The 69173-nt window shown below is 34.2% G+C and overlaps 1 protein-coding gene across 5 annotated transcripts; it reads right to left on the bottom strand.

The window, feature by feature from the left end:
- Positions 1 to 12198: 12198 nt before the first annotated feature.
- On the bottom strand, positions 12199 to 41416 carry C9orf72 (C9orf72-SMCR8 complex subunit). 5 transcript variants are annotated; one of them, XM_051961516.1, is made up of 11 exons: positions 40955 to 41416; positions 36409 to 36897; positions 30792 to 30851; positions 29599 to 29694; positions 28621 to 28685; positions 28015 to 28087; positions 23686 to 23802; positions 21531 to 21766; positions 19567 to 19624; positions 13636 to 13745; positions 12199 to 13541 (listed from the first exon to the last, which is right to left on the bottom strand). In XM_051961516.1, exons 2-11 carry the CDS (start codon positions 36850 to 36852, stop codon positions 13355 to 13357), a joined length of 1446 nt encoding a protein of 481 aa, XP_051817476.1. In that variant the 5' UTR covers positions 36853 to 36897; positions 40955 to 41416; the 3' UTR covers positions 12199 to 13354. The 5 variants fall into 5 exon arrangements, with proteins under 5 accessions (XP_051817476.1, XP_051817507.1, XP_051817485.1 ...); XM_051961547.1 differs by having other exon boundaries at positions 28045 to 28087; XM_051961525.1 differs by having other exon boundaries at positions 41128 to 41416.
- Positions 41417 to 69173: the final 27757 nt, after the last annotated feature.

The following is a 69173-nucleotide window of genomic DNA, read 5'->3' as shown; positions in this document are numbered from 1 at the left end:
TCTTCTGAGAGAATGGGATTATGGGTTTTCTCCCATAGTGCTCTCTGGCCCAAAGAGCTTTAAGGGAGGTGTGAACACAAAGGTGTAAACACAAGCATTGTACTAATTAGTTCTACTTAGTACCTTGTTTCAGGTTCTGGCCAAAATCTTCTTGTAAGATTAGATCAACTCTAATTAGTTAGCAGTTTGTAAGAATTCCAACAGAAAGGGAAGGAGATGAGGATGGGAAGAACAAGAAAAAGAGAAAAGGGGGAGGAGGAAGAGAGAAGGGGGATAGGAGAGGAGGAGGATGGGAGGAGGAGGATCACCCCATCAGCAAGCCTGTCAAGCCCTCCGGTGTTCTTGGCTCGGCTGGGAAGCCAAGAAGCCTGGGAGCTCAGTCCTGTTCCAGCCTGTGAGTATGAAACTCAATGCTACTGCCTTCGCTGCCCCTCCCCTGCCCCACTAGCCTGATAAAGACTGACTTGAGAACTCTTTCTCCTATGCTGCGTTACTGACCCAAATCCTTTTCCTGTGTTTCTGACCCCAACCTGATGCCTCGATCCCAACTCATTCCTGAAGCTGTAAGGTTTTAGATCTGGAGCTAATATTTTCACCTTGTTTGTTTGCTTTTTTTCTCACTTTTTCCCCTTTTGAAATGATTTTTTTTGTGCAGCATGATAAATGTAAAAATATGTTGAGATTACTTGCTTTCTAGGGGAGAAGGGAGGTGGGGAGGGAGGGAGAAAAATTGCTAACACAAGGTTTTGCAAGGGTGAATATGTAAAATTATCTTTGCATGTATTTCGAAAAATAAAAAGCTATTATTATTAAAACAAAAAAAGAATATAAGCTCATTGAGGTCAGATATGACCTTTGCTTTTTACCTTTGTAATTCTGGTACTTAGTACAATGTTTGACATATAGCAAGTGCTTATAAATGCTTCTTAATGCATTCAAAAAAGCCAAGATGAGGAGGGACTGCATTTCAAGTATAGGGGGTAGGGAGGTGAGTTAGTGAGAAATATTCAATTATGTCTGTGTAATATACACTGCACTGCAGCTTATACAAGTGAAGTATTGGTCAGTCTACTGGAAATGTGTGACATGATGGTCTTGCTCTTGCTTTAGAATATTGAAATTTATTCATCTATTGTCTAAATGTTCCTTGTCAGTTAATGGCTTGGGTGATAAATCTTTTAATTACTTGATGAGTCGACTGATTATACATACAAAAAACTTGGAACAGATGAAATATCTCTATATTCCCTAGCAGCTTTCAAGGAGAAAAGAAAAAATACTATAAAGATACAACTGGCAAATGTGACAGTTATAATGCCAGAGAAACTGAGGCAAGACAGAGATTGGTTTTTAAACTTTTAATGTGGAGAGTTTATGCTAGCCAACCAAATTGAAATCATGTTCAAAAATCTTTTGGTCCAGAATGAGTGGGGAATTTTTATATAGCAAAGCAAGTAGGTGATACAGAAGCAAAAATAATGTAGTTCAGTCATCAGGCAGCTGTTATGGAAAAATTTATATTTCTCAGAGCCTAAACTGGGTACACACTGATGGGAATGGGTTTAGTATGTATATAATAGTGGAAGTAACAGGATGCATACAGTGATAGGAATGAGTTTAGGGGGTACCTGCCAGGGTCAGTATTTTTGGGGAACAATAACTAATCTTATCTGTAGAAGCACCTCACAGGTGTGGTATCCAAGAAAGCAGAAGAACTGATAGGCAAGGTCACTCTATGATCATGCTTGTCACTTTGATCTAGTATGTGAGGCTAAGTTCAGGTTCTCAAGAAAAATTTACAGGGCTCTTTTTGGTTCACCAAATGACCTGATGCCTGCTACTGGCAGCCCATTCTTCTCAGAGAGGTATCATCTTGACATCATCACAAATGTTTATGTTTTTATGTCCCTTTTGTATTTATTCTTTCCTTATCTTATGTGAATATTTATCAGAGAGTGAATAGACCAAGTTACCATTTTGTGTGCTTTAAAAAGTTAGAAGAGTGACCAGAGGTCCAAAGAGTGTAGTCTCTATCATGGTTTGCCAGTAAGCACAGCAGCTGAGGCTAGGAGCCAGTCCTGCTAAAGGAAGGAAGATACTGCATTAGGCCTACAACTAAAATCCCAAGATCCGCAAGCAGGAATGACAATGACTCATCTATTGGTATGCTACACCTTTAAATCCTTGAATTTGGTGGGGAGATTGGTAGTTATCACTTTGGGTTTGAGTTCTATCTCCTCAGGGACCAAAGTGGTAGAAGACAGTAGGATCCTGGTTTTGGAGGTTTCTGTATTTTGCTTTTTGCTATATCGTCTCTATAAAGATTCCTTTGTAAAAATGAATTGATGAAAATGATTAATTGATATTAAGGTGGATCATAAGAGATTCAACAGATAATGAGGCTATAATCATTGCCAATTGATATTGGGGATATTAGCCAAAAACCATTCAACTCTCCAGGGCTACTTTTAGGACTGAAGAGAGGGAAGTGCTAATTTGACTCTGGGGATCGAACTTGCCAGTCCAAGTGGAAGTCAAATTGTGAGCCCAGAACATAAGTACCACACAGCCATAGAGAACAGCCAATGCAAAGGAATAGAGATTAGAAATGGGATACCATGTATCAGTTAACTGAACTCTAATGTACATTGTCAACAGTGTCAAACTAAAGTAGAAATTGGAACCACTAAACTTTATATAAGAATCCTTTAGAAAAACACATATTAATATTGGCTACATACTACTGTATTTTTATTTTGTTAAGTATTTCCCAGTTATACTTCAATCTGGTTCAAATCAACACGGTAGTGTTTCTGGGGCTATGGTGTATGTTTGACATCTCTGATGTGACAATAATGTGTAATAAGGCTAGAAAGTGAGGTAAAGTCCAGTTACTAAGAGCTTTAAATACTCAAGAGAAGAGTTTATGTTTGGTCCTATTATTTCAATGACCAGAACTTAACGAGTAGTATAGTTGAGATAGTCTATCTGATAGTTATGTGAAGGACAGACTTGAGGAAAAGAGACTATCTAGGGGATTATTGGAATAATCTAGGTGAGAAATGATGAGGGCTTAAATTAGGGTAAAGGCTGTAAGAGTAAAAACAAGTGACAAATATGAAAGATGCTGTAGAGGAAAAAATAAGATCTGGCAACTGAATAAGTTTGGATCCTTGAAGTAGTTATTATATTTGCTTCAGTTTCCCTGCCTCAGTTTCCTTAAATTTTTCTGCCTCATTCCCCTGAATTGTTCTGTCCCAGTCTCCCTGATGGCAATCCCCCTTCCTGGCCATTAGGACTGAGATAATTAGGGCTGGGAGCATTCCATTAGCATTTCAAAAAGGTGCAAAACTCCATATGGTTTATCTCAAATAACCTAGATGGGATCCTCTGAATCAGACTTAGTATTTCCTAGCCTCCAACTTATAACAATTTATGAGCCTTCTTCGCCCCTAACCTGTCAGAACTGAATTTATGGTTCTTTCCTAGAACTTCTCGCTCACCAGTGCTCTATCCCCCTCTCTGCCTTGGTTTTCTGATCACTAGATCCCTATAGAGCCCTATAAGAGTCTCTGGAATCCCTCACTCCTTGCTGGATACTTTGAGACAAGAGTCCAATCCCAGCTGACTGAGGTCAACATGAATCCTGTTTTGCCCCCAGTCCAAACTCTCTCTCTAATAAAATATTAAAAACCTCTAATCTCTATCTTGCCTCACTTTCTCTAACATTACATTCATAGTAGGGTCTCAATGACAGAGTCAGCTAGGTGGCTCAGTGGATAAAGTGGTAAAGAGTTTTACAAATATTTTTTCATTTAATGCTCACAATAATGCTGTGAGGTAGGTGCTGTTATATCTTCATCTTAGATTTGAAGAAACTGGGACAAATGACAGACAAATATATAAAGCACTTTGAAAATTTTAAATTGTTACATAAATACTGGTTGCCATCATTATCCTCAATATTTATGGCAACACATATCACATCTGCCTGAAATTCATTGATATGGAATTTAAAGTGTCATTTCAGAACCTGCTGCTATTAAGATCTCTGTTACAATCATAAGTTTCTTTGCATGTATCCCTTGAGTTTTATAACTTGAAAAAGAACCTTTCAGATATTTTGGCTTTGACAGTAGTGTTCCCTGACAAATGAAATCCAGTAATACATGTGTAAGAGTATAAAATTCTTAAGCCAACAACTAAAACATACAATGATTATATTGGAAAATTTTAATTACAAATATTAAAGTTATTTGATATGAAAAGACAAATTAACTCAGTCAGATGACTTTATATTAAGACCTTAGTTTTAACAACTTTAACAATAAGTCTCATACATCAAAGACAGAGAAGATGAACACATAGATAATAAATGAACAAAACAAAGAAGTAGGAGAGATACACTCAGAGGATCTGACATAACACTTGGAACAGAAGTGGGAATTGTAACTTGTAATGAAAATAACTTTAGTAAGATAAGACAAAGCAATAAAGATCCCTTTCCCAAGATGTTAGAATCCTTACAAAGTGTTAAGTTGTAATGGGCTGAGGCTTGAGTTGATGCACTGAGGTCCCAAGCACATGAGGCTAAATAGTAATTGGACCATACTCTATTAATATATAAGCTTGGAGAAAGAATGGCCCCCGCCCACTCTTTGTGCAAGTCCTAATGTGTTGTATAGGAAATGACGATTTTGGTGGGTGGAGGCAGGGGAGTGGAAAAGGAAGGGGAAGGAGAGATTGCTTGCATTTGCCATTGCCCCGGCCTCCTTTCAGCTCAGATCTCCCTCTGTTAGCTGGCTTAGCAGCTGCCCATATTGCTATCGCAATCTTTCTTGCCCATATTGCTATCACAATTCTTATTCACCTCTTCACTTCAATAAAGATTTAAGATTTTTCCCTTAACCTGAATTCCTGACTCCAGCTGATTTTAAATACGCTGTCATTACATTAAGTCACTAGAGTTGATAGAAACAATGCTTAGGTAATTGGTTCACACATTAGAGCTCACACCTTTAAAAGAATTTACACATTAGTTCACAAGTTTGGAAGATTTCAGGATTCAGTATGAGATTCACAAGTTTACACCTCCCACAATCCCACTCTCTCAAAGGAGGAGTCAACCTTTGGGTTCACACCTTTAAGAGATCATATATAAAGCTCTTAGAGCTTCAGTCAAAGAGATTGAGAGCCAGAATTCAGTTGAGAAGATTCAGAACTGTTGGAATCTTTACAAACTGCTAACTCATTAGAGTTGATAGATTATTGATCTGCTCTTACAAGAAGATGTTTTGGGCCAGAACCTGAAACAAGGTATTAAGTAGAACTAATTGATATAATGCTTGTGTTTGTACCTTTACTCATTGGAGTTCACACATTTGGGAAATTTCAGGGTTTATAGTATGAGATATCTGAATTCACACCTCCCTTGAAGCTCTTAGGGCCAGAGAGCACTACGGGAGAAAACCCATAATCCCATTCTCTCAGAAGAGTCATATATAAGCCAGTGAAGAGTGATTCATTCCAATATATTTTCCCCTTGGCTGGCTGGTAGCGGAAGAAGAGTTTTGAGAGGAAGGAGCTACAAGTCGAGAGTTGAGTGGGAGATTGAGAAGGCTCTCTGTGGTGGCTGGGCTCCTGGCACTTCCCCCACTGAGACCAAGCTGGTCTGAGACTCTCCAGAAAGCTAGCTGAGACCCAAGTGAAGGAGACAAGAGATTCATTCCATCTTTGTGCTGGCTGGAGACTGAAGAAAGCAGAGGCAGAGGCTGAAGGACAAAACCTTTCGGATTTGGAGACATTCGGAGGGAGCTCTTGGAACCAAGCAGAGAGATGGGCCTCTAAGAATCCAGTTATCCGGGCCCAAGGAAAGAGACAAGCCTTGGAAGGAGAAATAAACATTTGTATTTTTACCAGCTGGCTGCAGTTGGGGTAATTATTGATCTGAACTGATACTAAAGCTGCCTCCAAGAAAACCTCCCTGAGAAACTTACCTTCTCCCCCAGAGAGAACTATTCTACTTATTTTAAAAGAAGAAGATCACCACACAGAACCAAGATTCAGAGAGACCTGGAGACTTGGAACCAAGGAGGGAGATAGGCCTCTAAGAAAACTAACTGGGTTATTTTGGAAGAGACAATAAAGGACTGTATTTTAACTCCTGGCTGCATTTGAGATGATTATTATTCTGAACCAAAACTAAGATTGCCTCCAGAAAACCTCCCCAAGAAGAGAACCATTTTAATTTAGAAAAGAAGAGAACACCACACCAAGGTCCTGTTGGATTGCTCTTCCTGGGATTTATTAAAGGTTTAGGTTAGGCAGAAAAAGTAATGGGGCTTCTGAATCTGTTAGTTATCATATAAAGCCTTTGGGCTTCTTTCAAGCTAAGAGAGAAAACAAACAAAACTTAAAACTCTTTACCAAAACAAATAGTAGCAGGTGATACAGGAGTGAAAACAACTTATGCTCAGTATAAACAAACAAAAATTCAGCCTCTACTCTTAGAACACATGTGAAATTTTCATATTGCCATCTATGTAGTTATCATTATCTCCTTACTTTCTCATATTAAAGATACATGTATGTTCTTTGTTTCAGTATATCTGTTGCTATTTCAAGCTGTCGGACCTTGCAAACACTTGTTTCTTCTCTGAATCATTAAGTTAGACAGCTGAGGAATGACATTATGGTACTTTTAGGTATCTACTTCAAGAACTATCCTAATTTACTCTGAAAGTGGGGGGTGAAGTGAGGGTGGAGGGAGAGAAGCACCTGTAGAGAACTTCTGTAGATTTTGTCCTGTCAAATTTTGATCTAGTAATTAAAACTGGTCCTGCACAAATTTTCTGGTCTTATTCTCTAAATTTAGAAAAAGTCAATTTTTGGGAAAATCTAACCACCACCTTTGTGGGTAGGGTCACTGTTCCATCTTCCTGTTACCATTTTAAATATACACATACACCTGGAATGGAATGAATAGTTCTATTATTCAGAATCACTATGGCTTCAGTATAACTTTTCAAATATTCCAAAGGGTGAACTCATAATGAAACTACAAGAGATACTAGACAGAAAATAACTTGTGTATTTTAAAAACAAAACTAGTTTGACATTGAAGTCAAATCAAAGCTGTTTCAAGGAATCTCTAGCAATGGATGATCCACATAGTAGGCTGTTTGACTTCTGGGTTGTTTGTACTATCCAATTCTAGTTAAACTATATTAGATCCCTCATTTATTATGGATTTGCTATGTACCAAGAAGTATGCCGAGTCAGAACATTTTTTTAAAAAAGAAAAGGACAGTCCCTATCCTTAAGGGACTTGCTAAAAAAAAAACAAAAAACAAACCAAAAAACAAAATGGGGACAGAAGGGCAGGGATAGGAGCAAGTAAGAAAGGGGTTCTTGTAGAGAGATAAGATGTAAAAATCCAGAGGAATGGAGCTGAGTTAGAATTCAATGGGGTTAACCTAGGCATATCTCAAATGGAAGTTCTGGCCAGAAACTCATCAATTGGAGAGGGAATCATGATGGGAAGGCAACTCCAGTGTGAGATTAAAACCAAAATGTCTGCTAATGTTCACAACAAGGAAGAATTAGTAAATGAATAATGTCTATGATTATATATCTATTCCAAAGAAATAAAATAAAAAGAGCATTGGACTAAGGCTAAGTAGACTAGGGTTCCAGTCCTAATGCTGCAACTAATGAGTTATGTGACAAAGCAAGGTCTCTAAATGCCCGCTATAGTCACTTTGAAGTCATAAGACTAAGTCATATTCTATGATTTTAAGTGGGAAACAGGATTGTGTTTGCACATTATTTTGTTTATTTTTAAAATCTGAACCTATGATTTCAGTGTCATAGGAAGCTTCCAGATTGAAAAAAAAAAAAAAAACTATCACTACAGATAAGCAGCTGTTTTGCAACTTAACAAAAAGGTTATGTGTAGTGTGCTTTCTAAAACCTCCACACTGGGGTGCTAAAATCTACCATCCGGACTAGCTCTCTGGAGGATCTCGGAACCAGCCTTGGTCTTAATGGAAGAGTGAAGGAGGCAGGAGACTCATAAGAATGATCAAAGATAGAGTGTCTTTATTTCAAGTCCTCTCAGCCCTTAAATACTTTGGTATGATTATATCATTACAGCACACTAAGTATGTGCCAACTAGAAAATTTATCACATCACACTGTGGAAGTGCTAAATATAAGCACCCAGCTTTTGATATGTAAATGCCTCTCTTTACTGTAAGTATTCCTTGCTTCAAGTAGAACACAAGTAGTCATGGCCTCCTTGACTTCTCACAAAGGGTGAGAGCACTAAAGGGAGGTAGGGAGCCCAATCAAACATCGTCAGCAGGTTCCCTCTGGGCTGAAGGATCTTATACCTTACCCAGAATTCCTCCACTATCTGTGGCCCTCTACATTTATGGAACACATAAAATTAAGTGACAGCTCAACAGAATCAACATTCTGCCAAACTTGAGGAATACCAGCTTTCTGTAGGCTGGATCCCTTTTCCTCAGTTAAGAAGCTACATCTAGAATTCTGCCCTTAGACCCTAGATTAGTGAAATTCATGACACTATTCTTAACACAAGTAGCATAATCAAGAACAAGTCACTTAACGCTTCTCAATATCCTCTAAGCAATACTATAAATTACAGAGTTGCCAATCTGCATCCATGGAAATAGCTACAACAGCTATTTGAGAGTTGCCTACATCAATAAAAGTCATGGTTCTAGATCAAAGAGGGAAAAATATTTATAAGGAAGACTTTATGATTAGTTTTCATATTGGGTTTGGTATTAGTAATATTGATTAGTTATTAGTAGTATTAATATTGTAAGTACTAGCTAAGTCTGGCTTTCAAACACCTTGCAAGTAGAAATTGTTTTAATCATTGAATTTGAAACATTTTCCTAGCACAGTGCCTGGAATATAGTAGTTTCTGATTTATTGTTCTGATTATTATTCTGATATAGTTGTTGATTTATTGATTCATTATGAAACATAAGACTTGTGAAGTTCAATAAACTGGATAGAAAAGTTTGGTAAAGATGACTAAAACTAGGAGAAATCTCTTAAAGGCTTATGATAAAACCAGAGCCATTAAATAAACAATTTAATTAAGTCAGCACTTCCCCTCAAAGACTATGAGTATTAATGATAGTAATTTTTATTATTATTTACACAATATGTTACATACATAATAGACAATATTATATATGTTTATCAACTTTATTGTATATAATTGCATCATATGTGATCATTTTATATGGGTTTTTAGATGTGATCAACATACAATGCCAATGATGAGATATATGGGATAAATGTTTTGCGTGTGGGAGTGTGTGTGCGTGTGTGTGTGTGTGTGTGTGTGTGTGTGTGTGTGTGTGTATGAAGTGATTTGGAAGCAATTGAGGTTACCACACCTGGGGTCCCCAAGATTAGGAGGATAGTGAGTAAAAAAAGAGAATTTCTTTCTCTTTTTTCTTACTTTCCTCCTTCTTTGACTGCAGCAAGGATATATGGATGGAGGATTGAGAGGGAAAGAAAGAAAATATACTCTGTTCAATGAAATTTCTTATTTGAGATATGATAATAAAAAGTTTTAAATAAGGTTTCACTCGAAATTTACTAAAGGGATATGCAAGCTGTAATCTATTTTCATTGACAGTGTTAACAGAAGATTTAAGAGTTTTGATAACTTTAGGAAACTAGAAAAGCAATTTACTGCTATCTTTAAAATTCTGGCAGCAAATAACCTGTTTTTGTGTTATCTGGAGTCAGACTTCTGGATGGCCCAAGCTCAGAAAAATGGTTTGTGTGAATTGGAAAATGACTAAATGGCAATTCAGTTTGTCTGGAATGTTTAATTAGAATTTAGGGAATCTCATAAACTAAGTCAATTTTAAACTCTGTTCTATCTCAATTTTAAAATTTGTCTTGTTTTCTTCCAAAAACAAAAGGGAAACTCATTTAAGGGAAGGAGGAAGCTGAAATTCTCTCTGAGAACTTCCAAAGATGCAATAGCTTGGGGATAAAATAAACTGAACAACTAAAAAAGAGGAAATTTATTTAGCCTTGCAAATCCTGTTTTATAATGTTTTGTAAATGTAGAAAATTAAGAGGAAAGTACAGTTATGACTCTTTGGGCTATTATGAAAATTCTAAGATTCTTAACTAAATTATTTGGAGTTACTGTCATCATGTTAAACCTAAAATTGGTAATTACTGTTTGTGGAACAAGAGATATGAGGTGAAAGCCTTATCAGTATGCTTTCAAGTCATGAGTGTGTGCAGCACTATTCTTCCCCTTCACAGAGGGAGGGGAGGTGTCAAACAGCACAGCCCAGGAAAAAACTAAAAACAGTTGGTGTGCGCAAGAGCAAGCTCAGAGCCCCTTCTCTGAGGTCGCTGTCAACTCCCCTTAATTTGTAAGTTTTCTTGAAACTATCTGGGTAAGAAAAGTCATCAATCCTGAGAAATGAGATTTTTTGGGATGTATTGTTCCCAAAAAAGGAATGTGTTTATTAAGAATATATGTTTGTTCAGGGACACTGATACATTGTTGGTGGAATTGTGAACACATCCAGCCATTCTGGAGAGCAATTTGGAACAATGCTCAAAAAGTTATCAAAATGTGCATACCCTCTGATCCAGCAGTGTTTCTACTGGGCTTATACCCCAAAGAGATACTAAAGAAGGGAAAGGGACCTGTACGTGCCAAAATGTTTGTGGCAGCCCTGTTTGTAGTGGCTAGAAGCTGGAAAATGAATGGATGCCCATCAATTGGAGAATGGTTGAGTAAATTGTGGTATGTGAATGTTATGGTATATTATTGTTCTGTAAGGAATGACCAGCAGGATGAGGACTGGCGAGACTTACATGAACTGATGCTAAGTGAAATGAGTAGAACCAGGAGATCATTATATACCTCAACAACAATACTGTTTGAGGATGTATTCTGATGGAAGTGGATCTCTTCGATAAAGAGAGCTAATTCAGTTTCAAATGATCAAGGATGGACAGAAGCAGCTACACCCAAAGAAAGAACACTGGGAAATGAATATAAACTGTTTGCATTTTTGTTTTTCTTCCTGGGTTATTTATACCTTCTGAATCCAATTATCCCTGTGCAACAAGAAAACTGTTTGGTTCTGCACACATATGTTGTATCTAGGATATACTGTAACCTATTCAACATGTAAAGGACTGCTTATCATCTGGGGGAAAGGGTAGAGGGAGGGAGGGGAAAAATTGGAACAGAAGTGAGTGCAAGGGATAATGCTGTAAAAAATTATCCTGGCATGGGTTCTATCAATAAAGTTATTTAAAAAAAAAAATCCTCCTGCCTTGAAAAACAAGTTATAGGACCTAAAATCTACACATGCTCTAATAACTTATTTAACTGTTCACTATGCATTCTTCTCTCTCTCTTTATATGTGTGTGTGTGTGTGTGTGTGTGTGTGTGTGTGTGTGTGTGTATAAAACCCAGCATTTGAACAAAATTCCAGCATTTAAAATTAAGAAAAAAGGTTTTGAGTGAGCTATGGGATATTGTAGTTAGTATTGTCTATTAATTATTCAGAACTCTGCACCATAGTGCATTATGTATTTAAATCAGTGTTCTGTCTAAAAATCAAGATTTTGACAGCTGTTATTTGTGGTAAGAAAAAGATACTAACTTTTAAAAAGAAGATGTATCTAAAGGTAAAGTTTTCTTGGAAAGGAATGTCTACACAAACATCCTTTTATTTCTCTTTTAAGTACTAATTCTTTTCACTGTTTCTAGTACAATTTAAAATGGAAAGATTTTCTTGGGCATTGGCCAACAATATTCTGAACACTGAAACATGTTAATCAGTTACTAGTATACTAGTATACAGTATAGTATACCTACTAGCTGTAGAGCCCAAAATATGAAGATATTTAAACAATATCCAAGTTATGTCAAAGCAGTACCTTCAGGATGAAGATGTTCTGAATATGTAGAATGTGGAAAGCATTCCTAATAAGGTATTATTAACTTAACTGTTACCTAAGCTTTGTCTTTTAAAGTATATATGCCATTTAGAAATATATACTCTATTTTCTTTTCAATTAAAACTTTCCAATTTTTTAAATTAAGTGGCAAGATGGTCTCAAGGTTTGAAAAAACAAATCGTAAGACAAAGACTCTCTCAAAATGTTCTTTAAGAGAAATTTTAATAAAACCTTTCTAAGAATAAAATTAAAGTATCACTGGAAATCTAAACAGCAAAACAAATGTGGATAACATCTTTGGGCTCTGGAGTAAGGATAAAGACAAAAGCAAAGAAAATAATAGCACTACAAAACTAATATTTCAATGACTCCAATATAAATCACAAACTGGCAAAATCCCAAGTCCTCTAATGCACTTTTATCATGCATTTAAAGTTGTTAGTTCAGAATGCTTCTTAGAAAAAGAGAAAAGTCATGTCTTAAAAAAAACAGAAAAAGTATTTCTTGCTTTTTTTTTTATTTGATTCAGAAATAGAAAACTCATGAATTTGGGCTCAATGATATAAGCGACTAAGAACTCTCAGTTAGAAGGTTTCTTCTAACGCATTTTGATACAACTTTTTATAATTTCAGAGAGACAATGCAAAATCAGATCAGTATAAATATAGGAACATTTTAACTTCTCCCTCAAATTTTTATTTTCAAGGAGTAAAAGACATAAATATTTCCCCCCAGCTCTTAATTAAAAAAAATGTTTTATATATAAATTTCAAATATCCATATTTTGTTCATAGTTCAATTAGCCTGGATGATAAAGTGAGAAATACAGGGTACTCCACTACAGCCAAAGAGCCTGAATATTATTTGAGTTTTCAATAAAGTTTAAGGACAAAACCATTATATAGTTTTAATAAATAGTTTGATCAATATTTTTATTTTTTAAAGTTTAAATTATATTCACCTTCTGCTTTTGTTTTCTAAATGATTCTAGTAAACTGCTCTGATTCTCAAATGACTGAGAACACCACTCAGGTAAAATAATTTTGGAAAAAAAACTGAAAAACTTTTGAAACGTTAACACAAAATCTTCTGAGATAAATCAAATGAAAATAGCAGGTATGGTCAAATTTATATATGACCTTAACATTAAAGAATATTTACTGTAACTGTAAACAAAAGCCTACCAAAAAAGTGCATGTCAAAAAGGGACTCATTTGTAATGGTGTACTTGATAAAATAATCACCTAATATTTTATCTAATAAAGATTAGAGCATATAATTTTTAGCTCCAAGTACAGAACACAGTGTGGGAGAGCAGCACTCACTTGCATTATGAACTATACTTAAAAGGTTACACTTTTAAAATGTCATTAGCACATCCCGTTCTTGAACACTAGTGTAGAAAGGTCTTCCAAAGATAAATGAATGTAGGCCTGGTTTGATTTTCTCCGCTAAAGCCATTATTATGTTAAGATCGCCTTCTGCTGTTAAATCGAGATCTATCTTCAAGTTTCGGAGAGATTTAAATGGTTTTTTCCCCTTTTGCCTGAAAATTACAAGGAAAAACTGTCATACTGCAGAAAATGCTTACCTAAAAAAAAGCATAAAATTACCCTTATATGATCAGAGGTTTTACTTACGTATCATCCTCTATGTATTTTATTAGTGTTAAGGCTTTTCTATGAAGGACAAGAAGAAACTGCGCAAGAAAAGTACTTCTCAGAGACAAACCAGGTTTCAAATGAAAGACCTATTGGAAAACAATAGTATTTTATGAGTAAACAAAGTTCTCTTAAAAAACTACCACTTTCATATTCATGTTCCTTTTAGAATTCTTTCCATAAATCCATTTCTACTACCTAGTGTGGCTTCATTATGCTTTTGCAGCGATTATAATGGAATAGTAATAGAGAGGGTAATAAACAAATTTTTTTGGACCATTTACAAACATTAACTTTACTACTGGTACTCTAAGCATGATATCTTTGTCCAAGAATCAAGAAATTTTATATACTGAAACACATCAATATTGACATTCTTTTGCTACAACAGTAAGGCAAATGTAGGTGCGGATAAAAGGTGGATGATGGCCCTCACATTCTCCTTGACAAAGCAAACAAAGTTGAAGCTGGTTTCATTGTGTACTCAAAGGCAACAAGAAACACAACTTAATGGGACATTTGATCAACTTTTCTTACAGTGCTTATGATAAACATAAACAAAACAACATGACAAAAATTGCAGCATATGTGCTAACAACTGTTACAGAGGATGAAGATAAAAAACAAATTTCTAAGACCTAGTTGGTCTTCAAGATAACCAACTTTTATATCTTATGATTTTGATGGAAAAGATCGTAGAAATGTTAGAAAACACCACTCACTTTACAAAAACACAGGAGCCAAAAAGATTTATAGAGACTATTCAGGAAACAAGCCAAAGTATCACCAATACTTTTATCCAGAGAGTGATATAAAATATAAGATTTATCAAGCCCTAGATGGAAACATAATCCATCAGAAAAAAACACTGACTGGCTTCAGAGGATCTGGGTCTAAATTCTGCCTCAATATTTACTGTGTGGGGCAGCTAGATGGTGCAGTGGATAGAGCACTATCCTGAAGTCAGGAGAACCTGAATTCAAATCTGGCTTCAGATACTTAAAATGTCCTAGCCCTGTGATCCTGGGCAAGTCACTTTAATACCAGTTTCCTGGGCAAACACACACACACGCACACACGTACACACACACATACACAAAACTTCTGTGTGACTTTGAGCAAGTCATTTAACCTCATTATGCCTGTTTTCCCTATCAGTAAAATAAAGAAAGGGTATGCATCTAGCAGCTCTCTGAAATTTTCTTCCCTTCCAATTATACATCTATGATCCTAAGAACATCACACACAAAAAAATGAAGTTATTATTTTGGGCAGCAAATTACTAGTTACTGATCTATGTTACCAGAATCAATTTTCTGTTGCTTGCCATCTAGGGGAGAGGTAGAGGGGAAAAGGGGAAAATTTGAAACACAAGGCTATGCAAGAGTCAAGAATTATCCATGCATATGTTTTAAAAATAAAAAGCTTTTTTAAAAAAATCAGTTTTCTGTCAGTAAGCAGAATTGCTTGAGCAAAAATCAAAAATGCTATCAGATTAGAATGAGAAAGATAAGATGAAATTGGGTACAAGAGCAACAGCCTCAAATTGACATATTCAAATGATTATGAAAAATGTTAAAGAAAAAAGATGATCAACATTTACTGCAAAAGTGTAATTGACTGTAAAGTTGTCACCAGAAGAAGGAAGTCAAAGGAACTAGAAATTCCCATTATTTCTGGTCTTATTACTTATAGACAAGGTCTGGCACTGATGATAATCAAAGAAGCTACTTTTGTTATAATGATAAGCTTTATGGAAAACTATTACACTTACATATAGTATATGTATACTATGTAATAAAATTACAAAGGCCATATTCTACTATAACAAACGATAGCCATTATTTGTTTACTAAAGTTAATGAAAAAGTCACTGATAAGCACTTGAACAAACATTTCAATATTTTGACAGATGTGTAATCTTATTAATGTGTATAATTCCTCCAAAGTACAGAAAGCAATTCAATATAATGTGATTGTCTTTATCAAAGGAGTTTATATAATGTTTTGACATTATAGCCTTACTAATGAACCATTAAAGATGTTCACAACTGTCCCCTTTTTTTTTCTTGGCATAAATCTGTCACTAGAAGATGACATACTTTATGCTACTTCTACATAATTCCTCATTTGGAATGTTATAGTCTAGGTTCAGAGTGTTTCTATACTTGACCTTTGGGAGAAAGATCTTGTATTATTACATGAATTGTAAAAAGATAAAACACTACATATTTCCCTAAGGTAATTCAAAACATTCTCTTTAACTTGGAGGGAAGCTCATTGTCCATCTGTACCATGCGTGTATATGTGTGTGTGTGTGTATCTATATATGTTTGTATATATGTTACTGGATTGGCAATGCAAGCTTTTATAAAAAACTATTATATCTCTACCAATAAAAAGTGTTTGTGTATGCATTCTAATACATATATTTTCTTATTCATAAGTCACGTATATGTACTACTGTAGAAAGCCCTTATACATCATAAAAACTCCCCAAAATAGAAATTAAAAGATGACATAATTAAATATGCTCAAAATAACATTTAATAGTACTAAAGACATTTTTTGCTCACTAAAACGCCATAATTGCTAAACTGCTAGATTATTTTTGAAAATTTGTGTTTAACACTATAATAATGAAGTCTTGGTTGAAAAAAAAAGTCTCTTAAGAGATACAGTTTTAAATGAAAGAAATTCATCATTGTTAGCTAGGCCTAAATCCCAATTCTTGTTTTTCAATCATGTCAACATATTAGGCAAAGATTTTCGTTTAAATTAAATGAGTAAATTTCAACCTTATTTAACTTCCATCAATTGTTCTTACAAACTAATTGGAAGCTGTGCAGTTTTACATTTTTAACCAGTGGATTAAAATCATATAGAAATTTTTCATTTGGAAGATTTTAAAGTGTACAAGATAGATATGAAAGGTTTTACTGATGTTAATTAAATAAGAGGACATTAGTAACTTTGAAGACAGAAATTTCAGTTAAGTAAGGAGTGAATGAGAAAAAGGTTGAGAATCAGGGAGATAGGAATAATACTGATGCCCTTCACAAAAATAATTGGTTCTACTAGGAATATATTGTACATAGTAACAGCAAGAATGTATGATGATCAACTATGAAAGACTTGGTTCTTGTCAGTGGTTCAATGATCTAAGGCAGTCCCAATAAATTTTGGATGTAACATGTCATCTGTATCCAGAAAAAGAATGTTATCAGAGACTGAACATAACTTAATACATGCTATGTTCATTTTTTGTTTTTTTTTCCCCCCTTTCCCATGGTTTTTCCTTTTTGTTCTGATTTTTCTCTCCCAACACGACTCATAAAGCAATGTGCACTAAAATATATATAATTAATTAAGTGATTATAAAAGAGGTTGGGGAGGAAAAAAAATAGGGCGTCCTACCCATTGGCCGGTAAGCGTGTCTGTAGTAGCTAAGAGGAGATTGGGGGAACTGGGGAAGGATAGTTATTGGGATGATTGCTGGGGCATACTGCCTACCCAAATGCAACAAACCTGAGTCAGGATTAGCTATAATTTAGGGGTTAGTACACAACACAACTACTGACTTGGACCAGCATTGAGAAGGGAAGCAGTAAGGAAAGTAACAGACTTTGAGTGAAAAGTGAAAGGGAGGGGGTGTAGCACTGGGGAACGCTCACAACTGGCTATTACAAAGAGGATGTGATGTGACTTACCATTCCATCCTCTAAATGGATGATCATACATCCTAGTATCTTACCATAATATGTACATTGGGGACTACTAGTCTACAGCAATGGTATTTTGCATCCTTTTGGTTTTTCTTGCCTATTCTTTTTATTTTGATTATTTTTGGGGGACTATAAAAAAAGCACTTGATTTGACAAAGAAAAATAATATTAGATAGATCTTTTCCAAAAATGTCTCTTACATGTGTCAAAATCATTCAAGAATTCTTAAATGATAGAATAGCAAAAACAAGGAATAAGGCAAGGAGACATTTTTGCCAAATGTACCCTCAAAATGCCAAAAATATGGAAACTAAAAAATCTAAATGGAAGAAGCAGCACCTGTAATTAGGTCCTCCAGATAATTCTGATTTACATTTGACATTGAGCTGACACTGTACAAAGCTTTATCACTCAAGAATTTGCCCTATTTCACTTGAGGAAAGTAGAGTACAAGAATCATCTAATAGGACTGGGAAAACAAAACTCCTATTTTTCATCTATAATAAAGATACAGACATAGCTGGTATTTTAAATAAAATACCATAATGTTCATAGCATGAATTAGCAAATGAATGCAGTAAAATTATATTTATAATTCTGCTGAGATGATTATTTCTTGCTTTTTTTCACCTTTAAAACCACTACACTTTATAAGTTAAGTCCATAGATACCTGAAAGTCATAAATTTCTAAAGCGGTAAAAGCTGTCAAAAGGACAACAAATAGACCAACTTAAAATAACTCTGTAGCAGCAGCTAGTTGGTGTAGTTGGTGTAGTGGACACAGCATCAGCCCTGAAGTCATGAGGAACTGAGTTCAAATTTAGCTTCTGACACTTAACACTTCCTGGCTGCGTGACTCTGGGTAAGTCACTTAATCTCAATTGCCTTGCCAAAAAAAAAATAAAATAAAATAAAATAACTCTGTAAACATTTTTATAATTACCTACTTTCTTATCTTTAGTTCCACTGTGCTAAATGAAGAAAGTGAAATGGGTGCTGAAGACAACGAAATCAGAAAGAATGGCTGGATCAGGCCAGATTAAGTATACACCAAGGAAATGTACCAGAGGGGATGTAATCCTGAAAGCAGTAAGTTAACAGTTTTAAAAGGAAAATATTAAAGAAACAGAAGGATAAGAGGTAGTGAGAAAGAATATATTACTTAATGAATTTAATTAAAAGGATTTTAAATAACTGCCAAATAACATGCCTTTCTCATTTTGTGAGGACAGTTTACATATATACTAGGAATCTTTAAAAATATAAAATGGAACAGGAAGCTTTTAAAAACTGTTTTCTAAAGCAGAACCTATCTTTTTAGTCTTACACTTTATTGATAATGGAAAGGACTGAGACTTCAAGATATTTTCAAAATTTCAGATGCATTCTTTCTTTGATCCCTAGTATTTAGACCAATGGTTGGCACAGTAGGTAGTTAGTGTTTGTTTAACGACAACTGCCTGTCAATTCTTAATGTTTCTCCCTTTACAAATTTCTCTTCTATCTCTCTCAATCTAATTTAAACCTTCTTGCCTGGATTACTGTGATAGTTTTGATAGATTCTCTTGTTCCAAGTCTTTCCCTTTTCTAATACATCGTCCAGAGAGCTGTAAAAGTGAATTTCCTAAAGTATAGATCTTCAAGTCATTTGGCTATTTAATAAACTCCAGATGTTCCCCCTATTATCTCTAAAGACAGAATTCAAAGGCATTTAAAACCTTTATAATGACTCAAACTCTGCCCTCCCTTTTATGCACTAAATAGTCCATCTAAACTGATGTTGTTATACTTCAAACAGAACACTTCTTCTATCTCATGCCTTCTCTTGTATATATTTATGTGTGTACATGCTATTTCTCCTCCAAATACATACACTTTGGAAGGGACAATTCATCTGTTGTCTTTATAGCGAAAGGACCTATTACAATGCCTGGTTCAAAATAGTGAGTAAAAATGCAGAAGACAGTAATTAAAATGTACTGCAATAGATATATGAACAACAGTTTTGTTTTGTTTTTAATTATGAGTTTTCCATTAGTGCTGAAGAAAAAAATTAGTTTGATAGTACTGAGAAAGAATAACATTAAAAATGTTTCGGTTTGTAATGGATGACATAATGAGGATAATGGAAACCTGTATTAGATAAGAAAGTATTTTATTCTTGTTGACTTCCAATTCAATTACCTGATCCAAGAAGGCTTTTACTAGTGTGTCTCTGTGTAGGACATCTTGAAAAACGTTCCTGGGAAGACAGCAAGCATAAAGACAGAATATAAGTCGAGACTATTAAAAAATAGTAACAAAGAGAAATGTTTATGGATGGTAAGAAGAGAAAAGAAACAGTTTTTAGGAACTTAACTTGAGTTATAATTCCACAATTTAAGGGGCTTATTTCTTATGGAAACTTTCAGATTAGTTCCTGATATAGTAATATAATATTTCTGTATTTCTAATATAGTAAACTTTTTTTTTTGGATTATTATTACTTGTCTGTAAAAACAGAGATTAATACTGAAGTGTCGTCAATTAAGGTAATCTCTTATAAACTAGTAATTTTTACAATCAGGTTTAGGGGCAAAATAATGGGAAATAAATAGTGCAAAGGAAGACTGACATGGTACTACAGGACAGGCAACTTTTTTTGTTTGTTTGTTTGTTTATATAACCTAACTTCAATTATCCTTGCATTTCTACTAGAGTATATTGGGAACTATGATCAGCTGGTGCATATTATGAAAATTAGAGAATAAAATATCCTCTCCCTTTGCTTATAACAGGCTGAAAAATCAGGAAAATACTGTACTCTTTTTCAAATAATTTATCAAAATCAAAAGCTAGACTTAGGCCAGAAAGGGAGTTAGTACTTAATAAAGAATAAGGAACTAAGAGAAAAGAAAAGCAGTAACAGAATGGGATATGGATGGCAGGGAAAAATATAACCTTAACAGAATAATGGGAAACTACATCAAATTCCCTATAGCTTAGAAAACAAGAAAGAAGAGAAATGAAGTTTGCAAAGATGCTGGCAGAAAAAAAGTAACTGAGGAGCAAAATCAGCACTACTCATGATTGGCTATATGGATTGTTGTTTAATTTAAGACACTAATAGCTCCATTTCTAAAACACTAGACAGCACCAGTTGAATACTACATTAGTTGGCTATCTTAAAGCAACCTGATAACTTGATTGAATTACTGATGCTATTTTAGGGAAAGTGCAAGAAACACTACAGGTAAATCAAACTCTATTTGTCTGTTGGTTTCAATGGAAGGAATGATTAAGTTCTTCACTTTCTATGTCTATATCTTATACATTAATGCTCTATTTTACCAGGTGAATCAAAGTGACATGAAATAACATTCTTGTAATCCTATACTTTTTGACAGAAATAAATGGAGAAATCATTTTTCTGGATTTTTGCTTTCGTGTAATCTGAATTTAAACATTCTTTCTTTCTATCTTTCCTGGTCTAAACAACTTATTCTGATGAAAAATTGCAGTCTTAAAAGAAAATAACATCTGAAATATTACGAAGTAAAAGCTGTACTGTAATTCTCTTATTTTCAGTGTTGTTTAGATTTTTTCTATGATGTTATTATCTTCTATTTTCATAGTTACCATTTTTCTTTTTGGGGAAAAAGCTATACAGAATTTATAATTTTATAACCATGGATTTTCATTTCATTGAATTTAAAAGCCATATCCTATAAATGAGTAAAATGGTATTTAAAAAATTCACTGTAAAATACAAAAAAGAACCCCAATGCCAAATTCATTTATTGCAATATATTTTGTAATATGCCCAGGGTATAATTCGTGCTTTCTTCAGGATAAAAACAGCCAGAATTCATTTCTTTTATTTAGTTACCAAGCTAATTAAATTAATGTTGATGTTGTTATCAAAGTGCTAATTTAAACAATTTGTGGGAGAAAGACAGTGATAACAGGAAAAACTGCACAGGAAAAAAAAGCTTCATTTAACTTAGAAAATGTTCCTTCAAACATTATCTTTAATCATGTTCCTTCTTTTGGTTATTTGAATTTTATGCATTTAGATGATACTGGTAGGCATTCTATCACACAAGTTTTAATAGCTACTTTTGTGGAAATAGAGCAATATTAAGAATAATTTGGAAGCCAATACATACAAATCAGGAGTGAAGCTTTCATCTGTATAGATAATTGTATCCTGAGCCACATCTTCTTCTGAAGTAGCTCTCCAAAATGCAGTCAACTCTGATCTCATATAACGACGCTGGTTATAGATATGTTCATGACAGGGTGGCATCTGTTTCACTGTATTAACATCCACATCTATGTGTGTAGTGGGATATGGGGCATACATGACTTGTCGGAAGGGCAACACAAAACTTCCAGTTGAATCCTGTCGTGGTAAAAGACAAATTAAATATATTGAAAATTTTAAATAAATTTTCCTTCTTTCAGGTTTTGGATTTTTCTGTTCTATACACTGTTTATAAATAAGCATGATGACAAAATTTTCAAAGAGCTGCCAAAAGCCATTATGACTCCCATTTTTGAAAAATTATTTTTTTCCAGGTAACTCCTACTACACTTTTTCTATATCAATTCCATCCATTACAATCCAAATATTTAATATAGATATTTAACTTATTAATAGGTGAAACATTTTTTCTTATGAGGGAAACTGGCATATAGAGAATATGCTGCACCTCAGGAGGCCTAGGTGCACTGTCTATATGACTATGGAAAAATCACTTCACTTCTTTATGGATCAGGTTGCGTTCTGAAACACTTAGTCCTTCAGTCATTCATTACTGAATTCATATACTAAACATTAGAGAGTGAAGATGTTATTGATTAGAGGATTTAAAGTAGGAAAGAATCTTTTTCTTGGCTCAGAAGAATCATTTGGACTAATCCCTTCATTTGACAGATAAACAAACTGAATCCCTAAGAGTTTTAAAAGACTTTACCAAGATCCCAAAACTAGTAAGTAGCAGAAAAAGGATTTATACCCAAGTTGTCTATCTCCAAATGCAGTGGTCTTTTCATCACACCATGCTGCTTCTCATGCTCTATAGTCTGGTGGGAGGGATAGCCTGGTTATATAATTAACCATAATACAACAAAAGGGGAAAAAGTGTAAAGTGAGGTACAAAATGAGGTAGGGGTAGGGGTAAGTTGTCAGATGGATATGGACCAAGGAAAAAACAGCAATTGCTCTGACCTTAAAGAATGAGCAGGAATTAGACAGGCAGAGCTACATAGGAAAGAAAGAGAATGGACTAAATGATTTCTAAGGTTTCTTCCAGCTCTGCAAGTACATATAACAATTAAGAAAGGCTACTGAAGTGCATTATATTCTTCAATTAATTACTTTCCAAACATACATGCATTCTTCTATTTTAATAAATCTGCACAAATTTTTTGTTTCCAAGGAATAGTAACATTGAAATTTTGTCATTTTGAGTACCCAATATAATGCTTCTAACAGTCTCTTAGTGGGATAGGTACAATATTCTATATGCATTCGTTTTGTCTTCCCTTTCTATCCCTTTATTTCCTTGTTTGCATCCTCAAGAAAGCAATCCTAGGACAGAAGGAAGGTCTCAAAACAATATGCAAGTTGTTACTTTATGCCTTATTGATAATTGCATCACAGTAAAAAAGATTCCAAGAAATAAACAATGATACTGCATATTTGTTTATTTTAGTATAATTTAGCATCTGAATAATTACTTAAAAGTTTATGTCCTTAGTCCTTTACTGTTCACTTTATCCTTAAAATGTAGAAAAAGAGAAAATGAAATATTTTTAAAATGCAAATACAAATTAAAATTTACATAGGAAACAGTTTTCCCTTCTATATCCAAGGTGGTATAAACTTTAAAATAGCAAAACTACTAAGTTTGTTCAGGAAAAAATTAAAATGTTCCAATCTGAGCTGGGTAAATTAATGGAAAGTTTCTCTCAAGTCAAAGACACAAAAATGAATTTACATCTGTAGTGGTTTTTGAATGCTTGATATAACAAAAACACCAAGTAGCTGTAAGCAGTTACATATGGAGTACTGGTAGTAGGGGGAACATACTGTACAGTCAGTACCCCTGAACACATACTTTAGCCTGGGAACAGTGATTTTGTAGAAATTATATTTCCTAGAATTAATTCCAGAATGAAATTTTTTATTTCTGTAAAGACTAGATGTAAAATTCAAATAGCATGTGTTAAACCTTAACACATAAAACAGTAAATATTTTCAGTGAGTTTTCAAAATGATTTGAGATTTCATTTTGTAGAAAAGGGCACAAGCTATACCTTAAGAAGACCTTGTACAAATAATCCAGATTCGTACTTAAATGAAGACTCATTTCTACAAAGTCTGGAGCACTTTCGTTCTGAATGAGTCAGAAAAAGGCACAATGTCCTCACTATCTGTAAAATAAAAGAGCATTTCAGTAGAAAAAATATATAGTAAAAGAGTCAACAGTTTACTAAAGAAGGAAATCATGATTAGAAACTTAAAATTTCATTTACTGATAAATCCAAAGAGTAACATGTTTCCAATAGTTAAGTACACTTGTTGCCTCACTTGCCAACACAAATTTTTTCAGACAAAAATTTTCTATAAATACTCAGCAAAGTACATACAAGATCATTTCTGAATTATGCAAGCAAAAGCCAACTAAAAACCACAAAGAGGTTATCCTGGTCCAAAGCTTTGTGTAAAGCTGAAATTTTGTTCAAGCATATTGAAAGTTGGAAAAAAAAGATGGATCACTGGCAAGGTTTTGGACATTTTTGTTACATACATGTTATGAGTTCAAATGTTGGAGTTCTTGTTCTTCTCAAAACACAGCTGGTTTAGCTTAGAGCCCTCCGGATGTCTCCAAATCCAAAGGTTCTGTCCTTCAGCCTCTGCCTCTGCTTTCTTCAGCCTCCGACCAACACAGAGATGGAATGAATCTCGTCTCCTTCACTTGGGGCTCGGCTAGCTTTCTGGTGAGTCTTTCAGACCAGCTTGGTCTCAGTGGGGGGCGTGCAGGAGCCCAGCCACCAGCTACAGTGGTGTGAGATGAAGATGAATCTGGTTGTCCACTGAACTCTCCACTCGTAGCTTTATCCTCTGAAAACTCTTCGTCTGCCACCAGCCAGCCAAGTAGAATATATTCTGCCTTGCCTCAGAAAGAGGGCTTCTGGCGTAATTCCGCTGAAATCCGTCAAAGTGCTCTTTGCACCAGAGTCGCTCCTCTCGAGTCCAGCTGAACTCTCCTCTGCGATCAGCCAGCCAAGAGGAAAAATGTATTCTCGAATAGCTCTCTCTCCTTATATGCGAATCTTCTGAGAGAATGGGATTATGGGTTTTCTCCCATAGTGCTCTCTGGCCCAAAGAGCTTTAAGGGAGGTGTGAACTCCCTTGAAGTTAGAAAGTTTACTTTGTGAAGCTGGCATACTTGTGAACTCCAATGAGTAAAGTTGTGAACACAAGCCTTGTATTAATTAGTTCTACTTAGTACCTTGTTTCAGGTTCTGGCCAAAATCTTCTTGTAAGATTAGATCAACTCTATTAGTTAGCAGTTAGTAAGGATTCCAACACATACAGAATTTTGTTGTGAAAGATTTAGTGGAATATGTATTAGGCAGTGCTGGGAGGTGCTATTTCTGGACAGCTTTATTAGCTATCAATGATAACTCAATGGGTTATTAATATTCCTTTATTTTCAACATGTTTGAATCGCCTTATATTGGTTTTTTAATTGGTGTCACCCAGTTGTAATAGTTCCTTTATCTTCCATTTCCATGGACTTGCCCAAATCATGAAAGGATGTGAGAGCCCTTGTCATCTAGACTTGTTCTAAATTTTCTGGAAACTCTCTTTTGGTATTTCTTTGGGACAAGAAAAGGTTGTGATCTGGCTGGAAATTTACAAAATTGAAAATTTCATGACCTAGATTAACAGTGTCTGGCACGTAGCAAGAACTTAGTAAATGTTTCCTGAATGAGCGACGCTGATACATTCTCTCTCAGATCACTTTGTATCTAAGTATTCTCAACAGGAAATCATACAACTTTACTTGGCATTTATTCTCTTTTTAAGTATTCTATATAGACTTATCTAAGTGGTTAATGTCTCGTATTAAAAGATAAGCTCCTTGTGCTATTCACTGTATTTGAATCTCCAGTACCTATCACATCACAGCCCCTTCATTCACTTGATTGATCTGAAAATAATTCTTTTTAAAGATTAAGTATAATCGCTGTAATTACCAAATTTCACAATCTGTTCTCAGTCTTTGTACCTTGACCACTCAGCAGCATCTGACACTGCTAGCTACCCTTTCCTCTGAGATGCTTTCTTCCTTGGGTTTTCATGATATTGTTATTTTTTGGCTGGCCTCCTAATCAAGAAAAAGGATGAGACTGGCACTGCTTTATTCATCGTCTTACCTACCTGACCATTCTTCAATATTTTTTGATGATTCATCATCCATACTACACCCATTAGTACCTACAAAACTATTTGAGTTGGGTGTCCCACATGCATTTAAAATTCAATTTGCTCCATTAAGCAGAACTCAAAATATTTGCTCCAATCCCTCTTGTGAACTTCCCTATTTTGCTTAAGAATACAATCATCCCAGACATGGCTCTCTTCAACAATGAGATGATTCAAACCAATTCCAATTGTTCAGTGATAAAGAGAGCCATCTACACCCAAAGAGAGGACTGTGGGAACTAAGTGTGGACTACAAATAGCATTCTCATTCTTTCTATTGTTTGCTTGCATTTTGTCTTCTTTCTCATTTTTTTTTATCGATCAGATTTTTCTTGTGCAGCAATATAAGTGTATAAATATGTTGGTATATAAATACGTTGGATTCAACATATTTAACATGTATCGAACTACTTGCCATGTAGGGGAAAGGATGGGGGGAAAGAGCAGATAATTTGGATCAGAAGGCTTTGCAAGGGTCAATGTTAAAAAGTTACCCATGCATATATTTTGTAAATAAAAAGCTTTAATTAAAAAAAAAAGAATACAATCATCCCTCCAATTATGTAGGCTCTCAACAATGGCCTTATTATTGAACTTCTTTCATCTCACATGTCCAATTAGTTGGCAGTGATTCATTACTCTAGGAGCAAATATTTTTTCATCTGCATAAAAATTTATATTTTTGAGTTATGTAATATATAGAATGATTACATTAGAGCATGTATATATAAAGTATAAACACACATATCTAATATATTTCCAATATTTTTTTGCTGAGAATGGTATAATCAAAAAAATTTAGAGACCACTAGTATTAGAAACTGAGGATAATCTCATCCCACTAAATGAATATAACAATGTGAAACAGAAACAGAAGTATTCATTTTTTTCTGGAGATATTATGTTATTATCATTACTATAAATAGCATTTGAAATGAAACTAAAACTGAATCATTCAAATATTATTCACTTTGCATGTTATTTGCAGATAGTTTTTATCTTGAATTGGATTCTTTTGGCCATAAGAATATACTTTTACCACTTCTGCCATCAATCCCCATGTGAATCAGAAAATCCAAAATAATCTCAATTTTTTTAATAAGTAGAAAATTATATGCTACTAAAAATGACACCTTTCTAAACCAAAATTAAAAACTTGAATTACTAGTATAATTATCTTCTTTCATTATTACAAATAAGCAATTCTGAAAATGACTAATCTAAGAGGTCTCATTCTTTTGGTTACCTTATTAGAATAAGAGAGAATGAAGGTAATCATAACTGCAATGACATTGCAAATCTCTGAGAATGGACAGAATAGATTAATTTTGGGCTCAAAGAAGTAGAAAAAAAGGAAAGGATGAGATAGAACTGGGAAAGAGTAGGGAAGAAATAAAAAAAAAAGTAAGAATAAATGTTGGAAGCTGAAGGCCCCCGCCCAGGTGCCTTTCTCATGGCCCTAGCCCAGGTGCCTTTTCCCCACCCCTTGCTGCAACAGAATCGAGCAGGTGGTCAAACAATCCTGAGAACTGCAACCGGGCAAAACGGTCTTGAGAATCAATCTTGAGTTGTCACCACACTATGTTCCTGCTCACTGGACCAGCTATAGCCCATGTTCCTTTCCCAGACCACCCTACTTCTCTTTCCCATGCTTTTTCCTATGTAAGTTGTATCCTGAGAGCAATAAACTGAGACCTTGGCAACAATCAGCCTTGTCTCCCTCCTCTTTCTCGCCCATTTCTCCTCAGGCTGGATCCCCCCTCGAAGCCCACATGAGTAACGAGGTCTCGATGGACGAGACAAATAAAGTAGGAGGTAGAAGGAGAAAAGGAAAAGAATTAGAATGGGATAAAGAATGCAATACAAAGGGCTGAAATGTAAAGAATAAAGTAGAAGAAAGTATGGAATAGTTACAGTAAAATGTCTTGGACTTAAAAAAATGTTTTAATTCCATTTATGTAATTCACAAGAAATGTCAAATTGCAAATGATAAGTGATTTCTCATTTTTTGTCATGGTACATGACAGCAATTTTGTCACATTCCCGTTTCCAGATATTTTCACAGCATTTTAATTCCTTCCTTTAAATTACTGTATACAATTTAGTGACAATATCAATGATTCTAAAATAAGCCACTACATGTGAATTACCTTATTCACTTTATCTGCACTGCTACCTACCACTATAGAACAACCACAGGTCTGCAGGTGGGAGCTGATGGCACTGCAAGTTAAATGAAGAAGAAGACTTACTGGCAAAATAAGACAATTTTACAGATTGAAAAATCAAACAAGCAAACCATAAAAATTATTTGATAGTTACATCTTTAAATCATGATAAAACCCCAAACTATGTGCAAAATCCAGTAACTACCACTTTCAAGTTTACTTTTTGCCATCATGGATTTACAGTTTCTCATTTAATGAGAAGACTATTAATTTATATAATATGATATAACAAAGAAAGGAGCCACAGAAAGCACTGACACAACAATTAAGAGTTGAACCTTAGAAATCTTATTTAATGCTTATATAACTACTCAGTTTCTTTTATCAAACTATGAATAATTAAAATAACTTTTCAAAGATCTAATAAGAATCAAATAAAGATGTCATAAACAGATGCCTGTTGTCACTTCTATAGAAATAAAAGTGGTTCTTCTGTCCTACTTTTTTAAATTACCAAGATTTATAGCTACACATTATATATTAAAAGCTATTTTAATTGGCTTTTATGAAATGGAATAAAATTCTTACTTGAGAAGGAAACCTTCATGGCAACTATCTCCAATGTCATCATCATTTAGTACAGTATCACTGATCTAAAATGCAAAGAATAGTCAGGTTAGAGCACAACACAGAAAAATTTTTTGTCCCTAAGATTTTAATCTAGCAGTAGATTGCATAGTACATAAATAATTTTAAAATGCTTACTGATTTGGATTTTGTGGCATAAAGTTTTGAAAAAGCTTACTAGTGTCATTGCTTTGAATCAAATGACATAATCATGTCTACATTTAATAGTAAATATAGAAGCATGTTTGTGAAACCTTGGTCATGAAGGTTAAATAACAGATGACTGAGTTCCTAATCACATCTAAAGATAGTCTGATGTCCCTTAAAAAACAGAGTTAGAGAAACAAGAATAACAATGGCAGTTCTTACACTATTCTGAATGGCTTCTTAATGGGGTTGTGATTCTAATCAAATAAAGATCCTGAATTACTACTCTTTAAAAGCTTAAAAGACACTCGAAAATTTGAGAACAAAAATCTTCAAATAAAAAGATTCAGATAAAAATTATCTGCATAGGTTCAAACTGAAAAGCAACGAAAACTCTAAACAATAACAATAAACAAAATTCTGGCACAATCACTATATTGTGATGACTAAAGACTTTCATAAATTCCATATATTCATACCATAAAGTCACCATAAATTCCATAAGTGGATTCTAATGTCTTAGTTGTACACTATCATCATATAAATATTAGATTATTAGAACTTTTATGTTCCCAGAAAGTATATTAGTGGCAAAATTAATATAGCTAACATGATTCAAAAGTGATTAACTGGCACTGGCTAAATTACATAAAATATTTCTATTCAATTACTAGACTTTTTTTCCCTACAAAATTACTGCTTTACATTAATAGCCTATCATTGCTGTTTATTAATTAAATGGTTTGCTACATAAGGCACCACTGCTTTAACGTCATATAAAGATGAACTTACATCTATTTCCTCAGGAACACAGTGTGATTTCATAGATGAAAGGAGTTCCATTACAAGAATAACCTCTCCAGTGAGCATTGGAATAATGCTCTGACCCTATGCAATAAAATAAAATTAGGTTAAAAAAAGATTATACCCAACAGGAAGATCTTGGTAAGGAAACTACTAACAATGAAAACAAGGAGATAACCAGAAGCTCCATTTGTAAGTAAGAAATGTTTACTAACATTAAAAAGGGCCAAATAAAACAAATTTCTCACTCAAGGCTTCTAAGGGTTTGTGATAAATCATCAATTTATGTCAGGGTGTGACAAATTCAATAATGGAAAAGACTTTCTGGAAAAATTTAAATAATCTTTGATTATTTCTAAACCCTTAGAAGCCTTGGTTTAAAAATTAATATTTCTAATTTAGTACTGGAGATGTAAAAAGTAATTAAAAAGATATTCTACTGCACTTTAACATGTTGCAACTAGGGAAGCTAAAAAGACAACATAATTTGGAAATCTTTTTATCAAATAATTTCAAGTAGTGAAGCCTGGCCTCATATTAGGACCCTTATGACTGCTAATAAAATATTCTTTCTATAAACAAAAGGAAGTTTATACATAACAACATGAATTTTAGAATAAAAACTATCCTCTGATCTCAATATTATATTTTTCATCAGTACAGGTTAAACATAAAATTTTCAAATATACTTCTTGAACCAAAAGGAAACATTTATCCTTCACTGTAATTTAGACACTTAACATATATGGTCTCAAATATGGATCCTACAAGTAAACAAATTATCTAAAACTTACCCTACAGAAAAGGAGAATAAACATGGCAAACTGAAGTTGATGTTATTCCTGCACTGATTGTCCCATCATTCCCCCCTCATCTATGTCTTGGATTCTACTTTATGAGGATAAATAATTGGATAAATTTCTTTAGTTTTATTCAGTAATTTTTAAATGTTTTGTTCACAAAGATTTAAGATTCCTAGCAGCTCAGTATTCAATATAATAGTAATTAGGTCAACCAAAAGAACCACCAGACCTTACAAACATGTTATACATGCATGTGCACACAAACATCTATATATGTGATTGTAGGTATTTATACATATATACATACATAAAACTATGAACTCTTTAATAATTATCTTTAGTAACAATAGCATTCGATGGCATATGCATTCTTTTTACCTGATCTTCCATTCTTTCTGTTCCTTCTAACACAATCTTCTGGACATTCTCTTGCCTCTCCTGGGCAAAAAAAAAAAAAGATTAACCGATAGTGGTACTATAATTTAACTATATATTCATAGGAGCAGAAGTCAATTGGTAAATTATTTTAGGTGATGTTTCACTTCATAAATTCCCAGAAACAGGAGGCATGTGAAACTAGTTATGGTCCTACAGACAAGGAAAGAACAAAATAAGCCAGGTCACTGGCAAAATGTTAAGTTAAACTTTATTCATAAAACAGTGACTTATACCTTCCTAAATGAACAGGATATTAGATCTAAAAGTTATGGCTGAATAGTGAAAACTCTTATTAAGAAAATAAAAAATGTTTTCCTTTGTCACCTAGCAAGTCTTCCCAAGATTTAAAGTAAATTTTACATTTCTTTGTACTTTACTAAGTAAATCTACAAATCTTCCTTTCCCCACTGCAGTTGTAGTGAGAAAATTGGAATACTCATTACTCTTTGCTGCCACTTTCAGATTCTCCTCCTCACCATTATAATTCAGCACTCTCTCCTTCCCTTTAGGATCCACAATATTCAAATTCATTGTCTAACTGAAATAGCAGGGATTATAGAAGAGGTGGCAAGAATGTACAAAAAACTAGGTAAAAAAGAGCTTAACATCATTAATTATCATATGGTATGATTATTCATCTACAGTCAGCTATCTATGGCAATAAAGTGAGTCTAGGAAGCACTGCCAACAAAAGCAGTAGAGGTGATAGAAATCCAGATGTGTCATTTAAAATTCTTAAAAATCATGCTGTTAAAATGTTGCCAGCAAATTTGGAAAACTCAACAATGACCATTATATTCTTACCCCAAAGAACGGTAATGTCTAGAAATATTCAAATTACCTAACAACTGCCCTCATTTCACATGTTATGCTCAAGATTTTGCAAGTTAGGTTTCAACAATATGTGAACCAAGAAGTACCAGAAGTGCAGGTTGGTTTTCAAATGGGAGATCAAATTGCCAACATTCACTGGAATGGAAACCAAAAGGATTCCAGAAAAACATCTACTTCTGTATCAATGACTACACCAAAGTTTTTGACTATGTGGATCACAACAAAATGTAGCAAGCCCTCAAAGAGATAGAAGTAACAGATCATCTTAATTGTCTCCTGGAGAAACCAGTATGTGGATCAAGAAGAAACAGAACCAAACACAAAACAACTGATTGGAATAATATTAGAAAAGGAGTAGGTCAACATTGTATATTGCTACCTCATTTATTTAATTTACATGCAGTGAAATCAAATCAAGTGAAAATATATCAAGTGAAATAAATGCTAAGCTGGATGAACCAAAAGCTGGACTTGGAAGTTAATTTGACAGAAAAGGACAATGATAAATGTTGGAAAATATGAGGGAAAAAAGAAAGACACTAGACTGTTGAAGTTGTGAGCTGATCTAATCATTCTGGAGAACAATTTGGAACTACACCCAAAGGACAATCAAACTGTGCATAATCTAGCAATACTACCAGTAGATCTGTATCCCAAAGAGATCATTAAAAAATGAAAAAAGATCTACATGTACAAAAATACTTATAGCAACTCTTTTTGTGGAGGCAAAGAATTAGAAATTGAAGGAATGGTCATCAATTGAGAAATGGCTGAATAATTTGTGTAATATATAATGGAATACTATTATGCTGTAAGAAATGACAAGCAGATGGAACAGATTTCAGAAAAATCTAGAAAGGCTGGTGTAATCTGAGGCAAAGTAAAGTGAACAGAACCAGAAAAACATTGTGCACTGTAACAGCAACACTGAGCAATGATCAACTGAACAACTTAACACTTTTCAGCAATACAGTGATGTAAGGACAACTCCAAAGGATTTATGACAGAAAACTGCTGAAGTCTGAATGCATATCAAAGCATACTATTTTCATTTTATTTTACTTTTTGTGGTTCTTTTCTCTTGATCATTGTCTTTTTTTCCCAGATGACTACAGTGGAAATGTTTTATATGATTGCATATATAAATATAATTGTATCAAATTACTTACCATCTTAGGAAGGGAATAGTAAGAGAGGAAAGGAGAAAATTTGGAAATGAATGTAAAAAATACTTTTATATAAAATTGGAAAAATAAAATGAAGAAAAAATATTAACAATCTCAGAAATGTTGAATGATGTCACTCTGATTAACAGAAAATGAATTAGAATTAAGAAGGTAAGGGTGAAAAGAGTGTAAAAGATGGTTTGAAGCTTAACATTTAAAAAAACAAATCAAAAAAGGAGCTGAAAACTAATCATAGCAATTGGTCCTACCACTGTCTGGCAAGAAAATTAAAGAAATGGATGCAGTATCAGATTTTATATTAATGAAACTCAAAGATCATCACAGATGGCAATGAAAGGAGAGTTATGGTAAATTTGGCAACATACTAAAAAGCAGAAATATCACTTTGCTGACAAAATTACATGTAGTTAAAGCTCTGGGTTTTCCAAGAATTAATGTATAGCTGTGAGTTGGAATATAAGTAAAGCTGAGTGCTGCACAATCAACGCTTTCAAATTGTGATACTTAAACTTGCCATGAACTTGGACAGACTTTAAGACAGTGGGGGCCTGGTGTGTGCCCATGGAATCTCAAAAAATTGAATGTGACTGAACAATAACAAATCTAGGTCCTGGAGGATATTATCTATCTATCTATATCTTCCTAATAAATTTGCAATCTCACTGTGGATTTTCTAAACATTCTGTATCCTCAAAGTTCCCAATGCACCTCCCAGTTATATATATTTTCACTACATTCTTGATCAAAATATTGAGGCCATTTGCTAAGATCTCCATTCCCTTCCTCATCAAACCTTATCAGTTAGTTACTTTCCCCCCACTATTTTCTCCTTTACCCATCTTGCATGAACGTGGTCTTAGTCGTCATGTATGCAAACTCCTCTAAATGCATCTTGGTTCCCATTTCTTCTCTTCTCCAATGGATTAATCCTTCTTCCCTCCTTTTTTTTTTTTCCTCTTCTCATTTTTCTGCTAGATAAATCAACTTAGAAACTTATGCCTTCCCAGCATTCCCTATCATTATGGCCCTTTCTTCCCTCAGATTGGATCAACACTGAAGAATTGAGGACAGGAGTTGAAATAAGAGAATTGAGACCCTACCAGTCCCTGAGGGATAAAGGAAGGAGAATATCCTATAGATAGATAATATCTTCCAGGATCTAGTTTTGTTATTGTTCAGTCACATTCAATTTTTTGAGATTCCATGGGCACACACCAGACCCTTCTGTCTTCCACTGTCTTAAAGTCTAAGTTCAGATCCTATCCATGTTTAAAGACAGGAGCTCAGGAGTTACCATTTTCCACCTAATTGCTTCCTTAAGACATTTTGCAACATAGTTCAAAACTCACAACTTCTCAGATCATTTCCTAACCCAACAACATGACTTTACAAAGCCCCTGGTTGGATAAGTCTTCTCTATTATTCTCTCCCCACCCCCAATTTTATGTGTTGTCTTCTCCCCCTTACATTATGAACTCCTTGAGAACACGGATCGTGGTATACCTTTCTCTGTATTTGCAGTGCCTGAAACATTTGTGGTTGTTCAGTCATTTCAATTATTGTCCTCCTATTGTGAAGCCCATTTTGGTGTCTTCTGGGCAAAAATACTGGAGTGGTTTGCCATTTCTTTGTCCAGCTCTTTTTTTTTTTAAATGGGAGGAACAAAGTTAAATGATTTGCCCAAGATCACAGTAAAAGTCTGGGAAGCCCATGAACTTTTTCTTTTCAAAAAACATTTTGATAATTGTATTTCAATATAATTGACTGAATGGCTGAACTGTAATGGAGAGCAGGTCTTAGAATTAGTGAGGAAGACCAGCATTCTGGTTTATTCTGACAAATGTCTTTCCTGGGGCAGCTAGGTGGCGCAGTGGATAGAGCACCAGCCCTGAAATCAGGAGGACCTGAGTTCAAATCTGGTCTCAGACACTGTCTAGCTGTGTGACCCTGGGCAAGTCACTTAACCCCAATTGCCTAATAAAAAAAAAAAAAAAAAAAAAAAAGTCTTTCCTGTGTCACTGATCATTCATTAGTGTTTCTAGACCAAAGCTGTGGATCTTCATCCCCTATGAAGTCATGTAACTGAATGTAGGTGTGGGAATTAAGAAAAAGCTGGTAACAGTAAAATGCTCTAAATACTGCAGTATCAAATATTCTGCCAATTAATTCTTTGTAAAAATAAATAAGCACATCCTTCTCATTAGCATGCAAATTTGCTTTTGCCTTTAATAAATGATAAAATTATATATAATTATGTAAATGGTATGTAAAGAATGATTTTAAAATAAATTTATAACATTATCAGTAAATGTTTGATTTGTATATTTTATATACCTATATACCTGAAGTTACATAAAATTTGTTGGGTGAAAAGGGTTTGAGAGTAGAAAAAGTTTAAGAAGCCCTGTCCTTTGGCAACTCTCAAACTTCCAGAAGAAATTTTATTACTGGAAATTCTTTACAACAATAAAATTAGAGGTCAGGACTAAATATAAAGATGCCACTAGCAAGAAAATCAAATATATTTAAGAGAGATTTGACTCAATGACTACTAAAAGATGTACGTATGTAGCATTTTTTAAGGTTAGCACAAAAATGGATAATTCATAGTATATCTCTTGGAATGATGTTAAGTATAGAACACAGAGTTAGCTGAGCAATGGATCAGCACTTAATTTCTTAATTTGCCTTAATTTCTAGGTAAAACCTTAGTTTTAGGTACAATCTTCAGAATTTTCAAATAGGCTGTTTTTATTTAAGTCCTATTAAAAAATATGCTTATTCAAGCCTATATTTTCACTTGTGTACCTACTTCTGGCTCAAGATTTAGTTTATAAGCAAAAAACACTATGATACTTCATCATGATATCAAATAGTGTTTGTTTGAACTCTGTATTTTAATAATGAAAAAAAATTATAGCCAATACACACAAATACTATCATGATGACAAAGAAAAATTTTTATATCAAGTAAGATTCTAGCAGGTGTAGAGGGGAATAGAACATGAGGATAGCTTGAGGAAACATCTCTGTGAAAAGCAAAGTAATATCAAATACCAAAAAGTTAGTTGTAATATTACAGTACAATATGAATGATGTAGCATAAATTGTCAAGAATAGCATCTGCAGTTTAGAATTACAAAAGGATCAAATGACTTAAAAATATTAGAATTATATTTTTCTATTTCCTCTTATCTCATTTAACTTGAACAAAAGCATATGTAGTTCTATTTTCATCCCTGAAAACTATTTTGTTATCATTATTTATGAAATATTGATCTTATTTCTTTTAAGCAACTCGACAGCAAACTAAGATTCCTTAAAGTCCCTGCATTTAAGTAGCAGCTATTGAACCCTGGGCAACTTACTTTGTCTCTCAGTGATTCAGGCAATGAAGACTGTAAAAAAACAAAGCAAGTGCTTATCTGCATTGGAAGAGGGAATTACACAACTGAAATCATTGGTCAAGAATAAATAGAATACAGTAATATTTATTACAGTAATAAAGTAAACGATGGACTTAAGAACCTACTTACCTTATGCATCCATATCCTTCCTTTCCTGATAATATGTGTTAATCTATCAACACATACTCTATGAAGGGGAAGGTAGAAACTGAGTTCAGTTTGTGGAAGTATTATCGACAAACCATATGTACTCCTATCCCCATTCCAGTTTCCATCAAAGATTAATGACACAATAATCACTCCTTTTTCAGACAGCACAAAAAACTTCACATCTATGGCTCCACTCTCTGCGTTCCGAAGGATTTCTCCATTTAGAGTATGGTTAGCAAGAAAAGTTATTTCTCCATCACTGAGAAGAAGTTGTTGTTTCTTGGGAGCCCAAATATGCCTTACTCTAGGGCCAAGAATGTTGTCCCAGTATGCAAAAGTAGCTGCTAATAAGGGTGAATCACCGTTTAAAGCAATCTCAGTCTTGGCAACAGCTGGAGATGGTGGTGGACAGAGAGTAGACATGATTGTATTCTAATTGTTACATTATCACAATGTTCAGATGACAATCTAAAAAAAGGGGGAAAAAAAAACAGTTGTTAAATGTCTACCAATATCTTCAAAATTTAAAACCCCACAGTAATAGCTGATTTTGACTCAGCCTTCACATTTTTTTTCATTACTTAAAAGCAAAAAGATTTTTTAAGTGTCCTTCCATTTGGATACTGATAGATTAGGATAATATATACCCTAAAATATATTCAATAAATATTTGTTGATAAAACTTAAGATAAATTCACTTTCCCAGAGATAAAACTCAAAATCCAAAACACAATCAGAATCAGAACCAAGAAGTAATGGAAAAGAGGCCTATAAATGTGACTAAAATTTATATGTCTCTTAAGAGAACTCTTTTACAGAAATCTGTATTTTACATGGTTTCTCTTAAGATCATAGAAGTTTAAAAGCTGAAAATTAGAAAAGATGGGATGGTAATGAAGTAGATATGTTAAAGTAGCATAAAATTACATTGCAAAAGAACTATTAAAAAAGCAAGCAAAAAAAAGTACTGTCATGAATATTTTTGAAATATGGGTCTTGTTTCTTGTGTGATCTCTGAAGTATATTCTTACAAGCAGTACTACTGGGCCAAGAGATATGCACAGGTTAGTGACTTTTAGGGGCCCAGTTCCCAAATTGTTTTTCAGAATGGCTAGACCAATTTACTTCTGCCAACTGGCCTATATCCAGAACAGGAATTGTCATTTTCTCTTGCCATCTTTGCAAATCTAATGGGTGTGATATGGAATCTGTTTATATCCTTTGGCTATTTATTTATTATCTATTACTCTTCTGACTTCATTAAGAATACTATCTTTGACTTGTACACAGAATAATTATAAAGAAATAGATGCCTATTCCTTCTCTGATCACTGGTTTTCCCTCCTAAAAATTTATCATGGTGGGAAAAACACCCCTATTTTAAAGAATTTTAAAAATATAAAGTCAAGTCCACTCATTAATATAGATTCTTTTTAAATGTACTAAGTTCCTAATATAAGCGTTCTAAGATAGCTGAGAAATTCTAGTGGTTCCATTATCATCAATTAGAACAAAAGAACCATTTTCTCCAGACCATTTTCTACATTGTTTTATGTTGTATTAGAAGATATTCTGCTTCTAATTTTCTTCCAATTTTTCAATTTAGGCTGTATTTTACACCAATTTTGCACGTGGCTGACAAAACAAGACTGCTCTCTGCTAAAGTGTGTTTTAGAATCTGTACCTCTTTATTGCAAATTCTGTTTCATTCAACTTTCCTATGAAAATGGTGATAAGTAACCAACTAAATTTAAAAGTTTTACCAATTTATATTAGATCTGTTTCTTTAAAATGTGTTGCTCTTTTTCCTATGGTTTTACTTATCTAGAAAGTACATACAGCATATAATTGCTCAAGTGTACAAATCCAGTAACATTTCTTTAAAGCCAGTGAAATTTTTAACTAATCTATGACTTCATTTTATTTCAAGCTTTGTAATCTTTGCTGGTAATGGATTTATATATCCCTTAGAAATTTCTAAATCTAATTACGTTACTTTGCCATCCCGTTTTATTTATTTTTGTGTGAAGCATATTCCATAGCCATCCAATCTGGGCACTTTATTGTCTGTCCTGCCACAACCTAAGCACCTTCTTCCCCTTTTCCAAAACTTGTAGTGGTAACAGCTACCAAATTACCAGCACTGTTTCTGGAAAAGGCTCTCAAATAGCACTTAAGATGTGCTTAAATATCACAGGGACTTCCCAGACCCAAACTTCCTTCTTTGTGCAGTTTCACCCACATTAAATTGTAAACTTCCTCAGGCTAGAAATGGTCAATTCTTAATCTTAATCAATATCCAGTTTAGCAATAACCACTATTTAAAAAATTAGATTTTCATTCATTTCATTTCATTAAGAGGCCTGATATGTACATAAATCAAGCAGCTCCTAAATACATGTTCCTGAGTCAGGTTTGAGTAAAGATATCCTCAAAGTACCTGCTTAGTATTCCACAAGGATATCAACCATATTGTTTAGAATACTTTGCGACTTCCACCACATCCACACTTCCACCAACTGCTTCTAAATATAACACATCCCCAGCTGTTGAATCTTCAACCAGTTTTTCATTTTTTAAAGGCTTAGTTTGCAAAATGGAAAATGTCTTAAACAGATTCTACCAACTCTGGACACTAGACTTATTAAAATGCAAAAGTTTGATGCTTAGTTCTGAAAAAGGGACATCTTTTTTAAAGAATAGCTTTTTGTTTTCAAAATATATGCAAGGATAGTTTTCAACATTCATCCTTACAAAACCTTCTAAATTTTTCTCCCTTCCTTCCCCTCCCCCCCCCTTAAACAGCAAGTAATCAAATTAAGCATGTGCAATTCTTCTACACATTTCCACATTTACCATGCTGCACAAGAAAAATAAGATCAAAAAGAGAAATAATTTAAAAAAAAAATGCGAACAACAAAAGAAGTGAAAATACTATGTTGTCACCCATATTCAGGCCCTATAGTCCTCTCCAGCACAAGTCTAATGGAAATGGCCTTATCCTTGAAAAGTACCATTAGGGACATGTTTTCAAAAACAAGAGAAGGATTTTTTTTTTTCAATAAAATATGCTAAGTTTGGCTTTGCTTGCAAAGGTTTTCCTCTATGTGTTTAGTAAAGCCACAAGCAGTACAATTTTTGATGCTCCCATACATACTGATTATTTTCTTTGCATAAATTAACTTATAAAGTTAAAGTACTTTTCACACAAATATACAAAAAGAGGACAAAAACTAATCAGATGTGATCATCACAATGAGCCCTTAAACACAAGGATTTTTATCCGTTTTTTAATGTCCTGGATCCTTCCTTCGATGTCTAGTAAAATTAGTCTCCTCCAAATAATTATTTAAAAATAGGTAAGAATCTTGGAGTCAGGGCCACGAATCAGGTCTTAGACACTACCTTTGTGACCCTGGACAAAACACTTAATCTGTTTGCCTCAATTTCCTCATCAGCAAAAGGGGGATAATAATAACTTCTACTTCCCAGAGTTGTCTTGAGGATCAAGAAGTATTATTTGTAAGACGCTTCGCAAAATTTAAAATGCTACATGTTACCCATTAGTTTTTTTTTTTTAATCCATAGCCAAATGCTAAATTTCAATCAGCGATTAATTAAAATAAAGATGTGACTTTCTTCCCATCTAAATTCCCCAAAGCCATGGAACATATGCCCAAATTGTAAAGCAGGCACTCCTTGGAGCACGTTAGCAAGGTTTGCTACCCCTTCCTCTACGTGAACAAATAGAAGCAGTCACACAAGTAAGCTGCCCAAATTAAGAAATTATTCCACCTCATTTTCCTACTCTCTTTACCTTTAATGTATCTCATCAGGAAGAGGAGCCCTAAAGCGTCGGGGATCTGAAACGCAAATTTTCACCTTCAGTCGGGATTCGACTCTGCCACCTGTCCTGCTCGTCCCACGCAGATCTTAGTTTTTGTCCGCCAAACCAGACAATCGGGTGGGCTTGAAGGATTAACAACTGCCTCGGAGGGGACAGATGCAGAATAGGAAACAGATGACCAGCACACTAGCTTTCCGCAGCATTTCAGCCGCAACTACATTATCTTTCCGTCCTATGCGGCAAAGGGGGCGGCGTAGAGCAGGCGCGTGCCTTCCAGTACCAGAGGAAAGCGCCGAGTCAAAGAACAGCTACTCTAGGAGTCCCCATCCCAGAATGCCCCGGGTGGGGGCGGCGACTACAAAGGAACGAAACTGACCTGAACTTGTCCAGCCAAGCATAGTTCCCCCACCCCGCATGACAGGGGAGAGCGGCGTATTCTCCCAGAACTGGCCACTTAGTTTCTCACAGATAAAGTCGGACTAAAAGAGATTGAATTCTGAAGGGAGCAAAGTGTCACACCACACAATGTTCCTTCCCATCAAGTCGCAGGCCGCCCCTCCACTTTGCTCACTCACCTACAGCTCCAGCAGCTGTCTCCGGCAAAAGACCGCAACCGCAGGACCGCCCCTTCCCTGCATGGACTCGCCCTGTACCCATCCCCTCCTTTCTTTTACCAACCTTCCTCAACTCGTCCAGTCTTGTGCAGCACCGATTGGCCCAAAACTGAAAGTTATCAGCCCACTGCCCGCTTCCGGCCCCTATTTTCTACTTCTCTTTGTGATTCAGTCAATACCGACTGTTTATCGACAATATCAGTTTATCGACAAACGTTGTTCTTCTCTAGTGAATACCTTACGAGCTCGGAGGATTTCCGGCCTGCACTAGTCAAGAAATTAGTGAGGTGTTTCCTCACTCGCCTCCTAATCCCTTGATGATTACGCCGGCAGAGAGGAGAGAAAGGGCAGGAGAAAGAGAGCCTAAATACGCCATCGTGACTATGGGCGGAATTTGTAGTCTACTCTCTTCCTATTTTGATGGGGCGGGGTGGAACTCCTGGCAACACTGGGGTTGGTCAGGGGAAGGAGGGAAGGAGGGGATGTTCCAAAATCTAATTACTGAAATCGGAGCTGATTAGGGAGGAGGAGGGTAGGAAATTGGCGTGTTACGTCACACATCGTCTCTCTTGTGCGAGATGGCGTAAGCTATGGCGTAGCCCAAGAGCGCTCTCTATGTTTTGCTTATGTGAGGCCGATAACTCAAATAGAGAAAGTTAAGGGAGGGGAAGTCGTTTAAAAGCAACCACCATTAAAGGGAGAGTTTTTTGGAGAGAAGCTATGATTTGAACCATTTGAATTAGATCGCTGAGGTTCTTTACAACTTCAAGGTGCAGAAATTCCTCACTTTAAGTGTAGCTTTTGATCTTCTTGCAAGTATGGCTACACATTTAACAATTTGTTTTTGTTTTTGTTTTTTATCCAGACTAAAATGCTGTTTATATGACTGGACGTCATATAAACCGTCACTTTGATTTCCCTAAGCCTCACTTTCCTCGTTTGTAAAACGAGATTGATGATATTACCTAGCTCAAAGGGTTGGTGATGAGGAACAAATGAAATTCATTGCACTTAGTTTTTTTCAAAGTACAACTCAAACGCCACTTCTTTCAGCAGGCCTTTCTAAATTCCTCTCTGCTGCTACTGCTATCCCCCAGCCTTTCCTCCAAACTAATTTGTATTTCATGTATTTTTACTGTGCATATTACGGTCCCCCAGCCTAATATTTGGGCCCCTTGTAAGTGGGAGCATCAAAAAAAGTGCATTTTTATCTCTATTTTTAGCGAAGTGGTCAGTCCACAATAGGTGCTTAATTAATTGATATGGCTTCTTGGCCATAAAAAAAAGCAAAAAAAAAAAAAAAAAAGTTTTTACAATGCAGGGGAAGTAAGAGGGAGTGAGGGAGTGAACCTTATTGTCAACAGAATTGGCTCAAAAAAAAAATAACATATTGGGGGACATATTGGAGGAATGAATGGTCAGAAAGTAAAACACTTGAGGGACAGAGTGAAAGAAAAGGAACAGAATAAATGGGGGAAATGTAGTTAGTTATAGTAATTATAAAAAGAATTTTGAAGCAAGTTTCTCTGATGAAGGGCTCATGTCTGAAATGTATAGGGAACTGAACCAAATTTATAAAAATAAAGACACAAAAAAAGAAGCTATATCTCAAATGATAAATGATTACACATGACCCCATACCCAAAGAACTATAAAATCATGCATATTCTTTGACCTAACATTGCCACTACTAAGCATACATCTCAAAAGAGATTAAAAAAAAAAAAAAAGAACCTATATGGTAAAAAATGTTTATAGCAGCTCCTTTCTCAGGGCAAAGAATTAGAAAGTGAGGGGATGCCGATCTATTGGGGAATGGGTAAATATGATTATGATGGAACATTTCTTTTTGTTTTATAAGAAATAATGAGCAGGATCCTCTCAGAAAACAAAATCGAAGCAAACAATAATTAAAAAAAAATACTGTGTTGTGATCCATATTCAGACCCCACAGTCCTCTTTCTGGGTACAGATGGCTTTCTTTCTTTTCTTTTCTTTTTCTTTCTTTCTTTCTTTCTTTTTTTTTTTTTTTTGTAATTTTATTTTATTTTTTCAAAAATAATTATAACTTTTTATTGTCAGTACACATGCATGGATAATTTTTTACAACGTTATCCCTTGCACACATTTCTGTTCCGATTTTTCCCTTCCCTCTCTCCACCCCCTCTCCTTGATGGCAAGCAGTTTTATACATGTTAAATATGTTACAGAATATCCTAGATACAATATATGTGTGCAGAACCCAACAGTTCTCTTGTTAACACAAGAAGAATTGGATTCAGAAGGCAAAAATAACCTGGGAAGGAAAACAAAAATGCAAACAGTTTGCACTCATTTCCCAGTGTTCCTTCTCTGGGTGTAGCTGTTTCTGTTCATCATTGATCAATTGGAACTGAATTAGATCTTCTCTTTGTCAAAGAAATCCACTTCCATCAGAATACATCCTCATACAGTATTATTGTTAAAGTGTATAATGATCTGATTCTGCTCATTTCACTCAGCATCAGTTCATGTAAGTTTCTCCAAGCCTCTCTGTAGTCATCTTGCTAGTCATTTCTTGCAGAACAATAATATTCCATAACATTCATATGCCACAGTTTACCCAACCATTCTCCAATTGATGGGCATCCATTAATTTTCCAGTTTCTAGCCAATACAAAAAGGGCTGCCACAAACATTTTGGCACATACAGGTCCCTTTCCTTTCTTTAATATCTCTCTGGGATATAAGCCCAGTAGTAGCACTGCTAGATCAAAGGATATGCACAGTTTGATAACTTTTGGGGCATAATTCCAGATTGTTCTCCAGAATGGTTGGATTTGTTCACAGCATCAATGACCCAGTTTTCCCACATCCCCTCCAACATTCATGATTATTTTTTCCTGTCATCTTAGCCAATCTGACAGGTGTGTAGTGGTATCTCAGAGTTGTCTTAATTTGAATTTCTCTGATCAATAGTGATTGGGAGCACTCTTTCATGAGGGGAAATAATTTCAATTTCATCATCTGAAAATTGTTCAAATCCTTTGACCATTTATCAGTTGGAGAATGGCTTGATTTCTTATATATTTGAGTCAATTCTCTACATATTCTGGAAATGAGGCCTTTATCAGAACCTTTAACTGTAAAAATGTTTTCCCAGTTTGTTGCTTCCCTTCTAATCTTATTTGCATTAGTTTTGTTTGTACAGAGGCTTTTTAATTTGATATAATCAAAATTTTTAATTTTGTGATCAATAATGATCTCTAGTTCTTCTTTTGTCACAATTCCTTCCTCCTCCATAAGTCTGAGAGGTAAACTATCCTATGTTCTTCTAGTTTATGCATGATCTCGTTCTTTATGCCTAAATCATGGACCCATTTTGACCTTATCTTATAACCTATATGGTGTTAAGTGTGGTTCCATGCCTAATTTCTGCCATATCAATTTCCAGTTTTCCCAGCAATTTTTGTCAAATAATGAATTCTTATCACCAAAGTTAGGATCTTTGGGTTTGTCAAACACTAGATTTGTAATGGGCTGAGGCTTGAGTTGATGCACTGAGGTCCCAAGCACATGAGGCTACATAGTAATTGGACCATACTCTATTAATATATATGCTTGGAGAAAGAATGGCCCCCGCCCACTCTTTGTGCAAGTCCTGATGTGTTCTATAGGAAATGACGATTTTGGTGGGTGGAGGCAGGGGAGTGGAAAAGGAAGGGGAAGGAGAGACTGTGGGCATTGCCATTGCAACGGCTTTTCAGCTCAGATCCCCTTCTGTTAGCTAGCTTCCTGTCGCAGCTGCCCATATTGCTATCGCGATCCTTATTCACCTCTTCACTTCAATAAAGATTGAAGATTTTTCCCTTAACCTGAATTCCTGACTCCAGCTGATTTTAAATACGCGGTCATTACATAGATTGTGGTGTTTTTCTTCTTTAAAATATAATGGTTCTCTCTGGGAGCAGGTTTCTCAGGGAGGTGTTCTGGAGGGAGCCTTAGTTTCAGTTAAAAGTAATAATCACCCAAATGCAGCCAGGTGCTAAAAGTTCAAATCTTTTATTGTATCCTTCAATTTAGCTTGGTTAGTTTTTCTTAGAGGCCTATCTTTTTGCTTGGTTCCAAGAGCTCCCTCCTAATGTCTCCAAATCCTAAGGTTTGTCCTTCAGCCTCCAGACAGCACCAAGGTGAAAGTTGGAATGAATCTGTCTTGCCTCTGAGAGAGGGCTTCTCTCTGAACTCACTTGACGCTTCCCTCTCAATCTTTTCAGCTGAACTAACTTGACTGGCTCACTGAAGGTCTATTTATGCTCCTTCTCTGAGAGTGGGATTATGGGTTTCCTCCCAGAGTGCTCTCTGTCCCTAAGTGCTTCTATATGAGCTTTCTAAAGGTGTGAACACAAGGATTGTTTCTATCAGTATTAGATCTTATCACCTTGTAAGGATTTGCTCTAAGGTATGAACCGATAAGCATTGTATCAATTCCATTGAGTTGACACTAGGATTCTAACACTAGGTTGCTATAGTTATTGACAATTTCGTCCTGTGAACCTAACCTATTCCACTGATCAACTAATCTATTTCTTAGCCAATATCAAATGGTTTTGGTGACTGCTGCTTTATAATATAGTTTTAGATCAGGTACAGCTAGGCAACCTTCATTTGATTTTTTTCCCCATTAATTCCCTTGAAATTCTTGACCTTTTATTTTTCCATATGAACATTGTTGTTAATTTTTCTAGGTCATTAAAATAGTTTTTGGGAAGTCTGATTGGTATAGCATTAAATAAATAGATTAGTTTAGGGAGTATTGTCAATTTTATTATATTCGCTCAGCCTATCCAAGAGCACTTAATATTTTTCCAATTATTTAAATCTGACTTTATGTGGAAAGTGCATTGTAATTTTGCTCATATAATTCCTGACTTTCCTTTGGTAGGTAGATGCCCAACTATTTTATGCTATCGACAGTTATTTTGAATGGAATTTCTCTTTGTATCTCTTGCTGTTGGATTTTGTTGATGATGTATAAAAATGCTGAGACTTTGCTAAAGTTGTGGATTATTTCTAATAGTTTTTTAGTAGAATCTCTGCGGTTTTCTAAGTATACCATCATATCATCTGCAAAAAGTGATAATTTGGTTTCCTCATTTCCTCTTCTAATTCCTTTAATCTCTTTCTTGACTCTTATTGCCAAGGCTAGCATTTCTAATACAATATTGAATAATAATGGTGATAGTGGGCAACCTTGTTTCACTCCTGATCTTACTGGGAAAGGTTCCAGTTTTTCCCCATCACACATGATGCTTTCTGACGGTTTTAAATATATGCTCCTGACTAGTTTAAGGAAAAGTCCATTTATTCCTATCCTCTCAAGTCTTTTTCTTAGGAATGGATGTTGGATTTTATCAAATGCTTTTTCTGTATCTATTGAAATGATCATATGGTTTTTGTTAATTTGGTTATTGATATAGTCAATTATGCTAATAGTTTTCCTAATATTGAACCATCCTGCATTCCTGGTATAAATCCTACTTGGTCATAGTGTATTATCCTGGGGATGATTTTCTGTAATCTTTTTGCTAATATTTTATTTAAGATTTTAGCATCAATATTCATTAGGGAGATTGATCTATAATTTTCTTTCTCTGTTTTCAACCTACCTGGTTTAGGAATCAGTACCATGTCTGTGTCATAAAAGGAATTTGGTAGGACTCCTTCAATCCCTATTTTTTTTTTTCCAAATAGATTATATAGCATTGGAGTTAATTGTTCTTTAAATATTTGGTAGAATTCACATGTAAATCTATCTGGTCCTGGGGATTTTTTTCTTAGGGAGTTGGTTTATTATTGTTCTATTTCTTTTTCTAAAATTGGACTGTTTAGGGGATTTCCCGCCAAGATGTCAGAGAGGAGGCACATATCTATTTAAGCTCCGCGTTTTCTCTCAGAATTTAATTCATGACAAGCCTCAGAATTAGTGCTTGACTGAAAAGAAATCCACAAATAATTTCCAAGAGAAGACATCCTTGAAATTTGCCAGAAAAGGTCTGCTTTTGCTTGAGGGTGGGGATGGTTTTAGATCTGGAGGAGGCTGAGGGCAGGCAGCAGCAGCAAGAGCACGGCAGGCAACTTACAGCTGAGCAGACCATAGGAGGGTGGGGTGTGACCTCAGCCCTCTCTGCAGGGAGAGCTTTATTACAGTATTTATACTTTGCCCTGGCAGCAAGCCAGTAGATAAGCAGAGAAGCTAAAAGCATAGGGGGTGAAGACTATAACCCTGAAAAGCTAGCATCTCTCGGGACCTGGCCACACCCACCCACAGTGTCTCAGCAAGCTCTCAGCATCTCAGAGCGCAAAAGCAGCACAGCTATTGCTGTCCTCACTGGAAGCTCGGTAACACCATCCAGCCCAAATTAAAAAAAATATTAAAAAAAAAAAAAAAAAGCAGATTGCATTTGGGCTTTTTTTTTTTTTTTTTTTTTTTGCTAGTTTGTCATCTTTGATTCTTCTCTGACAAAACGAGCAAAAAATTTAAACGGATCTTAACCATTGATAGCTTTTATATAGAGAGCAGACTTTAAGACCTGAGGAGACTAAAAATGGACTGTCTCCAGATAAATTCCCAAAGATAAATTCCCATATGATCGGGTCCTCAACACAGATGAATCTCATAGAAGAAATTAAAAAGGCTCTCACAAGAGAGCTAGAAGAAAAATGGGAAAAGGAAAAAGAAGCTTGGCAAGAGAGTCTGGATAAGTCATCCCACTCATTTAAAGACAGAGTGGATAAAGAAATCAAATCCTTGAAAAACAGAATTAGTGAACTGGAAACAGAAAATAGCTCTCTAAAAAATAAAATTGGTGAAATGGAAAAAAATTCCATAGAACAAAACAACTCACTTAAAAACTCAATTGGACAATTAGAAAAAGATATAAAAAAAGTGAGTGAAGAAAATACTTCATTGAAAATCAGAATCAAACAAATGGAATTGAATGACTTGAAGAAACACTAAGAATCAATCAAGCAAAACCAAAAACATGAAACAATGGAAAAAAATGCCAAATACTTTCTTGGGAAAATAATAGACCTGGAAAATAGATCTAGGAGAGACAATCTGAGAATTATTGGACTCCCTGAAAAATATGATGAAAAAAAGAGCCTGGACACTATTTTCCAGGGAATTATCAAAGAGAACTGCCCAGAAGTTATAGAAACAGCGGATAAAATAGAAATTGAAAGAATTCATCGATCACCTACTGAAAGGGACCCTTAAATCAAAACATCAAGAAATATAGTGGCCAAAGTCCAATACTATCAGATGAAGGAAAAAATACTGCAAGTTGCTAGAAAAAAAATAAATTCAAATATAGAGGAGCCACAATAAGACCTAGTAGCCTTCCTTCCACATTAAAGAATCAAAGGGCCTGGAATGTGATATTCCAAAAGGTAAAGGAACTTGATATGCAACCAAAAATAACTCACCCAGCCAAAATGAGTATCTTTTTCCAGGGAAGAAGATGGACATTCAACAAAATAAGTGAATTTCACCTATTTTTGATTTAAAAAACCAGAACTTAACAAAAAGTTTGATCTATAAATATAGAACTCAAGAGAAGCCTAAAAAAGTAAAAAGAAATCTTGGGAACTATCTGCTATAAAGATATATAAAGAATATATGTATACCTTGTTCTAGAAACTAGAGGAAGAAAGGAAATTGTACTCAGAAAAGGTTAAAGGTACTACATCTCATGAAGAGGCAAAGGAAATCTATTATATCTGACAGAAAGAATGGAGGGAGATGAACATAATGTGTATCTTACTGCCATCAGAATTGGCTTAAAGAGAAAAATTTTAGACATATTCAACTTATGGTGAAACTTCTCCCACTTCATTGAAAAGTGAAAAGGGAAGGAATAAGCTAAGGGGAAGGGAATATAGAAATTTTGAGGAAAAGGAGTAAGATAAGGGGAGGAACTCTAAAGTGGGGGGAAGGTTATTAAAAAGGGAGAGCTATGAGAAACAAGTGGTGCTCATAAGTTTAATACTGGGGAGGGGGGGTAAAGGGGAAGGAAGAGAGAAAAGCATAAACAAGGGTTAACAAGATTGCAAGTAATACAAAATTGGTAATTTTAATCATAAATGTGAATGGGGTAAACACCGCCATAAAGAGGAAGTGGTTAGCAGCCTGGATTAAAAGCCAGAATTCTACAATATGTTGTTTACAGGAAACACACCTGAAGCAGGGAGATACATAGAGAGTAAACGTAACAAGTTGGAGCAGAATCTACTATGCTTCAGGTGAAGTCAAAAAAGCAAACGTAGCCTTCCTCATCTCAGATCAAGCAAAAGCAAAAATTGATCTAATTAAAAGAGATAAGGAAGGAAACTATATCTTGCTAAAGGGTAGCATAGATAATGAAACAATATCAATACTAAACATATATGCACCAAATGATATAGCATCTAACTTCCTAAAGGAGAAGTTAAGAGAGTTGCAAGAAGAAATAGACAGCAAAACTATAAGTGGGAGATCTCAACCTTGCCCTCTCAGAATTAGATAAATCAAATCACAAAATAAATAAAGAAGTCAAAAAGGTAAATAGAATACTAGAAAAATTAGATATGATAGACCTCTGGAGAAATCTAAATGGAGACAGAAAGGAATACACTTTCTTCTCAGCAGTTCATGGAACCTATACAAAAATTGAACATAGATTAGGACAAAAAAACCCCTTAAACTCGAATGTAGTAAGGGAGAAATAGTAAATGCATCATTTTCAGACCATGTTGCAATGAAAATTACATTCAATAAAAAGCCAGGGGAAAATAGATCAAAAAATAATTGGAAACTAAATAGTCTTATACTAAAGAATGATTGGGTGAAACAGCAAATCATAGACATAATAACTTCACCCCCAAAAATGACAATAATAAGACATCATACCAAAATGTGTGGGATGCAGCCAAAGCAGTAATAAGAAGAAATTTCTTATCTCTAGAGGCCTGCTTGTGTAAAATAGAGAAAGAGAGGGTCAATTAATTAAACTTGCAATTAAAAATGCTAGAAAAGGAACAAATTAAAAACTCCCAGACAAACACAACTTGAAATTCTAAAAATAAAAGGAGAGATCAATAAAATTGAAAGTAAAAAAATTATTGAATTAATAAAACTAAGAGTTAGTTCCATGAAAAAAAAATAGACAAAACCTTAGTAAATCTGATTTAAAAAAGGAAAGAAGAAAATCAAATTGTTAGTCTTAAAAATGAAAAGGGAGAATTCACCACTAATGAAGAGGAAATTAGAGCAATAATTTGGAGTTACTTTGCCCAACTTTATGGCAATAAATTCCACAAATTAAATGAAATGAAAGAATACCTTCAGAAATATAGCTTGCCCAGATTAATAGAGGGAGAAATAGACTAAAAAGTCCCATTTTAGAAAAAGAAACAGAACAAGCTATTAACCAACTCCCTAAGAAAAAATTCCCAGGACCAGATGGATTTCCATGTGAATTCTACCAAATATTTAAAGAACAATTAATTCCAATGTTATTAAAACGATTTGAAAAAATAGGGGTTGAAGGAGATTTACCAAATTCCTTTTATAACACAGACATGGTACTGAAACCTAAACCAGTTACGTTGAAAACAGAGAAAGTAAATTATAGACCAATCTCCCTAATGAATATTGATGCTAAAATCTTAAATAAAATATGAGCAAAAAGATTACAGAAAATCATCCCCAGGAAAATACACTATGACCAAGTAGAATTTATACCAGGAATGCAGGATGGTTGAATATTGGGAAAACTATTAGCATAATTGACTATATCAATAATCAAAATAACAAAAACCTTATGATCATTTCAATAGATGCAGAAAAGGCACTTGATACTGACATCTGTCATTGTCTTTACTATCTTTTACTTTAAGATGGTAGACACAATTAACAGAAAGGCAGATTTGCATTGTTTCTTTTGCATTTAGTGACATTTGATAAAATGATCCAAAACCTAAATGATGTGCATCAAAGTCTTGAATAACATGGCTTATTCATTTCATAGCCCTAATGATATAACAGGAAATAATGCTTAAAATTTATTGACAACCATTCTTTCTTTTCTGAAAATCCAAGAATAAGTTTGCTGGCATTTGAATTTCTCAAACAAAAACCTGATCACAAAAAACATTGAAAAAGAATAAGACTAAACTCAATAGAATGGCAATTAGAAAATAAAAGGCAAGAAGAGGAATCAATACTTAGAAGGGGAAAAAGTGCATTGATTCCATGAGAAAAGCATCCTTTTGAAAAAAACCTTAATCTAGACTTAAATATAAATATATTGTTGTGTGCAAGGAGTCTAAATTTTACTCAAATAAGATGGAATCAACATAAATATCTCAAGTCGTTAAAGGAAGAAGAAACGATGGCAAAACAGCCAATTAGTTACTTGTGTCTACCATGTTAAACCAAAAGATAACAAAGAAAATGATAGGTGTAAGAACATAAAAATGTGAAAATCCACTTGATTTTTCAGATACATGTGTCCAGAAATTTTGCATCAAAGGCTTTGTATTCAGGTTTTCCAATTATTGTTACATTCAATTCGATCATTCTTATTGGAGGAAAAATGCTTACTTATGCTCTAAAACCTAAATAATGTGCATAAAAGTGTTGCAAAATTTGGCGTATTCTTCCATGGCCCTCATGATATAAGAGGAAGTAATGCTTAAAATTTAATAACAAACATTCTTTCTTTGTTGAATATCCAAGAAAAAGTTTGCTAGCCTTTGAATTTTTCAAACAAAAACCTGATCACAAGAAATATTGAAAAAGTGTAAGACTAAACTAAATAGAAAGGCAATTAGAGAGGAAAAGGCAGGAAGAGGAATCAATGCTTAGAAAGGGAAAAAAATGCCCTGATTGCATGAGAAAAGAAAAACATTTTGAAAAACCCTTCATCTAGCCTTAAATATAAATCTAATGCTGTGCACAAGGAAGGTAAATTTTACCCAAATAGGATAGAATCAACATAAATATCTCAAATCGTTAAAGGAACAAGAAACAATGGGATAACAGCAAATTAGTTACTTGTGTCTACCATGTTAAACCAAAAGATAACAAAGACAATGATTGATATAAGAATATAAAAATGGGAAAAAACTTTTGATGCTTCAGATATATGTGTCCAGAAATTTTGCATCAACTGCTTGGTATTCAGGTTTTCCAATCATAGGTGTATTCAATTCGATCATTCTTATGCAAAGAGAATTGTTTACTAATGCTCTAAAACCTAAATGGTATGTATAAAAGTCTTGCATAAATTCGCTTATTCTTCCATGGCCCTCATGATAGAAGATGAAGTAAGGCTTAAAATTTAATGACAAACATGCTTTCTTTTTTGAAAATCCAAGAATAAGTTTGCTGGCCTTTGAATTTTTCAAACAAAAACCTGGTCACAAGAAACGTTGAAAAAGAGAAAGACTAAACTCAGTAGAAAGGTAATAAGAGGGGAAAACGCAAGAAGAGGAGTTAATATTTAGAAAGGGAAAAACTACATGGATTCCATGAGAAAAGCATCCTTTTGAAGAAACCTTAATCTAGCATTAAATATAATATAAAGCTGTGTGCCAGGAGGGTAAATTTTCTCAAATAGGATAGAATCAACATAAATATCTCAAGTCATTAAAGGCGCAAGAAACAATGGGAAAACAGCCAATGAGTTACTTGTGTCTACCAAGTTTAACCAAAATTTATCAAAGACAATGATATATGTAAGAACATAAAAATGGGAAAATCCATGTGATGCTTCAGATATATGTGTCCAGAAATTTTGCATCAACTGCTTTGTATTCAGGTTTTCCAACCAAAGTTGCATTCAATTGGATCATTCTTATGCAAGGAGAAATGCTTACTTATGCTACAAAACCTCAGTGGTATGCATCAAAGTTTTGCATAAATTGGCTTATTCCTTCCATGACCCTCCTGATATAACAGGAAGTAATGGTTAAAATTAAATGACAACCATTCTTTCTTTTTGAAAAATCCAAGAATGAGTTTGCTGGCATTTGAATTTCTCAAACAAAAGCCTGATTACAAGAAACACTGAAAAAGAATAAGACTAAATTTAATAGAATGGTAGAGAGGAAAACGCAAGAAGAAGAATCGATATTTAGTAAGGGAAAACTTGTATTGATTTCATGAGAAAAGAGTCCTTTTGAAAATCCCTTGATCTAGCCTTAAATATAAATCTAATGCTGTGTGCAAGGAGGGTAAATCTTACCCAAATAGGATAGAATCAACCTACAAATGTCAAATCGTTAAAGAAACAAGAAACAATGGGAAAACACCCAATTAGTAACTTGTGTCTACCATGTTAAACCAAAAGATAACAAAGACAATGATAGATGTAAGAACATAAAAATGGGAAAATCCTCTTGATGCTTCAGATATATGTGTCCAGAAATTTTGCATCAAAGTCTTTGTATCAGGTTTTCCAATTATTGTTGCATTCAATGCACGCATTCTTATGCGAGGAAAAATGCTTACTTATGTTCTAAAACCTAAATAATGTGCATAAAAGTGTTGCATAAATTGGGTTATTCTTCCATGGCGCTCATGATATAAGAGGAATTAATGCTTAAAATTTAATGTCAAAAATTCTTTCTTTTTTGAAAATCCAAGAATAAATTTGCTGGCCTTTGAATTTTTCAAACAAAAATCTGATCACAAGAAAAATTGAAAAAGAGTAATAAAAATTCAATAGAATGGCAGAGAGGAAAACACAAGAACAGGAATAAATACTTAGACAGGGAAAAAGTGCCCTGACTGCATGAGAAAAGAGTCCTTTTGAAAAACCCTTGATCTAGCCTTAAATATAAATCTAATCCTGTGTGCAATGAGGGTAAATTTTACCCTAATAGGATAGAATCAACATAAATATCTCAAATCGTTAAAGGAACAAGAAAAAATGGGATAACAGCCAATTAGTTATGTGTATCTACCATGATAAACCAAAAGACAGCAAAGACAATGATAGATGTAAGAAGATAAAAATGGAAAACACCTTTTGTGCTTCAGATATATGTGTCCAGAAATTTTGGATCAACTGTTTTTAATTCAGGTTTTCTGATCATAGTTGCATTCAATTCAATCATTCTTATGCAAAGAGAAACGCATACTTATCCTCCAAAACCACATTGGTGTGCATCAAAGTTTTGCATAAATTGACATATTCCTTCCATGCCCCTCATGATAGAAGGGGAAGTAATGCTTAAAATTTAATGACAAACATACTTTCTTTTTTGAAAATCCAAACATATATTTGCTGGAAGGAATAAGCCAATTTATGCAAGAATTTGATGCACACGATTGAGGTTTTGGAGCATAAGTAAGCATTTGTCCTTGCATAAAAATGATTGAATTGAATGCAACCCTGATCGGAAAACCTGAATAAAAAGCAGTTGATGCAAAAGTTCTGGACACATATATCTGAAGCATCAAGTGGTTTTTCCCATTTTTATGTTCTTACATCTAACATTGTCTTTGCTATCCTTTGGGTTAACTTGGTAGACACAAATAACTAATTGGCTGTTTTCCCATGGTTTCTTGGGCCTTTAACCACTTGAGATATTTATGTTGATTCTATCCTATTTGAGTAAAATTTACTTTCCTTAGGCACAGCATTGTATTTATATTAAAGTCTAGATAAGGGTTTTTCAAAGGACTCTTTTCTCATGGAATCATTGCTTTTTTTTGCCTAAGTATTGATTGCTCTTCATGTGTTTTCCTCTGTAATTGCCATTCTATTGAGTTTAGACTTACTCTTTTTCAATGTTTCTTTTGATCAGGTTGTTTTGAAAAATGTATATGCCAGCAAACTTATACTAGGATTTGTAAAATAGGAAGAATGGTTGTCAATAAAGTTTTGTCATTCCTTCCTCTTATAGCATGAGGGCCATGGAAGAAATAAGCCAATATATGCAAGACTTTGATGCACACCATTGAGATTTGGGAGGCTAAGTGAGTATTTTTCCTTGCATAAGAATGATTGAATTGAATGCAACCAGGATTAGAAAACCTGAATAACAAGCCGTTTGTGCAAAATTTCTGGACACCTATATCTGAAGCATCAAGTGGTTTTTTTTCCCAATTTTTATGTTTTTACATCTCTCATTGTGCTATCCTTTGGGTGAACTTGGTGGACAAAAGACACTAATTGACTGTTTTACCAAAGTTTCTTGTTCCTTTAAGGTCTTCAGTCTTTTATGTTGATTCTGACCTATTTGAGTAAAATTTACCCTCCTTGGGCACAGCATTGTATTTATATTTACATCTAGATAAGGGTTTTTCAGAGGACTCTTTGCTCAAGGAATCAATTCTTCTTTTGCCTTTCTAAGTATTGATTCCTCTTCTCACATTTTTCCTCTCTAATTTCCATTCTATTAAATTTTATCTGACTCTTTCTCAACATTTCTTTAGATCAGGTATTTTTTGAAAATTTCAAATGGTAGCAAATATATATTTCTATATTCAAAAAAGAAAGAAGGGTTGCCATTAAATTTTTGTCATTACTTCTCCTTATAGCATGAAGGCCATGGAAGGAATAAGCCAATTTATGCAAGACTTTGATGCAAACCATTGAAGTTTTGGAGCCTAAGTAAGCATTTCTCCTTGCATAAGAATGATTGAAATGAATGCAACTATGATTGTAAAAGATGGATACCAAGCATTTGATGCAAAATTTCTGGACACATATATCTGAAGCCTCAAGTGGTTTTTCCCATTTTTATGTTCTTACATCTAACATTGTCTTTGCTATCCTCTGGGTTAACTTGGTAGCTACAAATAACTAATTGGCTGTTTTCCCCCGGTTTCTTGGGCCTTTAACCACTTGAGATATTTATGTTGATTCAAGCCTATTTGAGTAAAATTTACTTTCCTTGGGCACAGCATTGTAGTTATATTAAAGCCTAGATAAGGGTTTTTCAAAGGATTTTTTTCTCATGGAATCAGTGCATTTTTTGCCCTAAGTATTGATTGGTCTTCATGCGTTTTCCTCTGTAATAGCCATTCTATCGAATTTAGTCTTACTCTTATTCAATGTTTCTTTTGATCAGGATTTTTTTGAAAAATGTAAATGCCAGCAAACTTATTCTAGGATTTTTAAAATAGGAAGAATGGTTGTCAATAAAGTTTTGTCATTCCTTCCTGTTATAGCATGAGGGCCATGGAAGAAATAAGCCAATTTATGCAAGACTTTGTTGCATACCATTGAGGTTTTGGAGCCTAAGTAAATATTTTCCTTGCATGAGAATGATTGAATTGAATGCAACCAGGATTAGAAAACCTGAATACCAAGCCCTTTATGCAAAATTTCTGGACACATGGATCTGCAGCATCACGTGGTTTTTTCCCCCCATTTTTATGTTTTTACATCTCTCATTGTCTGTGCTATCATTTGGGTTAACTTGGTGGACAAAAGACACTAATTGACTGTTTTACCAAAGTTTCTTGTTCCTTTAAAGACTTCAGTCATTTATGTTGATTCTGTCCTATTTGAGTAAAATTTACCCTCCTTGGGCACAGCATTATATTTATATTTAAGGCTAGATAAGTGTTTTTCAAAAGAATTCTTTTCTTTATGGAATCAATTCAGTTTTTCCCTTATTAAGTATTGATTCCTCTTCTTGTGTTTTCCTCTGTAATTGCCTTTCTATTGAGTGTAGTATTACTGTTTTTCAGGGTTTTTATGATCAAGGTTTTTTTTTTTGAAAAATGCAAAGGCCACGCAAATTATTCTTGGAATCTCTTAAAAGAAAGAATGGTTGTCACTTAATTATAAGCATTATTTCTTGTTATATCATGAGGGCCATGGAAAGAATAAACCAATTTATGCAAAACTTTAATGCTCACCATTGAGGTTTTGGAGCATAAGTAAGCATTTGTCCTGGCATAAAAATGATAGAATTGAATCCAACCATGATTGGAAAACCTGAATACCAAGCCATTTGTGTAAAATGAAGCATCAAGTGGTTTTTTTCCCCAATTTTTATGTTTTTACATCTCTCATTGTCTTTGCTATCCTTTGGGTTAACTTGGTGGACAAAAGACACTAATTGACAGTTTTGCCAAAGTTTCTTGTTCCTTTAAGGACTTCAGTCATTTGGAAAAAAGACACTAATTGACTGTTTTACCAAAGTTTTTTGTTCCTTTAAGGACTTCAGTCATTTATGTTGATTCTGTTCTATTTGAGTAAAATTTGCCCTCCTTGGGCACAGCATTATATTTATATTAAAGTCTACATAAGGGTTTTTCAGAGGACGCTTTACTCAAGGAATCAATTCTTCTTTTGCCTTTCTAAGTATTGATTCCTCTTCTCACATTTTTCCTCTCTAATTTCCATTTTATTAAGTTTTGTCTGACTCTTTTTCAATATTTAGATCAGATATTTTTTGAAAATTTCAAATGCTAGCAAACATATATTTCTATATTCAAAAAAGAAAGAATGGTTGCCATTAAATTTTTATTACCCCCTGTTATAGCATGAGGGCCATAGAAGGAATAAGCCAATTTATGCAAGATTTTGATGCAAACCATTGAAATTTTAGATCCTAAGTAAGCATTTGTCCTTGCACAAGAATGATCGAAATGAATGCAACTATGATTGTAAAACATGCATTTGATGCAAAATTTCTGGACACATATATCTGAAGAATCAAGTGGTTTTTCCCATTTTTATGTTCTCACATCTATCATTGTCTTCAAAAACTCATTGGCTGTTTTCCATGGTTTCTTGGGCTTTTAACCACTTGAGATATTTTTGTTGATTCTATCCTATTTGAGTAAAATTTACTTCCCTTAGGCACAGCATTGTATTTATATTAAAGTCTAGATAAGGGTTTTTCAAAGGACTCTTTTCTCATGGAATCATTGCTTTTTTTTGCCTAAGTATTGATTGCTCTTCATGGGTTTTCCTCTGTAATTGCCATTCTATTGAGTTTAGACTTACTCTTTTTCAATGTTTCTTTTGCTCAGGTTGTTTTGAAAAATGTATATGCCAGCAAACTTATTCTAGGATTTTTAAAAAAGAAAGAATGGTTGTCATTAAAGTTTTGTCATTACTTCCTATTATAGCATGAGGGCCATGTAGATGTATGTAGATTCTATCCTATTTGAGTAAAGCTGACCGTTCTTGGGCACAGATATTCTATTTATATTTAAGGCTAGATCAAGGGTTTTTCAAAAGGATCCTTTTCACAGGTTATCAATGCAGTTTTCGCTTTCTAAGTAGAGATTCCTCTTGTTGCGTTTTCATCATTGATTGCTATTCTATTGAGTTTAGTCTTACTCATTTCCAATGTTTCTTGTGAACAGGTTTTCTGTGAAAAATACCAAAACCAGCAGACTTATTCTTGCAAAGCTTCTGTACACACATATCTAAACCATCAAGTGGTTTTCCCCAGTTATTTGTTATTACATGTATCATTGTCATTCTTATCTTGTGTTTTAACTTGGTCGACACAAGTCACTAATTCGCTGTTTTCCCATTGTTTCTTGGGCCTTTAACGACTTGAGTTATTTTTGTTGATTCTACCCTATTTTAGTAAAACTTTCCCTCCTTGCCCACAGCTTTAAATTTATATTTAAGGCTAGATAAAGGTTTTTTAAAGAACTCTTTTCTCAGGAATCAATGCAGTTTTTCCCTTTCTAAGGATTGATTCCTCTTCTGGCGTTTTCATCTCTAATTTCCATTCTTTTGAGTTTAATCTTAACTCATATTCAGTGTTTCTTGTGATCAGGTTTTTTTTTTGAAAAATACCAAAACTTATCCTTGGATTTTCAAAAAAGAAAGAATGGTTGGCCTTACTTTTAAGCATTATTTCCTGTTATATCATGAGAGCCCTTGAAAGAATAAACCGATTTCTGCAGAATTTTGATGCACACAATTGGTGTTTTGGAGCATAATTAAGTATTTTTCCTTGCCTAAGAATGATCGAAATGAATGCAAAAATGATTGGAAAACCTAACTACAAAGAAGTTGTTGCAAAATTTCTGGACACACATATCTAAAGCATCAAGTGGTTTTTCCCTTTTTTATGTTATTACTTCTATCATTGTCTTTGCTATCTTGTGGTTAACTTGGTCGACACAAGTCACTAATTCGCTGTTTTCCCTTTGTTTCTTGGGCCTTTAATGACTTGAGTTATTTATGTTGATTCTATCCTATTTGAGTAAAACTGACCGTTCCTGGGCACAGATATTTTATTTATATTTAAGGCTAGATCAAGGGTTTTTCAAAAGGATCCTTTTCACATGTTATCAATGCAGTTTTCGCTTTCTACATAGAGATTCTTCTTGTTGTGTTTTCATCTCTAATTGCTATTCTATTGAGTTTAGTCTTATTTCGAATGTTTCTTGTGAACAGGTTTTTTTTTTTTTTGTGAAAAATACCAAAACCAGCAGACTTATACTTGGATTTTCAAAAAAGAAAGAATGGTTTGCATTAACTGTTAAGCATTCTTTCCTGTTATATCATGAGAGCCATTGAAAGAATAAACCGATTTCTGCAACATTTTGATGCACACAATTGGTGTTTTAGAGCATAATTATTTTTACTTGCCTAAGAATGATGGAATTGAATGCAAAAATGATTGTAAAACCTGTCTACAAAGCAGTTGTTGACAAATTTTTGGACACACATATCTAAAGCATCAAGTGGTTTTTCCCTTTTTTATGTTATTACTTCTATCATTGTCTTTGCTATCTTGTGGTTAACTTGGTTGCCTTTCTATTGAGTGTAGTATTACTGTTTTTCAAGGTTTTTAATGATCAGGGTTTTTTTTTTTTTGAAAAATGCAAATGCCACCCAACTTATTCTTGGAATTTCCCAAAAGAAAGAATGGTTGTCACGAAATTATAAGCATTAATTCTTGTTATATCATGAGGGCCATGGAGAGAATCAACCAATTTATGCAAAATTTTAATGCTCACCATTGAGGTTTTGGAGCATAAGTAAGCATTTGTCCTTTCATAAAAATGATAGAATTGAATCAAACCATGATTGGAAAATCTGAATACAAAGCAATTTGTGCTAAATTTCTGGACACATATATCTGAAGCATCAAGTGGTTTTTCCCATTTTTATGTTTTTACATCTCTCCTTGTCTTTGCTATTTTTTGGGTTCACTTGGTAGATACAAGTCTAACAAACAAGGTAGAGCTGAGTTGCAGGTTGAGAAGGCTCTCACAGAGGCAAAACCTGATTCATCTTCATCTCACACCGGGCTCCTGCACTTCACCCACTGAGATTCAGCTGGTCTGAAAGACTGGCTAATAAGCTTGCCAAGCCTCAAGTAGAAAAAAGACATTCATTCCATGATTGTGCAGGCTGGACATATATATACTATATCATGTTATATCAATTTCAAAAAAGAAGAATGGTTGTCATTTAATTATAAGCATTATTTCCTGTTTTATCTTGAGGGCCATGGAAAGAATAAACCAATTTATGCAAAACTTTAATGTTCACCATTGAAGTTTTGGAGCATAAGTAAGCATTTGTCCTTGCATAAAAATGATAGATTTGAATCCAACCATGATTGGAAAACCTGAATACCAAGCCATTTGTGTAAAATTTCTGGACACATATATCTGAAGCATCAAGTGTTTTTTTTTTTTTTCCCCATTTTTATGTTTTTACATCTCTCATTGTCTTTGCTATCAAAAGACACTAATTGACTGTTTTACCAAAGTTTCTTGTTCCTTTAAGGACTTCTGTCATTTATCTTGATTCTGTCCTATTTGAGTAAAATTTACCCTCCTTGGGCACAGCATTATATTTATATTTAAGGCTAGATAAGTGTTTTTCAAAGAATTCTTTTCTTATGGCATCAGTCAGTTTTTCCCTTATTAAGTATTGATTCCTATTCTTGTGTTTTCCTCTGTAATTGCCTTTCTATTGAGTGTAGTCTTACTGTTTTTCAAGGTTTTGGTGATCAGTGTTTTTTTTGGGGAAAAATGCAAATTCCAGCAAACTTATTCTTGGAATTTCCAAAAAGAAATAATGGTTGTCATTTAATTATAAGCATTTTTTCCTGTTATAGAATGAGGGCCATGGAAGGAATCAACCAATTTATGCAAAACTTTAATGCTCACCATTGAAGTTTTGGAGCCTAGGTAAGCATTTCTCCTTGCATAAGAATGTTCGAAATGAATGCAACTATGATTGTAAAAGATGGATACCAAGCATTTGATGCAAAGTTTCTGGACATATCTATCTGAAGCATCAAGTGGTTTTTCCCATTTTTATGTTCTTACATCTAACATTATCTTTGCTATCCTTTGGATTAACTTGGTGGACACAAATTACTAATTGGCTGTTTTCCCATGCTTTCTTGAGCCTTTAACCACTTGAGATATTTGTGTTAATTCTATCCTATTTGAGTAAAATTTACTTTCCTTAGGCAAAGCATTGTATTTATATTAAAGTCTAGATAAGGGTTTTTCAAAGGACTCTTTTCTCATGGAACCATTGCTATTTTTTGCCTAAGTATTGATTGCTCTTCATGTATTTTCCTCTGTAATTGCCATTCTATTGAGCGTAGTCTTACTCTTTTTCAGTGTGCCTTTAATGCTCACCATTGAAGTTTTGGAGCCTAGGTAAACATTTCTCCTTGCATAAGAATGTTCGAAATGAATGCAACTATGATTGTAAAAGATGGATACCAAGCATTTGATGCAAAGTTTCTGGACATATCTATCTGAAGCATCAAGTGGTTTTTCCCATTTTTATGTTCTTACATCTAACATTATCTTTGCTATCCTTTGGATTAACTTGGTGGACACAAATTACTAATTGGCTGTTTTCCCATGCTTTCTTGAGCCTTTAACCACTTGAGATATTTGTGTTAATTCTATCCTATTTGAGTAAAATTTACTTTCCTTAGGCAAAGCATTGTATTTATATTAAAGTCTAGATAAGGGTTTTTCAAAGGACTCTTTTCTCATGGAACCATTGCTATTTTTTGCCAAAGTATTGATTGCTCTTCATGTATTTTCCTCTGTAATTGCCATTCTATTGAGCGTAGTCTTACTCTTTTTCAGTGTGCCTTTAATGCTCACCATTGAAGTTTTGGAGCCTAGGTAAACATTTCTCCTTGCATAAGAATGTTCGAAATGAATGCAACTATGATTGTAAAAGATGGATACCAAGCATTTGATGCAAAGTTTCTGGACATATCTATCTGAAGCATCAAGTGGTTTTTCCCATTTTTATGTTCTTACATCTAACATTATCTTTGCTATCCTTTGGATTAACTTGGTGGACACAAATTACTAATTGGCTGTTTTCCCATGCTTTCTTGAGCCTTTAACCACTTGAGATATTTGTGTTAATTCTATCCTATTTGAGTAAAATTTACTTTCCTTAGGCAAAGCATTGTATTTATATTAAAGTCTAGATAAGGGTTTTTCAAAGGACTCTTTTCTCATGGAACCATTGCTATTTTTTGCCAAAGTATTGATTGCTCTTCATGTATTTTCCTCTGTAATTGCCATTCTATTGAGCGTAGTCTTACTCTTTTTCAGTGTGCCTTGTGATCAGGTATTTTGGAAAAATGAAAATGCCAGCAAATTTACTCTTAGAATTTCATAAAAGAAAGAATGGTTGTCATTTAATTATAAGCATTATTTCCTGTTTTATCATGAGGGCCATGGAAAGAATAAACCAATTTATGCAAAATTTAATGTTCACCATTGAAGTTTTGGAGCATAAGTAAGCATTTGTCCTTGCATAAAAATGATAGAATTGAATCCAACCATGATTGGAAAACCTGAATACCAAGCCATTTGTGTAAAATTTCTGGACACATGTATCTGAAGCATCAAGTGTTTTTTTTTTTTTTTTCCCATTGTTATGTTTTTACATCTCTCATTGTCTATGCTATCTTTTGAGGTAACTTGGTGGACAAAAGACACTAATTGACTGTTTAGCAAAGTTTCTTGTTCCTTTAAGGACTTCAGTCATTTATCTTGATTCTGTCCTATTTGAGTAAAATTTACCCTCCTTGGGCACAGCATTATATTTATATTTAAGGCTAGATAAGTGTTTTTCTTTCTTTTTTTTTTTTTAAATTTTATTATTTAATAATTACTTTATGTTGACACTCGTTTCTGTTCCGATTTTTTTTCCCCTCCCTCCCTCCACCCCCTCCCCTAGATGGCAAGCAGTCCTTTATATGTTGGATATGTTGCAGTATATCCTAGATACAATATATGTTTGCAGAACCGAACAGTTCTCTTGTTGCTTAGGGAGAATTGGATTCAGAAGGTATAAATAACCCGGGAAGAAAAACAAAAATGCAGATAGTTTACATTCGTTTCCCAGTGTTCTTTCTTTGGGTGTAGCTGCTTTTGTCCATCATTTATCAATTGAAACTCAGGTCTCTTTGTCAAAGAAATCCACTCCATCAAAATATGTCCTCATACAACATCGTTGTCGAAGTGTATAATGATCTCCTGGTTCTGCTCATTTCACTTAGCATCAGTTCATGTAAGTCTCGCCAGTCCTCTCTGTATTCATCCTGCTGGTCATTTCTTAAAGAACAATAATATTCCATAACATTCATATACCACAATTTACCCAGCCATTCTCCAATTGATGGGCATCCATTCATTTTCCAGTTTCTAGCCACTACAAACAGAGCTGCTACAAACATTTTGGCACATACAGGTCCCTTTCCCTTCTTTAGTATTTCTTTGGGATATAAGCCCAATAGAAACACTGCTGGATCAAAGGGTATGCACAATTTGATAATTTTTTGGGCATAATTCCAGATTGCTCTCCAGAATGGTTGGATTCGTTCACAACTCCACCAACAATGCATTAGTGTCCCAGTTTTCCCGCATCCCCTCCAACATTCATCATTATTTTTTCCTGTCATCTTAGCCAATCTGACAGGTGTGTAGTGGTATCTCAGAGTTGTCTTAATTTGCATTTCTCTGATCAATAATGATTTGGAACACTCTTTCATATGAGTGGTAATAGTTTCAATCTCATCCTCTGAAAATTGTCTGTTCATATCCTTTGACCATTTATCAATTGGAGAATGGCTTGATTTCTTATAAATTTGAGTCAGTTCTCTATATATTTTGGAAATGAGGCCTTTATCAGAACCTTTAATTGTGAAGATGTTTTCCCAGTTTGTTGCTTCCCTTCTAATCTTGTTTGCATTAGTTTTATTTGTACAAAGGCTTTTTAATTTGATGTAATCGAAATGTTCTATTCTGTGATCAGTAATGGTCTCTAGTTCATCTTTGGTCACAAATTTCTTTCTCCTCCACAAGTCTGAGAGATAAACTATTCTATGTTCCTCTAATTTATTTATAATCTCGTTCTTTATGCCTAGGTCATAGACCCATTTTGATCTTATCTTGATATATGGTGTTAAGTGTGGGTCCATGCCTAATTTCTGCCATACTAATTTCCAATTATCCCAGCAGTTTTTATCAAATAATGAATTCTTTTCCCAGAAGTTAGGGGCTTTGGGTTTGTCAAACACTAGATTGCTATAATTGACTATTCTGTCTTGTGAGCCTAGCCTTTTCCACTGATCCACTAATCTATTTCTTAGCCATTACCAAATGGTTTTGGTGACTGCTGCTTTATAATATAATTTTAGATCAGGTACAGCTAGGCCACCTTCATTTGATTTTTTTTTCATTAATTCCCTTGAGATTCTCGACTTTTTATTGTTCCATATGAATTTTGTTGTTATTTTTTCTAGATCAATAAAATATTTTCTTGGAAGTCTGATTGGTATAGCACTAAATAAATAGATTAGTTTAGGGAGTATTGTCATCTTTATTATGTTCGCTCGGCCGATCCAAGAGCACTTAATATTTTTCCAATTATTTAAGTCTGACTTTATTTGTGTGGAGATTTTTTTATAATTTTGCTCATATAGTTCCTGACTTTCCTTTGGTAGATAGATTCCCAAATATTTTATGGTATCAACAGTTATTCTGAATGGAATTTCTCTTTGTATCTCTTGCTGTTGGGTTTTGTTGGTGATATATAAAAATGCTGAGGATTTATGGGGATTTATTTTGTAGCCAGCTACTTTGCTAAAATTATGAATTATTTCCAATAGCTTTTTGGTAGAATCTCTGGGTTCTCTAGGTATACCATCATATCATCTGCAAAGAGTGATAGTTTGGTTTCCTCATTGCCTACTCTAATTCCTTTAATATCTTTCTCGACTCTTATTGCCGAGGCTAGTGTTTCTAATAAGATATTAAATAATAATGGTGATAGTGGGCAACCTTGCTTCACTCCAGATCTTACTGGGAAAGGTTCCAGTTTTTCCCCATTGCATATGATGCTTACTGATGGTTTTAAATATATGCTCCTGACTATTTTAAGGAAAAGTCCATTTATTCCTATGCTCTCAAGTGTTTTTATTAGGAATGGATGTTGGATTTTATCAAATGCTTTTTCTGCATCTATTGAGATGATCATGTGGTTTTTGTTTGTTTGGTTATTGATATAGTCAATTATGCTAATAGTTTTCCTAATATTGAACCAGCCCTGCATTCCTGGTATAAATCCTACTTGGTCATAGTGTATTATCCTGGGGATGATTTTCTGTAATCTTTTTGCTAATATTTTATTTAAGATTTTAGCATCAATATTCATTAGGGAGATTGGTCTATAATTTTCTTTCTCTGTTTTCAGCCTACCTGGTTTAGGTATCAGTACCATGTCTGTGTCATAAAAGGAGTTTGGTAGGACTCCTTCAATCCCTATTTTTTCAAATAGTTTATATAACATTGGAGTTAATTGTTCTTTAAATGTTTGGTAGAATTCGCATGTAAATCCATCTGGTCCTGGGGATTTTTTCTTAGGGAGTTGATTAGATAAGTGTTTTTCAAAGAATTCTTTTCTTATGGAATCACTCAGTTTTTCCCTTATTAAGTATTGATTCCTCTTCTTGTGTTTTCCTCGGTAATTGCCTTTCTATTGAGTGTAGTCTTACTGTTTTTCAAGGTTTTGGTGATTAGGGTTTTTTTTGGGAAAAATGCAAATGCCAGCAAAATTATTCTTGGAATTTCCAAAAAGAAAGAATGGTTGTCATTTAATTATAAGCATTATTTCCTGTTATATCATGAGGGCCATGGAAGGAATCAACCAATTTATGCAAAACTTTAATGCTCACCATTGAAGTTTTGGAGCCTAGGTAAGCCTTTCTCCTTGCATAAGAATGATCGAAATGAATGCAACTATGAATGTAAAAGATGGATACCAAGCATTTGATGCAAAATTTCTGGACATATATATCTGAAGCATCAGTTTTTCCCATTTTTATGTTCTTACATCTAACATTGTCTTTGCTATCCTTTGGGTTAACTTGGTAGACATAAATAACTAATTGGCTGTTTTCCCATGCTTTCTTGGGCCTTTAACCACTTGAGATATTTATGTTGATTCTATCCTCTTTGAGTAACATTTACTTTCCTTAGGCACAGCATTGTATTTATATTAAAGTCTAGATAAGGGTTTTTCAAAGGACTATTTCTCATGGAACCATTGCTTTTTTTTGCCTAAGTATTGATTGCTCTTCATGTATTTTCTTCTGTAATTGCCACTCTATTGACTTTAGACTTACTCTTTTTCAATGTTTCTTTTGATCAGGTTGTTTTGAAAAATGTATATGCCAGCAAACTTACACTAGGATTTTTAAAATAGGAAGAATGGTTGTCAATAAATTTTTGTCATTCCTTCCTGTTATACCATGAGGGCCATGGAAGAAATAAGCCAATTTATGCAAGACTTTGATGTACAACATTGAGGTTTTAGAGCCTAAGTAAGTATTTTTCCTTTCATAAGAATGATTGAATTGAATGCAAAAAGGATTAGAAAACCTGAATACGAAGCCCTTTATGCAAAATTTCTGGACACATGTATCAGCAGCATCAAGTGGTTTTTTTTCCCCCCATTTTTATGTTTTTACATCTCTCATTGTCTGTGCTATCATTTGGGTTAACTTGGTGGACAAAAGGCACTAATTGACTGTTTTACCGAAGTTTCTTGTTCCTTTAAGGACTTCAGTCATTTATCTTGATTCTATCCTATTTGAGTAAAATTGACCCTCCTTGGGCACAGCATTATATTTATATTTAAGGCTGGATAAGTGTTTTTCAAAGAATTCATTTCTTATGGCATTAGTCAGTTTTTCCCCTATTAAGTATTGATTCCTATTCTTGTGTTTTCCTCTGTAATTGCCTTTCTATTGAGTGTAGTCTTACTGTTTTTCAAGGTTTTGGTGATTAGGGTGTTTTTTTGGGAAAAATGCAAATGCCAGCAAAATTATTCTTGGAATTTCCAAAAAGAAAGAATGGTTGTCATTTAATTATAAGCATTATTTCCTGTTATATCATGAGGGCCATGGAAGAAATAAGCCAATTTTTCCCTTTTTTATGTTATTACTTCTATCATTGTCTTTTCTATCTTGTCGTTAACTAGGTCGACACAAGTCACTAATTCGCTGTTTTGCCTTTGTTTCTTGGGCCTTTAATGACTTGAGTTATTTATGTAGATTCTATCCTATTTGAGTAAAACTGTTCGTTCTTGGGCACAGATATTCTATTTATATTTCAGGCTAAATCAAGGGTTTTTCAAAAGGATCCTTTCACATGTTATCAATGCAGTTTTCGCTTTCTAAATTTAGATTATTTACGAGTTATTTATGTTGTTATTTATGTTGATTCTATCCTATTTGAGTAAAACTGACCGTTCTTGGGCACAGATATTTTTTCTATATTTAAGGCTAAATCAAGGGTTTTTCAAAAGGATCCTTTTCACATGTTATCAATGCAGTTTTCGCTTTCTAAGTAGAGATTCCGCTTGTTGCGTTTTCACCTCTAATTGCTATTCTATTGAGTTTAGTCTTACTCATTTCCAATGTTTCTTGTGAACAGGTTTTCTGTGAAAAATACCAAAACCAGCAGACTTATTCTTGGGTATTCAAAGCAGAAAGAATGGTTGACATTGAATTTTAAGCATTATTTCCTGTTATATCATGAGGAGCATTGAAAGAATAAACCGATTTCTGCAAGATTTTGATGCACACAATTGGTGTTTTGGAGCATAATTATTTTATTGCCTAAGAATGATCGAATTGAATGCAAAAATGATTGTAAAACCTAACTACAAAGAAGTTGTTGCAAAATTTCTGGACACACATATCTAAAGCATCAAGTGGTTTTTCCCTTTTCTATGTTATTACTTCTATCATTGTCTTTGCTATCTTGTGGTTAACTTGGTCGACACAAGTCACTAATTCGCTGTTTTCCCTTTGTTTCTTGGGCCTTTAGTGACTTGAGTTATTTATGTTGATTCTATCCTATTTGAGTAAAACTGACCGTCCTTGGACACAGATATTCTCTTTATATTTAAGGCTAAATCAAGGGTTTTTCAAAAGGATCCTTTTCACATGTTATCAATGCAGTTTTCGCTTTCTAAATTGAGATTATTTACGAGTTATTTATGTTGTTATTTATGTTGAGTCTATCCTATTTGAGTAAAACTGACCGTTCTTGGGCACAGGTATTTTATCTATATTTAAGGCTAAATCACGGGTTTTTCAAAAGGATCCTTTTCACATGTTATCAATGCACTTTTCGCTTTCTACATACAGATTCTTCTTCTTTTGGTTTCATCTCTAATTGCTATTCTATTGAGTTAAGTCTTACTCTTTTCCAATGTTTCTTGTGAACAGGTTATTTTGGTGGAAAATATCAAAACCAGAAGACTTATTCTTGGATTTTCAAAAAAGAAAGAATGGTTGGCATTAACTTTTCAGCATTCTTTCCTGTTACATCATGAGAGTCATTGAAAGAATAAACCGATTTCTGCAAGTTTTTGATGCACACAATTGGTGTTTTGGAGCATAATTATTTTATTGCCTAAGAATGATCGAATTGAATGCAAAAATGATTGGAAAACTTGAAGTTGTTGCAAAATTCTTAGACCCCCATATCTAAAGCATCAAGTGGTTTTTTTTTTTTTAAAAAATACCAAAACTTATCGTTGGATTTTCAAAAAAGAAAGAATGGTTGGCCTTACTTTTAAGCATTATTTCCTGTTATATCATGAGAGTCATTGAAAGAATAAACCGATTTCTGCAAGATTTTGATGCACACAATTGGTGTTTTGGAGCATAACTAAGTAGTTTTCCTTGCCTAAGAATGATCGAAATGAATGCAAAAATGATTGGAAAACCTAACTACAAAGCAG

The sequence above is a fragment of the Antechinus flavipes genome, chromosome 1, assembly GCF_016432865.1.
Source record: "Antechinus flavipes isolate AdamAnt ecotype Samford, QLD, Australia chromosome 1, AdamAnt_v2, whole genome shotgun sequence".
NCBI lineage: Eukaryota > Metazoa > Chordata > Mammalia > Dasyuromorphia > Dasyuridae > Antechinus > Antechinus flavipes.
Note: the sequence above shows the minus strand (reverse complement) of the source record. Positions and strands in the feature narration are given on the sequence as shown.

Bases quoted from the DNA above. Each gene is read 5' to 3' on its own strand.
- C9orf72 (XM_051961516.1), bottom strand. From the start codon at position 36,852: ATGTCTACTCTCTGTCCACCACCATCTCCAGCTGTTGCCAAGACTGAG. The intron at 30,852-36,408 runs GTAAGTAGGTTC...TTTTTTGCCCAG, and splicing joins GAAGGATATGGATGCATAAG to GAGAGGCAAGAGAATGTCCA. The intron at 13,746-19,566 runs GTAATTGAATTG...GTTTTCCAATAG, and splicing joins TAAAAGCCTTCTTGGATCAG to GTCTTTCATTTGAAACCTGG.